Source organism: Lactuca serriola, chromosome 7, assembly GCF_051521515.1.
Source record: "Lactuca serriola cultivar US96UC23 chromosome 7, Lser_US96UC23_V15, whole genome shotgun sequence".
Classification (NCBI taxonomy): Eukaryota; Viridiplantae; Streptophyta; class Magnoliopsida; order Asterales; family Asteraceae; genus Lactuca; species Lactuca serriola.
Genome location: NC_136414.1, coordinates 193,641,569 through 193,713,657, shown reverse-complemented (window position 1 = coordinate 193,713,657; position 72,089 = coordinate 193,641,569). Strand labels below are relative to the sequence as shown.

Sequence of the window (72,089 nt, the reverse complement as noted above, 5' to 3'; positions counted from 1 at the left end):
GTTTAGATTAGATAGGTAGGAAACTTGTAATAGATGATGTCATATTCAACAAATGATGATTAAATAAAGGTGTGTTATTTATTAGAAAGTTTCTATCTTGTGTTGATTGTTTATCTATTGTGTCGATTTTGCATGTTTTGACTTCCTGAATAATAAGATTATTCGAACACTTCACAATCGCTCATATGTTGGAAGTAGATATGAAGGAAGATTGTCATAAATTTGTTTGTAGATTGTCTGAAAAAGTTTTAGACATAGCAAAGGTTTGCTGCAAAGTTTATGAGTGCTTATGAAATTTGTATTGAGCATTGAAATAGACCCACACTTGCTGGTATTACTTCATGAATGTTATCACAAGTGATCGCAAGATGATAATATCATATAATCTTTAAACCTAGAGATATGGTTATTGTTTGCTAGTTGATTATACATTGATAATGCGAAAACGCATCAGTAACTTGATGTTATAAAACGTATTATTGTGTGTGGTTTAACTAGTAAATGATAAAGGCATATTAGTCGATGTTTTCTGTTACTTTTATTCTATGAGGATAAAAGCGATATCTTGGCCACTTGATGATTTGGTTTGACTTATGTGCCGGGCCCGGTCAGGATAAAGTTGATGTGTTCAACTGAGTTCTATGTCGAACAAATCAGAGATCAAGAAATAAAGTGCTAAACAATAAGTATTGTTAGCATGATATCTAGAACAGAGGATTATGTGATCCCTTATCTAAAGGACAGATTATTGGTCAGGGTTGACAGCGGCTATTGAAAGCTACGATTGCTATCGGGTACGGAAGTCATACGTGAGATATAGTTACTAGACTTATCCAAGTGGGAGACTGTTGGATTAGTGTCTAAGTTAGTAACCATATTTGGTATATACTTGACCCGAGTGTGCATGGTCCTTTTGGGTTGCCTTCACCAAAGCAACTTGACAAGGTAATTTGATATGAGAGAGGAGATATTATGATTTATTTATATATTATAAGAATAATATATTAAAGGAGAAATCATATTTATTTAATTAGTATTAGTCATAAATTAATTAGGAATTAATTTGGTGACTAAAAGAGATTAACTAAATAAAGGGGTATAAACTGTCAAATGTGTGATAGTTGAGTTTTTGGGCTAGGAAACCTAATGGACTAAGGGGGAACGAAATTATGATGAAGGATCATCATATTTTCGTCCAAGGCCTTATTCCATAAGGTTCCTTGGGCTGCTTGGTGATTAAGCTGTCCATTAGGGTTTAAACTAAAACCCTAGCACCCTATAGTATAAATACATGCCCTATGCTTCAATTTAAGGCCACTTGATTCCAAGGGAACCCTAGGGACGAAATTAGCATCATTCCCTCTTCTCTCTTAGTTGCCTTCTTGCTTCAAGGTGTTTGTGAGCCATTAGAGGCACTACAATTGTGGTGCTTGCTTTCAAGAGTTCAAGAGAGTTCAAGAGATCAAGGAAACTAGTTGTTATTGCTATATAACAACAAAGGTATGTCTACTACACTTCTATGTAATTTTCGAAAATCATAGAAGCATGCTAGGGTTTATTTTGTGTTCATAAAGTTGTATGTCTTATAGTGAAAACATAGATCCAACTAGGGTTGCATGCACACATAGGATTGTTTGTATTAAACCTATCATATACAAGTATGGATGATTTACACAATCAACCCATATATTTAATTAGTCTTCTTTTGATCACTTAATTAATCCTAGATTAATTCTTGATCAATACTACTTAAATAATCTTATTATTCTTATTATTAATATACTAGAACTTATAATATATTAATAACCATAAGTGTCTTATTTCTCTCATTATAGTCTATCCAAATGCATGATGCCATGCAACCCAAATGGACCATGCCGGGTCGGGTCAAGTCTTACCAATTATAGTTATGGACTTAGACATTAATCCAACAGTCTCCCACTTGGATAAGTCTAAAACTATTATTGCGTATGACTTTAGGAACCAACTGACAATCGTAGCTCTCAAAAGCTTCTGTCGAACTCTGACCTTGTCGATGAACTCTGACCTTTGTCAATGACTTGTCTATTAGATAAGGGATCATATATTCCTCCATTCTAGATATCATATGGACTGAGACATGGATTATAATCATTCTCTCTGTCCATTTGTTGTTTCTCGATTTCCGATTTATGACGATTGGCTAATTGAACAAATCAAATCAGTCCTGGCCCGGCCGAGCACTTCCATTTGTCATCATCAAATCATCGAGGGGCCCACAGATATCGCTTTTATCCCAAAGGTAAAAGGAATGGATAAACTTCGACTCATACGGCTTGTTCTACTACTTGTTGAATCATACACAAAGGCACGTTTTATAGCACCGAGTTACCAAATGCGTTTTCGTGCAATCAATGTACAACCAACTCATAGTAACAACTCATATCTCTAGGTTTGAAGAATATAAGATATTATCATCTCATGATCACTAGTGATAAAATCCATGAAGTGATTCCAATGAGCGCGGGTTGAATCCAATACTCAGAACTTATGAGCACTCATGAGTGTTGTAGCCCTTTGTCCAACACCTTAGACCTCTACAAGCCAACCCATGACAGTCTTAATTCATATCTACTTCCAACATATGACCGACTGTGGATGGTTTGAATAACTTTGTCATTCCGGAAGAATAACCTAGTTTATTCTGGAAGTCAAAACATGCAAAATGAAACACAATAATAATTGAATCCAATATGGTATCAAAACCTATGAACATAAATAAAACACCTTTTATTTATCACCATATGATTACACATTATTCATTGTATACTGTTTCAGCTATCAACTTTATTCTTGAATTTAAAACAATAGTTGTCCCATGCTCCAAGCATGTACACTATGTTTTCTAAACACTAGTCATGCCATACACCAAGTATGCATACTATGTTTTTCTATGATCTTTACTTTGTGAACTAGATCCATTGAACATAACTTCAATGATTCTCTTTTCACACTCCCAAATCCTTACTACAAATACAAGAATTCCAAATTCATGTCATTTACTGAAATCTGTTAGATTCTAAACTTATATGCATTGATCCTCTTGTAATGATTATGCACAAAGTCAGAAAGACTTGACAACAATCATTACAGAGTATTCCAAAGGAGATCAGCTCCTTGGGAACATCCTTCTTGCATTAAGTTTCCTAATCTTAAACAGATTGAAAATTCTAACTTTGAAACATTTCCAGATTCCATTTTGACTTTCACCTCTGAACAGGAGTTGCCTCCTTACAGATCATGTCAATATGGTCCTTCCAGAATTATCACTATACTTCCAACTGTCCTTGAGCAACCAATCTTTGGTAAACCTTAGATTGTCCTCGACAATTGTTTAATCCTTTTAGTCATATCTAGTTCTAAACCTTTTCCCTTCTTAATGCCCTAGGCATTTGGAAAATTTTAGAAAGGATGAATATAGCACATGTAATCGATCCTATATCCGAAGCATATGGGACACGATTCATGATGTCTCACATAAAGACTAACCAGTCTTTTGCTATAATATGTCCATTTCAATTTGCCAAGTTCTCATAATTCAGATTATGAAAAGGGATACCGTAATCATAATTGAATTTTAGAACGCAAATAATTGACTCATATACAAAATTTCCTTATGTTGAGCCATTCCAACATGAAATTCATATATATCCTTGACCAAATGATTAAAACCTCACGATCTAAGCTTATAGATTTGAGATAAAGTATAATTTCCTCTCCCTTAATTATAGCAAAACAACTCTTTCCCAATTAAAACTTTTGTTTTCTATAATTAACATTTCTAACTTGCAATACTTATCATAATTATCATGCTGCCACTAACATGATGATTATTAGCATAACACTTATGCTCCCACTAGCTTTGACATGTACTCAGAAATCAGCTGGACTTCTAGAAATCAATACTTCATTGACTTTCTTACCAAAGTTCAGATTTCTGATACTAGATTGTTTTGATAAGACTTTATCAAAATCATACACCTTCCCTTAGATAGCACACTTGCGTGTCTAAAGAATTATGAAGAGGGATGCCGTAATCATAATGGTTAGACCTTTTTGCCACTTCTCACAAGTCCAGGTTAGTGTGTCGGTAAACCACACACGCTCCAGTAACGACTTTGAGAATGCAAATATCACAATTGCTATCTAGCTAAAATCTACTTAGTGAAAGTGTTTCCTCACCGTCATTTTCATGAATCGGAGAGAAACCTTATGACACTTAGATTTAATGGTGTATGTGTTCTTATCCATGTGAATTGTCAAAACCATAGTCACAAGACAAGGATAATGACAAATCCAAACTCATATGGATTGAACTCAATCTAATTTCTTGCCACCTGACAGCTCAAGGGCCTGCCATTGCTTCCAAATTGTTGTGCAACAAATTGAGAACTCTAAGAACTCATATGAAAAGCCAACTTTAACTGGAATGGGCACATAATATGTCAACACGATAGGTTATAAACCTCAAGTCGTGTGCTAGTGAAGAACTTCAGGTTCTCTTCTTGATTAGTTCTTGACACTTTCAAGACCTTTAAGACTCCCACTGTCCTCTTGACCTATAAGACTCCCTTGTCAAACATCCAAGAGATAGTGTGGATTCTAATCAAGACAAACACTTCACAAAATTGGCCTAAGTTGGTCTTTGTTTTATCCAAAACATCACAACTTACCAATTTCAAATGTACAAGAGTAGAAATCTTTTACTCTCACATTTGACAAGTGTTTTAAACCTTCTTTAAGACATGTCACTCAAGTTACAATCTTGGAGTATGACTCTAACACTTGTATTGGAACGAAGTATGACTCATCTTCTTGATTTAACCACTTCAACAATTCAAGTTCCTCTTCTTAGTCATAAGAATGCACTAAGATTTCCTTAGAGAACTAATTGTGCTATGGTTTCTTAATCATTAAGATGATCACAAAAACTGATACTAAAGTACTCTCCCATCTTTTCATATTTGAGAAACTTTTATCCTTCTGCCTAATTTTATTCTTCTTATTCGCTCTGCCTTACATTGGAACCTTTTCCAATGTCTCAGAATTACACTTAAGCTTGTAAGTATAACCATATTTACTGAGCTTTAGTAAACTATGATGAATAGTCTTATCAGTCTTTTGTGGTGGACTTAATCAATGCACAAGAATGTGTACTCGATCCCTTAGTCCTTTACTTGACTCACACATCCATGTGAACGAGTAATTAGTCTTAATTTTCCAATACTTGAAAGTTCTCATTCATCATGCTATACAACTTGCATGATTCCAAGTTCCGGTCCAATTGAAACTTGGGTGATGAGAATCTTTCCTTATTTGGTAAATTTAGACATTACCACAAATGAAAGAATCAATTTCATATTTCCACTCTTGTTATTAATGGAATCATATAAGCAACAATTTTTTTGTCAAATGCCATTGTAAGGATATTTTAAAATAAATAAAATCAAAAATTTTTCTTTTATTTTAAAACTATGCGGAAAAACTTATCCTTACAATCCATATGAAAACTTGTTGTTATCTATTCCTAAGCAATATCTCATAACTCCTAAGAAGTAGCTCAAGAATCCGATCTTCAAACTATGCGATAGAAATCCATCTACGCCATCAGATTCAACATATTCTTTCTTTAAGTTTCTTCACTTTTCTTTGATTCTTAAAACATCACCATGTGACCCAGTCACATCATGTATCAAGAATCTCAGAATAGAAACTTAGCAGAGTTAGATAGTGGACTTTACCTGAAGTAGAGTCAAACTTATTGACTTCAACATCCTTAGGTAAATTTGGCAGATTCGTAACCAATGTCCCTTCCTTTGGCAATTCAACATATGGACGCTTTGGTAATGGAACATGGGACTATCACAGACCTAGCTTTTCTCTTTACCATTTGGTCAACCCAGTTGACTATGGCCGATCCCTTTCCACTGGGAAGAGAGAGCTTTACTAGATATCCAATGTCATCATTGTCAATGTCTATAAAGTTTTAGGAAGTTGATCTTATCAAATAGATAAGATCATTAAGGGTCTTGTCATAGTCTGTTTCATAGGTGTTCCAAAAGAACTCACTATGTGACTTAGAAAGTAGTTGAACCACCAACTTTCTCAAGACTTTGACACCCAACTCTCCCGGCTTGTCAATATGTGACTACATCTCCAAGATGTGATCACACCTAGACCTTGCCTTGCCAATAGGGCTTGAGTGACCTTAAACTTTTCAAGAACTTGTGGGTTAGGGAGAATAATTAGAGGAGGTGAAAGAAGTATGATTTCCATGGGACATCATCTTTATTTAGGAAAGCTTGTTTCAAGAGATTTGGGAAGATCATAAATGTCTAAGCCAGACATCTTTTGGGAGATATTCAAGATAGTTGATCTTAAGTCCTTAATATAACACCCAATATGAAATATTAAGGCTAGGACCCAACAAACTATTTTATAACTTAGAAGAGGTATGCCGTAATCCAAGCTATAAAATATTTGAAGGTAGGTGAATGACGATTCACCAATTTCCACCAAGATAAACGAAATGTATTATTAGGTTTTAATTGGATTTGAAACTCCTAGATCTTTTGAGATTTTTCAATGGCATGTTTCAATCTCGAGTGTGCCCTTCAGGTTTTGTGACTGGGATGTCGAGGATCACAAAAAAAGGTGTGAAGTAACCATGCAAATTACTTGGTACCCTTAAGTGTTTACCCCTCAATCGATGTGCCGGTTAACCACACACGCTCCATCGATACTATGATAAACATTAAGTTACCCTTTACCTACCTTGTTAAATACGAGTTAGTGTGCCGGTTAACCACACACGCGCCACTAACCGACTTAAACAAAGTGCAAAGTGTAATTTCATGGATTAGCACCTTATTCACATTTTCCTAAGTAACTAAGATTGGGTATTTATAAGAGTTTAGTTACTTAGTATTTATCATTAATACTTTTAATGAAGGGAGAATTCTAGTCCTTGTCCTACCCGTTCGGCTAACGACCCTCCACCAGTCAAGCAAGCGGTGGGTGAGAGTGGACACCCATTAAGTTTCCATTTTATAGGCAACAACCTTATACCCACCTTATAGACCGACTTCGTGAATGAGGCGTACTAGCGGTAAGACTGACTTTACTCTTATACATATATATATTATTAAATTATAATATTATAAAGTATAAGGGTTAAATTTTAACTCTTTAAAATTCTAAGGGCTAACTTGGAATTAAAGTATTCATAAGAGAAAACTTTACAAATTCCAAAACTTGAGGGCAAGTTTTGAAACTATTCAAAACTAATTAATTCCATAACTTATGTGTTTAAAGTAGTTTTAATCCAAAAACTCTTCAAGTTCCATAACTTGAGGACAAGTTATGGAAGACTTTAAACTAATAAAAGAATTAACTTTTCTTTATTTTATAACTTATGGAATTAATTAAGGTTACACTTTTTTTTTATTTATTATTAATGAAGTGACTCTTGAACCTCCATAACTTAAGGACAAGACTCTTCATCTTTTGTAACCATTGCCAACTTTTATGAGTTTTATGAAACTTAAATGTGACTTTTCATATAACTTGAGGACAAGTTACAAAAACACATTTTAGAATCAACTCTTAGATTAATTTGGATTGAAAACAACTATTTCACTCAACTTTTCTATTAATCTAAGCAACTCATAAGAACAAGATAATTGAAATCAAACTTTTTCATGTAATTAGTCTAAACCTTAAACTAATACAAAACATGAATCTATTGACAATTATCTTTGAAACTGGATTAGCATGAACATTACCACATCAAAAACAAGTTTATAAGTTCAAAAACATCTTAGGGTAATGTTCCTAGTCCAATTCCAGCCAAAAAAGTCGAATTTATGCTGTCTGGGGGTCCAACTCGTCCAGTGCATGAATCAACTCGGCGAGTTGGATCGATTTGATCACTTTTTAGGCATGGACTCGCCGAGTCTCTTGATGGACTCCCCGAGTCTGATGATCAAACAGCAACAACTTCGATTTTTTTAAGCAATTTTGCAAGTATAACAAGAAAACAAGCCTAGGCTCTGATACCACTGTTGGGTTTTGAGCATTCTAACACTCCTAAGTGTACATGCAACCCTAAATACCTTGGATCTATGTTTTCTCTATTATACATACAAATATGAACATCCAAGGTATTATCCGAATCTAGCATATAAAATAATGAATATAACAAGATAGAATGCATACCTCTTTCATGTAGAAAGTCTTCATGAAGCTTGAGTGCCTAGTGCCCCAAGTGTGACACCTCAAATGGTTCACACAACACCAACTACACTTGGAATAACTTGAGAGAATTCTACACTTCATGAAATCAGCTAGCCCTTCTTTTACACACCCTAGTGGCCGATTTTGGTAAAGAATAAGATCTTTATATAGTGTTACAATTAGGGTAAACCCTAATTGTCATGACTTTCCATTTCCTTGGATCCATGGGTTCAAATACACCATGGAGCATCCATGGACCATCCTATGGGTTTTAGCCCAACTTGATTATCCATGGAGCATTAGCCCACTATACAAGTATGGATGATTTACACAATCAACCCATATATTTAATTAGTCTTCTTTTGATCACTTAATTAATCCTAGATTAATTCTTGATCAATACTAATTAAATAATCTTATTATTCTTATTATTAATATACTAGAACTTATAATATATTAATAACCATAAGTGTCTTATTTCTCTCATTATAGTCTATCCAAATGCCTGATGCCATGCAACCCAAATGGACCATGCCGGGTCGGGTCAAGTCTTACCAATTATAGTTATGGACTTAGACATTAATCCAACAGTAGGTTCTCACAAGTTTGCACTAACTTGGTAAGTTTTGTTAAACTCTATTGTTTCCTTCCAATATTACATTAAAAGTCCTCCTTCTCACACTCCATTTTTGTGTGTGGCATCCTAGAAACATCTAAGTTTCGAAACTCTTCCTAAGAAGCATTCAAGGCCGAAATCTCCTTCAATATTCTCTTTAAAACGCAACTAACATCAAGGTGAGCTTCATACCCCTTGTTTTCATTTTTTCCATCTTTAGGGGGGAATACAAGCTTGGTTTTGTGTTTAATCTTAGTATTTATGCATGCTTGTGTGTATTTTCATGATATGTTGTGTAAATATGTTATGAAATTATGTTAAACACTCATAAACTCGATATATCTTCCAAATTTTGAAAATGTAGTAAACAAGTTACTCAATGTGACTTTTTATGATGTTTGGAAAGATTAACATTTTAAAAGTTACTAGAAAACTAAATAAAGTATACAAAAGGGCCATACTTGACAAGAAAGATAAAGAAAATGGACCTTTAATGACATCCACGGTTTTATGGGTCAAAATGACATTTTTCATAAAAATGGGCTTTATGTGACAACTCACGGTTTTATTTGGCCAAAAGTGTCATCTTTCATAAAAATAGGCTTTATTTGGACATTCACGGTTTAATGGGCCTAAAATGTAATTTTCGGCCTTAATGGGCTTAAAATGTCATTTTTATAAAAAATGGGCCTTTGTTGTAACTTTAAGCCATAATGGGTCTAAAATGTCATTTTTAATGAAAATGGGCCATTGTCGTGAAATTTTGGTCTTTAATGGGCCAAAAATGTCACTTTGAAAAAAAGTGGGCCTTTATTGTCAATTTCAGTTTTATTAGGCCAAAATCACTATTTTTAATAAAAGTGGGCCTTTTATGTCATTTTGGTACTAATTGAGCTAAAAAGATCATTTTGATAATAAACGAACTATTTACGTCATTTTTACTCTAATTGGGTCTCATTTACTCATTTACATGTTTATTGGGCCTCACATGCTTATTGGGCCATGTTTAATAATTCATTCCTAATTGGGCCTTTATGACACATACTATGATAATCGGGTCAATGGAAAATAAATATTTGACATTTTGATAAAAACAAATGTATTTTTATCACCGAAGCTTTGTAGTGATAATACATACTCGAAACGTTATTTATAGCGTTAAATAATGTGATACACTATTCGTGTAGATTTAGTTAAGGCTGTTGTAAGACACTCTTTCATTCGTACCTACGTAGTGTACATCATAGGTCTTGTAGTTATAACCAGAGTCTCCTGGAGGGAGAGCGAGAATTTATGTATAGATCTATACGGGGTTGACACCCCCGCACCTGAGTTGTTCGCTATAACTAGACGGGCCAGTCTAGGGTGACAAATGTCTTACCTAACGCGACGCCTGAAGAACATCATGACAGACTATCAGTCATATCAAGCATGATTATAGCGACTCACATAGAGAATAACAAACAAATAAATTTAAGGAATACATGTACACCTTTTGTGATACAAATACAATGATGTAAACCTCGTATGTTGTATTATTGAATGTATGGTGATGATGTTGTCTATGAATCATTTATATACACTGTGATTATATTACAAGATGAAGTCACCCGCCCCTGGACGTTTCTGTCGTTTTGTTTGGGGGTGTGACAGATTGGTATCAGAGCCAGGTTTATAGTGAACTAACATATCTGATCATACAAGATACGCAACTATAAATACATTGGGACTAAAATACTCTGAAAAAAAAATACAAACCTATGTGTGCATATTTGAGTATGGTCACAATAAGAAAACAATAATAATCTTTAGAGGAGTTGAACAACGAGGTTAAACTCTGGCAGTTATGTAGTCGTATTGGGGATAAATATAGTCTGATCAACTATATTTATTCAAAATACGACCAACATATTCTTGGGAGTGATCATGGTGAGCAATGAATCTAGAAACCTACCAACCTTGTATCCAAAAAATTTTAAGGAACTCAAACCTAAAAAATTAAAATACTATAGGAGTATTCTTGCATGCTATCCATTTTCCTACATTCATATAGTTCTGTGCAGACTCTATGGCCATATTTCATCTTCCTGGAGATCCTTACTTCCCCAACCAGGGGAACGGAGGATTGCTGGAGCCAGAACCAGAAGAGGAACCCAAAGAGGGACCCGCATAACCAGTGGTGGACTCATAGGAGGAAGAGTCCGATGGGGATGATGCAGATGACTCGGACGTGGAGACCGAAGTCATCAATCTGCCATACATAGCTAGGGTGCCCCCGCATAAGATGGGTCCCAACGGCCCTATGCCCCCATGGGCACATGAGATCTGGAGATGGAGCAGACAGTAGGGGTGCGTCCCCTATTCAGCATGAACCAGGACTATGACGACCTTAGTCATGACGAACCTACGGATGAGCCCTACCAGTGATGGTCAGGAGGATGTGAGATATAGGTGAGCAGGCACAGGCGAGCACCGGTTACATGGTTGCGATGAGGGTTGCGGTGGAGCGTGCGGAGAGACTGACTCAGGAGGTGGTTAGGGACTACAAAGATAGATAGGCAGCGTTGGATGCCTGACTACGTGCCACCGAGCGTCGTTTGGCCAGACTTTAGGGCACATCTACCTCATCATCAGCATCACCAGATGTCGTACGCTGCGAGTAGGATTTGATCTCTTCGTAGTCACCATCGATAGGACTCTCTTTTCAGTTATTATTTTCTGTAGACTGACTGTATGATTAAGTGATTACACTACTTATAGAGTCGTTATGCTGACGAATTATATTTTCTCTATGTACTGTATGCCTGTCAAAGGCGAATTTTCATGTATTGTACTACGAAGTTTATCATTAATGAAATGGTTCTATGTTTTATTTGTGATGTTGTTATCTGCTATGTGTTCTATTTTCCTTATTTCATGATATTGTATGAATTCACTTATATGCACAACCGAACCACCGAAACCGCTATATGCCAAGGGAACTCGAAACCACAGACTGCTATTTACTCACTATCTTTATGTTCCATGGCAGAAGATGCCTCAAAGACCGGTGCGCAAAAATAACAACACGGTTGCACCACCGCTACCACTGCCGACCCAGCCGGAAATAAACTTCGCTGCCTTCCAGACAGCAGTTTCGGCAGCAGTCACAATAGCATTGGCTCATATTCATAATGGAAACAATGGTGGTGGAAATGGGCAAGGAACAGGAAGCTCCAATCAGGGAATAAATCAAGGGACTACGAAAGCCTGCACTTACAAAGAATTCTATAATGCAAACCCCGAACATGCAATGGAGCCGGTGGCGTGATATCCTTGAAGCGCTGGATTTAAAAGACTGAGTCTGTCGTTGAAATCTGCGAATTTCCAGAAGAAAGCAAGTTGATGTTCGTAGCCTGCACATTTGTTGACCAAGCCCTATCCTGGTGGAATGGTTATGTGAAGGCAATGACCTTGCCGGTTGCAAACACTATGCCTTGGGAAGAACTTAAGGAGATGTTGATGGCAGAGTATTGTCCCCGTGGGGAAATGCAGAAACTAGAATAAGAGTTATGGAACCTCACAGTGCAAAACTCATACATCGAGGCTTACATTTCCAGATTCAGTGAGTTAGCACTTCTGTGTCTGGGAATGATCACCTCAAAGGGAAATAAGATCGAATGGTTCATTTAGGGGTTAACTCCCCTAATTCAAGGGAACGTGATTCCAGCAAACCCTGAAACATTTGATATTGCAAAACGCCTAGCTCAGAAGCTCTATGACCATGGAAACAAGAAAGGTGCCAAAATTACTGAGACTGAAGCCAAGAAGGAAGAAGGTAACAAGAGAATTCGGTAAATAAAAGGAAAGGAGAACAACCTTCAGGATCTTCCAAGAAACTGCAAACAATGGCAGTTCACACTGCTACCGCTCAAACCACACCAGCCCCCGCCGCTCCAACCTCAACCACGCCAACTCCTACAAAACCTTACGATGTACTCTACCCAAGTGTGGAAAATGTAACTATCATCACAATGCCGAGTATCAAGAAATGCAATGTACCAACTGCAAGCGCAAGGGGCATACCGCCCGATACTGTAGATCTCAACCCCAACCAAACCAACAACCCAACAACAACAACGTTGGGGCCAGTCATACTTGTTATGGATGTGGAGGAACTGGTCATTTTAGGCGAAACTTTCCCAAAGCCAACATCCAAGGTGCAAGAGGATTACGCAGGGTCCTGAAATTGGGTCAAGGAGAGGTAGTTCAAGACCCGACGGTTGTTACTGGTACGTTTCCCCTCAAAAACACTTACGCATGCATTTTATTTGATAGTGGGGCTGAGCGGAGTTTCGTGAGTCATAAATTCAAACACCTACTAAATCAACAACCCCAAAAGCTAAGCGAAGCCTTCACGATGGAGATGGCTAATAGGAAAACTGAAACAACCAAAGACGTTTACGTAGGGTGCACGTTAACATTAAACAACCACTCATTTCAAATAGATTTGATGTTAGTTAATATTAGGAGTTTTGATGTGATATTCGGCATGGATTGCTTAAGCCCCCACCATGTCGATATTATATGCCATGAGAAGGTCGTTCGCCTTCACCTCCCCAACCATGAAACCCTAATAATCTACGGTGATAAACCTGGTGCCAATCTCCGTATTATCTTGTGCATCAAGGCACAAAAATGCCTGCTCACGAAAAACTATGCCTTCCTTGCTCATGTCGTGGATAAAACGAAAGAGGAGATAAACATCAAAGCTATCCCTGTGGCATGTGTCTTTTTGGAAGTATTTCCCGAAGATCTCCCGGGAATACCTCCAGAAAGACAGGTCGAATTTCGAATTGACCTAATACCTGGAGCTACATCAATTTCTAAATCACCCTACAAGTTAGCTCCCGCCAAAATGCAGGGGTTATCCAGTCAACTAAGCGAAATTATGGACAAAGGATTCATAAGGCCAAGCTTCTCACCCTGGGGAGCTCCAGTCTTGTTTGTCAAAAATAAGGACGGGACTTTCAGAATGTGTATCGATTATCGAGAAATAAACAAGCTCATTGTTAAGAATCGATACCCACTCCCTCATATTGATGATCTATTCGACCAACTTCAAGGAGCCAGTTACTTTTCAAAAATAGATCTAGGGTCCGGATATCATCAGCTGCGAGTTCGGGAAGAAGATATCCCCAAAATTGCCTTTTGAACTCGATATGGCCACTATGAACTCGTTGTTATGACCTTCGGTTTAACGAATGGTCGCGTAGCATTTATGGACCTCATGAACCGAGTTTTCCGCCCATTCCAAGATAGCTTTGTAATTTTTTTCATCGATGACATACTCAACTATTCTCGAAACAAGGAAGAACAAGGTCAACACTTACGACAGGTTCTGGAGACGTTGAGAGCAGAGAAGTTAGATGAAAAATTTTCCAAATGCAAGTTCTGGATTCGCAGTATGAATTTCTTAGGTCATGTAGTCAGTGAGGAAGGAATTCATGTAGATCCTTCCAAGATCAAAGCTATTGAAGGCTGGGCAATTCCGAAGACGCCGACGAAGATAAGACAATTCTTGGGCCTTGGTGGCTACTACAAAAGGTTTATTCAGAACTTATCCAAGATAGTCAAGCCCCTCACCACTCTAACCCAAAAGGCGTACCTTTCAACTGGATTGGCAAGCAAGAAGTTGCTTTTCATGCCCTGAAGCGAGCCCTCTATAGTGCTCCGGTACTATCCTCGCTAGAGGGAACAGAAGACTTCGTAGTATATTGCGACACTTTAAATAAAGGGTTAGGTTGTGTTCTTATGCAGCGTCGAAAAGTGATAGCTTACGCGTCCAGAAAATTAAAGATCCACGAAGTAAATTACGCCACACATGATCTCAAGCTGGGAGCTGTGGTCTTCGCCCTGAAGATTTGGAGGCACTACCTGTGACATCCCCAATTTCTCGGCCAGAAAAGACCGATTTGTTTATGCTTGTTTTTAAAATCAGAGTAATCTTTTAAAGGAAACAGTTGTGGAATTTGTTCCCAAAATATGATAAAGATTTATCAAAGCATTTCTTTAAAGAAATATATTTTCATTATATAACAAAATCTCGGGATGTCATGTTCTGATACAGACACATAAGCATAAACATAACTTACATTATTTACACTAAAGATTTTACATCTCCTTTAATCTCTTCGTGAAATATATCTTCGTATCGATACCTGTGATACAAAGGAAACTGAGTGGGTCAGACTTGGGAGCCTGGTGAGCATATAGGGTTTTCATCCCACAATGTTATATCATATATTTTTAAATATAGAACATTAAAACTTGTATAATTTCACCATATAAAGGCAACTCTTATCCCACCCCATCAATCCTCACAACGACACGATCTAAACTCTCGTATCTAAAATTTTCCTCTTTACCTGATCCCTACTCACCGATCTAAAACTATCCTCTTCACCCGATCCATACTCACGGATCTAAAACTAACCTTTTCACCTGATCCATACTCACGGATCTAAAACTAACATTTTCCCCTGATCCATACTCACGGATCTCAAACTACCTGATCCATACTCACGGATCTCTAACTAACCTCCTGATCTGATCCATACTCCCAGATCAATAATTGTACCCAATCCATACTCCCGAAATAGGGACAATTAACTATACCTTAATCCTAATCTAATCCATACTCCCGGATCAATAACTGTTCCCAATCCATACTCCCGGACTAAGGAAAATTAACTTAGTCTTAATCCATACTCCCAGACTAATAACAATTAACTTAGTCTTAATCCATACTCCCGGACTAATAACAAGTTTTATCTCTTTACCTGATCCATACTCCCGGACTAGGGACAATTAACTAAGTCTTAATCCATACTCCCGGACTAATAACAATTAACTTAGTCTTAATCCATACTCCCGAACTAATAACAAGTTTTATCTCTTTACCTGATCCATACTCCCGGATCTAAAACTAACCTCTTGGTCTAATCCATACTCACGGATCTAAAACTAGCCTCTTGATCTGATCCCTACTCATGGATCTAAACTAATCTCTTGATCTGATCCATACTCACGGATCTAAACCAATCTCTTGATCTGATCCATACTCACGGATCTCATCTACCCATGTCCTACCCAACATATTTGTAGTTACAAAATACATATACAGTTTAACTCATTAAAACCTATATAGTTCATCCATTCCACCACATCTCAAATAAACAACAATATATAAACACATAGCACGTATTTCATAGCAAATACTTAATATTTATGTGTTAGAAGAAAGTGACCACACACTCACACATATAACATCTTTATATTATACACATAACACATATTTCATAGCAAATACTTAATATTTATGTGTTAGAAGAAAGTGACCACACACTCACACATATAAACATCTTTATATTATACACATAGTACATATTTCATAGCAAATACTTAATATTTATGTGTTAGAAGAAAGTGACGACACACTCACACATATAAACATCTTTATATTATACACATAGCACGTATTTCATAGCAAATACTTAATATTTATGTGTTAGAAGAAAGTGACCACACACTCACACATATAAACATCTTTATATTATACACATAGCACGTATTTCATAGAAAATACTTAATATTTATGTGTTAGAATAAAGTGACCACACACTCACTTGATTAGAAGATGATCGGATAGCACTACAGCTTATAGAAGTAGTATTCTTCGGTAGATCCGGAAGATCTTCACAAAAATTGGCTTCTCGCGGGCAGAGCTTCGGCTCGGGAATCGCACTTCTCGGGATCTTCAGGGTTTCGGAACTCGCTTCGGGGCTCGGGAATGATACCAGGGCTTTGGGGGTACTTCTTTGCACGTGATCTAGGTAATATGGGTGAGAGATGAGAGAATGAGCAACCAAACTCGGCTGGCCCTTCAAATCTATTTATAGGGCAAAATCTGCCCTCGCCACGTCGTGACACCTTTTTCCACGTCGTGGGCTTGGTCGTCACTGCATGCGTCATCGCAAGTTGCATCTGGGGGATTCCCGGAGGTGTCAGAAGACTTGCCACGACGTGGCACTGCTTGCCACGTCGTGGTATCTGACAGTTTTTGGGTTTCGCGCCTAGAACTTCAGAAATTCATAACTTTCACATACGAACTCCGTTTTCGACGTTATTTATATCGACGCGTAGGTGAGATTATGCTATACAACTCTCGTTTAGACTCCATTGGCTAATTTTGACTTTATTTTTAATATATTATAAATATATTACTTATATATTATCTTTAGTAGGCCGGGACAGGAAAACTCCGTTCAAAATTCATAACTCCTTCATCTGAACTTCGTTTTCGTCTGTCTTTTTATCGTTGGACTATTATCGAAGACATATTCAACTCTCGTTTAGATCACTAAGGATAGATATCTATCTACCTTAAATTCACTATTTACGTCGCGCTGGGTCGTGCCAGTTCTGTCGTGAAACTTCGACAGGTCATAACTTCTTCGTTATAACTCGGATTTTGGCGTTCTTTATATGCACGGAAACCTTGTGACAAATACTACAACTTGGTTAAGATTAATCCTTCTAAATAATCTTCCATAAAAAAGTCATTTTTGATGTTTATTGTCTCTAAATTGACTAGCCCGGATCTACGGGCGTTACACTACCTTTATGGTACAAAGTGCACCATCTTCTCGGACCACAAAAGCCTCCAGAAAATCTTGAATCCAAAAGATCTAAACATGAGGTAGCGGCGATGGGTAGAGCTGCTAAACGAATACGAATACGAGATTAAGTATGATCCAGATAAGGCTAATGTGGTGGCTGATGCCCTAAGCAGGAAGGAATACACAAGTCGAAGAACGAAAACCCTAACATTGACCATCCAATCCCACTTGTCCACACAAATAAGGGATGCTCAATTGGAGGCCCTGAAGCCAGAAAACGTTGCGACCGTAGCGCTACATGGGATGGAAAAGAATCTTGAAATCAAAGAGGATGGAGCTTATTACCTCATGAACCAAATCTGGATCCCAAAGTTTGGAGGGTTCAAAGACGTGGTCATAAACGAAGTGCACAAAAAAAGATATTCAGTCCATCCTGGTGCTGATAAAATTTACTTGGATCTGAAGCAACAATATTGGTGGCAAAACATGAAAGCAGAAATTACCCCTTACGTGAGCAAGTGCCTCACTTACGCCAAGGTTAAAGTGGAATATCGGAAGCCCTCGGGATTGCTACAACAACCTATCATACCCAATTGGAAATGGGAAATGATAACCATGGACTTTATAACCAAATTACCTAAGATGACAGACGGTCTGGATGCCATCTGGGTAATTGTCGATCGGTTGACCAAGTCTGTCCATTTCCTACCAATTAGAGAAAACTATAAGATGGAGAGACTAACCCGAATCTACATTAGGGAGGTGGTGAGACTTCATGGAGTGTCGATATCTATCATCTCTGACCGAGATAGTAGATTCACATCGCGATCCTGGAAGTCACTCCAGAAAGCAATGGGGACCCAACTTGATATGAGTACTTCCTACCACCCCTAGACCGACGGTCAAAACGAGCGAACCATTCAAACACTGGAAGATATGCTCCGAGCTTGTGTGATAGATTTTGGCAAGACATGAGGTACTCAATTGCAGCTAATCAAATTCTCATACAACAACAACTATCACACAACCATTAAGGTTGCTCCCTTTGAAGCTTTGTATGGCCGAAAATGAAGATCACCTCTTTGCTAGGCTGAGGTAGGAGACACTCAGCTGGCAAGAGGGCAAACACCGAACAACACTCTTACAGGACATGAGATCAGTCGGAAAACAACAGAGAAAATAGTTCAAATCAGGGCATGACTCCAAGCATTGCGAGACCGAAAAAAGAGCTATATTGATAAAAGGCAAAAGCCTCTGGAGTTCAAAGTGGGTGATCGCATGCTACTGAAAGTATCTCCCTGGAAGGGGATGGTATGATTCGGAAAGCGGGGCAAGATAAACCCACGATACATCGGACCATTTGAGATCCTTGCCGGGATCGGTCCGGTAGCCTATATATTACAACTTCCTTCGGAGCTTAACAACGTACACCCGGTATTCCACGTGTCAAATCTGAAAAGTGTCTATCAAATGAAACCCTCGTTGTTCCCCTGGATGAGATTGAGGTGAACGAGAATCTCCTTTTCGTCGAAGAGCTGGTTGATATCATGGACAGGGAAGTGAAGCGTAAAAAATAAATTTGTATTCCAATTGTGAAGGTTCGATGTAATGCTAAGCGCGGACCGGAATTCACATGGGAACGCGAAGATCAAATGATGCAAAAGTACCCTCACATTTTCTCTAGCTCTTAAAATCAACTTTCAAAAGAATTTAGGGACAAAATTCCCTCTAACGGGGGGATGATGTCATAACTAGTGTTTTAAGGCTAGAAAATTATGTCCATGTGTAATTACTTTTGGTGAATCTTGTAACCCTAAGTATTATGTTATACATGTTAATCATTCAAAAACGACAATTCGAATCAAAACTCACTCGTGCAAGCTATAAACCTAATTCAACACACTACATTCACTCAACTTTGGGCTTGTAACTCTAACTTCCCGGTTCAAACCTATTATTGGACCAAGATTCACTTATTGGGCCTAATGGGCCAATAACCCCTCAACTTGGTTCTTTTGGGCCAAGAATCCTCATTTAGGCCCTAATTGGACCCACGTTCATTAAGCAATAGTATTTTGGTCCATAAGACTCTTCATGGGCCATATTGGGCCGAAAACCACTCTACTTGTCTCTATGGGCCGAAAACCCACTTATTTAATCACATTGGGCTGAAAACCCAATTCTTCTACCATTTTGGGCCGTAAACTCCTAATGGGCCGAAAATATTTTTATTGGGCTTTATACGTTCGATTGTTATTCATGTCCAAGCCCAATATCTAATTTCCTTCTCCTCTCTCCTAAATTCTCGGCCCATAATATAAAAAAAGAAACACAAAAGTGATGAGGGTTGACTTGGGTTGCCACCTCCTTATTGCATGGTGGATATCCATGCATTTATCCCCTCATACATCTAGAAATCTCATACTTCAAGGCAAGCTCTCTTCCCTCTTCCTTCTTCAAGATCGGCCGAAACCCCCACCATCACCCTCATTCTTCACTTCAAACTCAAATAAATTCTCTCACTTTCCCTTCAAATTTTTGAGGATTGTATGTGTTCATCAAGGAGGTTGTCACACGTTTTCACTAACTTGGTAAGTTTTATTAAACTCTATTGTTTCCTTCCAATACTACATAAAAATTCCACCTTCTCACACTCCATTTTCGTGTGTGGCATCCTAGAAACATCTAAGTTTCGAAACTCTTCCTAAGAAGCATTCAAGGCCGAAATCTCCTTCAATCTTCTCTTCAAAACTCAACTAACATCAAGGTGACCTTCATACCCCTTGTTTTCATGTTTTTCCATATTTAGGGGGGAATACAAGCTTGGTTTTGTCTTTAATCTTAGTATTTATGCATGCTTGTGTGTATTTTCATGATATGTTGTGTAAATATGCTATGAAATTATGTTAAACACTCATAAACTCGATATATCTTCCAAATTTTGAAAATGTAGTAAACAAGTTACTCAATGTGACTTTTTATGATGTTTGGAAAGATTAACATTTTAAAAGTTACTAGAAAACTAAATAAAGTATACAAAAGGGCCATACTTGACAAGAAAGATAAAGAAAATGGACCTTTAATGACATCCACGGTTTTATGGGTCAAAATGACATTTTTCATAAAAATGGGCTTTATGTGAAAACTCACGGTTTTATTTGGCCAAAAGTGTCATCTTTCATAAAAATAGGCTTTATTTGGACATTCACGGTTTCATGGGCCTAAAATGTAATTTTCGGCCTTAATGGGCTTAAAATGTCATTTTTATCAAAAATGGGCCTTCGTTGTAACTTTTGGCCATAATGGGTCTAAAATGTCATTTTTAAGGAAAATGGGCCATTGTCGTGAAATTTCGGTCTTTAATGGGCCAAAAATGTCATTTTGACAAAAAGTGGGCCTTTATTGTCAATTTCGGTTTTGTTGGGCCAAAATCGCTATTTTTAATAAAAGTGGGCCTTTTATGTCATTTTGGTACTAATTGAGCTAAAAAGATCATTTTGATAATAAACGAACTATTTACGACATTTTTACTGTAATTGGGTCTCATTTACTCATTTACATGTTTATTAGGCCTCACATGCTTATTGGACCATGTTTAGTAATTCATTCCTAATTGGGCCTTTATGACACATACTATGATAATCGGGTCAATGGAAAATAAATATTTGACATTTTGATAAAAACAAATGTATTTTTATCACCGAAGCTTTGTAGTGATAATACATACTCGAAACGTTATTTATAGCGTTAAATAATGTGATACACTATTCGTGTAGATTTAGTTAAGGCTGTTGTAAGACACTCTTTCATTCGTACCTACGTAGTGTACATCATAGGTCTTGTAGTTATAACCAGAGTCTCCTGGAGGGAGAGCGATAATTTATGTATAGATCTATACGGGGTTGACACCCCCGCACCTGAGTTGTTCGCTATAGCTAGACGGGCCAGTCTAGGGTGACAAATGTCTTACCTAACGCGACGCCTGAAGAACATCATGACAGACATATCAGTCATATCAAGCATGATTATAGCGACTCACATAGAGAATAATAAACAAATAAATTTAAGGAATACATGTACTCCTTTTGTGATACAAAGTATGTACTATACATTTTCATTACTCGGGTCTTGGGGTTAAGACCACATCTTTTTTTGTTCAAAAAATATAAGATTTTCTGGAAACCCTCTTTATACATTATCAAATAAGAACACGCATGCTCTAATACATGATTTGAAACAAAACTTACAAACCGTTTTTACAAAAAATATCGGATTTACTGGTATTTACAAAATGATACAAAGTTTTCATACAAACATGTTTATGAACTCACCAACATTATATATGTTGACGTTTTCAAAATCACTTGTATTCTCAGGGACTCGTTAAGCAGGTCGGTCATCAAGAACATGTGGACTTATGTCATATTTTTTCTTCCATCATACATTTAATATTTTGGCATGTAATATTTATGAAACAAATACAATGATGTAAAACCCTATGTTTTATTTTTGAATGTATGGTGATGATGTTGTCTATGAATCATTTATATACACTATGATGATATTATAAGATGAAGTAACCCGCCCCCGGACGTTCCCGCCGTCTGGTTCGGGGGTGTGACACAAATCATCAAGTCTTCCGTTGCTAAATACTATGTGTTTGAATAAAATCCCAACAATTGGTATCAAGAGCCACTTTGCAAGTTTGGTTAGATTTTTTGATTTTTGGAAATCTTAGTTTTTGGAGAATATGGATAACTTGGTTTTGTATAAAAACAAGTCCATACTTATTTTTTATGACAACTTTATAATTGTTATATTATGTGACAAAAGTTTCCATGCATCTTTTGTCATTTAAAGTTGTCTTAGAAAAACAAAGGTTGTTTAATATGTATGTTGATATGTATGATGTGCATAAACTAGCCAATGACCATTGTGTTTGTTGTGTTGTTGTGTTTGTTGTTTTTATTATAAAAATGGTTGTAATAATTTATTTATTCATATGGTATGTAATAAATTAAATAGGTTAATTTTCTTGGTTTATTTTGGTAAATAATAGATTAGTTGTTAGAAATAATTTATTTGTATCAAAATGTAACAAGAAACAAAGTTGGAGCCATTTTTTGAAGACAAGATGGCTATTTTTGAGGTTTTTAGATGTACAGGGACAAAGGCAACCTTTTCAGCAATCTTTTGCAAAAGGTGTTGCTGTTGACAACTTCCCTTGGAGTTGTTAGACCTAATGCAACCTTTTCTGCAGCCTTTTCTGAAACGTATTGCATATTGCTGAAGTATTGTTTTAATGAAGTCTTTCCAATCTTTTTCAAGCAAATGGTGTTTCTCAAGTGAGAGCTTGTACAACAAAATTACAAGAAGATTTGTGGTCCCTTAAGATGTCCCTTTAGGAATGGACTTGGTATTTTTTTGTGTTGACTTACAAAAAATGTCATTAGTTGGTTATGTTTATGCACATATAATTTTATGCATGTTTGTGTTGTTTATTTTATGCAATTATTTTGTGTGATTGATAAATTAGTTTTTTCACATGCTAAAACAATTTTCGACAACATAAACATTACATGGAGTTTGGTTTTCAAAATTTATAATGTGGACATAAGATGTAACAAGTTATTATTTTAATATAAAATCTAGTTTTATAAAACATTAATAACGTCAAATTTTGAAATACTCAAATAGAAGTTTAAAATGGTGATTTTTATAACTTATACAAACTCCAAATATATAAGTAATAAAAGGAAGCTTTATTAAAGATATAAAAAGGTTGAACCGCGTTAAATTATATAAAAACTATCTTTTTATATAGGACATTTAAAAGTGATTTTCTTTTGAAGATCGGTACCATGTTTATTATATGCATGTAATAACCATGATATTATATGTTTTTAAAACTAGAATTATAAAATATATATAAAGATCCTTTTTACAAACCTCAAATTTATGCAATCCTTTTTGAAGAGCACTCGCACATCTCTTGTATGCACTAGTGGGATAAATGATACCTAACGCTTAGTGTTATCTTTTGATGGACGGGGTGTCTTTGCGCTTTCTATAACCAAGTTATAGGCCTATTACACATGTTTTTCAAATTGGATGATTTGATCGGAAATATTTTGTGATAAAGGATACCTAAGCAAGAGAATCTTGAGGCATAGATGAGATCAAACATGTCTAATTAAATTTGTTATTAGCGATCCCATAAATTTATGAATTATGTAATAAGATATAATTGATAATCGATATCTACCGGATTAAATTCAAATGGATGGGAGAAATGATACTTAACCATTTATTTGTTTTGTAACTTGGATCCTAAACTTTGATACTTAATGTTTTTGGAAACTAAAAGGGTATTAATTATTAAAGAGTTAAATATTGAAAATACTAAATGAATTTTGTTAAAATTTTGTAGCTAAATGATCCATTCTCATTACCATGAAATTGTCATTTACTTTAATGACTTAATGAAACAATAACATTCAATAGATACAACTTCAATGAATAAGTAATCTCGTGAGAGATATGAAATTGTATACATTTAAAGGTCTAAGTCCTAAACTATTGGCTTTGAGCAATAAGCCTGAATATGATACTGATGGGTTTTGAGTGTAACAACAATCCTATGGTGCACATGAAAACCCTAAAGCTTTGGATCTAATTTTTCTAATTATACATGCAATAATCATCCAAAACTTATAAACCCTAATCTAGCATGCTTATTTCATAATTGACATAATAAACAAGTTAGAATGATACCTTTCTTTGTAGCTTGAATATCTTCAACCTTTGAGAGCTTTAGTATCACAAGTGTAATACCTCTAATCGATCACAAACACCAAGAGCAAGTTGGAAGAATATGAGAGAGAGGTTAGGGATACTAATTTTCGGCTGTAACTCTTCTTAGGGTTTCAAGTGGCCAAAAATATGATGCCCCAAGGGTTCCTTATATAGCTGAGGTATTAGGGTTTCAATCAAATATCTAATCTAGTTGCTTAGGCATTAAGCAGCCCATATGATCCTTCCAGAACACCATATGGACGCATTCTATGTGGGCTTCCACAAGAATCTCGTCCATCCCTTAATTAAGGGATCCACATCCCATTTTGCAATTATCTTATAATTATAGTATCAACCCCCTTTATTTAATTAATCTCTTTTTATCAAAAAATAATTCTTGACCAATATCAATTAAATAATATGATTTCTCTTTTAATATATTATTCACACAATATGTTAATAAATCATAATTAACCTCTTTCTCCATAATTTATCCAATCAAGTTGCTTTGGTGAACGCAACCCAAAAGGACCATGCTACTATCGGGTCAATTACATACCAATTATAGTTATGGGCTTAGACACCTAATTCAACTGATACCTAATAAAGACATCACTGTGATGCTAAAGATGTTTCTAATATCAAACTAGGAATCGTTCAAGGCCCAAAAGAGTCATCTTGTGTGATTTGAGAGACCCGTGTTTTTATGGACTGAACTCCTCAGAGCCCAAAACAATAAGGCCCACATAGATGGATCTTGTTTCTTTTATGGAGGCACTGGACAGTGGAAGAGCATCTGCTCCTCTTATCTGTAAAGAAAGTCTCAAAGAGACTAGTACTTCAGTTATCTACTAGATAGAACTCATACTTTTCATATAACACTTAGGTACTTGGTATGTAAATGTTAATTGGCTTGCATATATTTAATGAAGAGTAACCAGATGAGCACAATCAAGTTGGAACTACACTCTCATATTTTAGTTTATTAATTATGCTAGGAACCTAATTCACTTGTATTATGAAACAATGTTTGTTTTGGAACAATGTATGTTTTAATTTAGCTTGCCTAAATATATGTTTCAGTTTAATATATGAATGATTGACTATTTACTTAAATCGTTTTTCATAATGATCACCTTCATATTCGGAAATGATTAAAATTATTTTTATGATACAAGATCTCTTAATAAGAATTATAAATTAAATATCAATGTTTTATAAATAACAAGTTCTTTATGCAAAATACATTTGACTTAAACTTGTTTTAAATCAAACTCATCTTTGACATTGTTATCTTTATTATATAAAAAATATTCACATATTCCAACTTCAAGAAAGGGATATTTGAAGGCAACTAATGCAGTTTATTTGACATATGTAAATCTTATTTATATATAAAAGATTGCTAATGATATTTTCACTAAGTAGTAAAGAAAATAATTATTAATGAACTATACACTATGGTGTATGACTTCCTTTCTAATTAATGTCTAAGATTTAGCACGAGATAGAAAATCAACTTTATTAACAACTATAGTAGTTATAAATTATATTTTACATGTTAAAACATAATTTTGAAATCTTTTTTGAAGGTTTCAAATATAAAGTTGAAATACAAACCGGTAAGAACTATCTAAGGCCTTAATGATAATAAAGGATGAATTAAATCTTACTTGGTATGGCTTTCTTTCTAATCGGTAGAAATATCCTCATTCTATTTCATTAGGATAACACCTAGAGCACTATTAATTGTACCTTGAGTACAAACACCAACTAACTACCAGATATACCATTTTATTCATAAGATATTATATGGAAAGACTCCACCCATTTTTACTTCAATGTTTTATGGATTTATAGCCTATGTTGGACTAAATATTTTAAACCCAAAATCTACTAAATACATATTTGTATATAATACTTTAAATGTGGCTTAGATTATTATTAGAAAACCCACCAAGAATAAGTTTTTCTTATTCCTCTAATAGCTGAGTTAGCAGAAAACAAACTTTTAATGACAAAGCAAGTGGGAGGTACATGGAACTTGAAGCAGCTGAAGAACCATTACCTGATATAGTAATAGTTGGCACTAGGTTTTCTTATTCACAAACACACATTTTTCACTTTAGTGATAGAAATCATATATGACTTGAGAAATATGGAATCTCTCACTGATGAGCTTTTCTTGACGGTTTCTAGCAAATCCATCAAATACCAAGATGCTATGTCAAATCTCGAATCTAATTAATGACTTAGAGTCATGAACATGAGATTTTGTAACATCCCAAGTCCAGGTATATCCTATAAAACCCTGATCTTGAGCTTTTGTTCATTTTTGGTGTAACATCCGGATTCCCAGGTATAATAATTTATTCCTTTATTTTTGGAAGTTGTGAGAGGACTCGGCGAGTTGGTGTTTAAACTCGCCGAGTATGGTCGCGGATTCGTATACGGGTTCACAGCCGGACTCGGCGAGTCCACGCTGTTTAATGAAACCCTAATTTCCTAGGTTTAGGACCTATTTAAAGGCCCTTAGGGCCGTCATTTGCGGCTACCAAACCCCAGAGAGAAACCCTAAGAGATCTAGAGCGTTTGTGAGGAAGGAGAGGCTATTTGTGATCATTTTGTTGGTGAAATTGCAAGAAGGAGGAAACCAAGGCAATAGGAGGCTGAAGGAGGTGTGATTCTGGTGATTTCAGAGCTCATAGACTTCATCTTGAGGTATTTTTCGAACCTTCTTCAGTTGTGGTGTTGATTTCCTAGAGTTAGGGTTTTCTAACCCCCTTTAGAGGATGGATTGTGGAGCAATTGGTCCCTTCTTGAGTTCATGCTTTGGATCTGGACTCAAAGGAGTCCAGAGACCTTAACCCTTGGGGCTTTTTGGAGTTATTTTGGGAGTCATGAACTTAGGATGTTATTTTGGGACTAAATCACCAAGTAAGACCATCTAGATGCTATTTGAGTGTCAAGGTCTGAACTTTACGTGATTATCATGCTTAGGAAGGCCAGATCTATGGATTAAAGGAACAGATCTGACCTCAGGAGGTCTATGGAGTTTGTGCATGGCATGAACTCGCCGAGTCCAAAGATCAGACTCGGCGAGTAGGGTGAGGGTTTCCCGTAAATCACTTAGTGTGTAGACTTGCCGAGCTGGGGATAACTCAGTGAGTTAGGGGGGATTAGAGGACTGGAGTTCAAGGTGGAACTCGCCGAGTTGTTCTTGAGACTCGGCGAGTTGAGTCGGGGTGGCCCCGCGATTCATGCCAGGTGTGACTCGTCGAGCAAGGGTAGGAACTCGACGTGCCAAGCGGGACTAAAGAGTTAGTGGACACGTGTAGACTCGCCAAGTCGCCCAAGTGCACTCGACGAGTCAGGTCAAAGTTTGACCGTTGACTTTTGTTGACTTTTAGGGTTTGGTCAACAGTGAGGCCTTTAAGCCAAGAGAGGGGTAAAATGGCCTTTTACCCTTCTAAGGGTGTTAAGAAAGGTTTGAGTATAGTTATATTTATGAGAGTATTTACTTTATGTGATTAGGCGGAGGCTAGATCATATTTCTACCGAGTCAGAGACTTACCGAGATACCTAAGGTGAGTCTTCTCACTATACGTACCTAGAGTGGTATTATATGTTGACCAGAGGGTCCTACGTGTTATATATGAGATTATGTGCTATATGTTATATGTATGTTGTATGATGTTATAAACCGGACCGGAGGGTCCAACGATACAGATCGGGCCGGAGGGTCCAACGAGCTATGACTGGACCAAAGGGTCCAAAGAGCTACGAGACTGGAGGGTCCCGCTAAGACACATCGACTGGAGGGTCTTATTATAGCCTCGAGTGGCGTATGTGTTGTATGCGGTATTTTGGGGAACTCGCTAAGCATTTATGCTTACAGTTGTTGTGTTGTGTGTTTCAGGTACTAGCGAGGACCGTGGAAAGGCGCCGGCGTGATTCGTACACATTAGAGAGAGAGTTTGATTTTTATGATCTAGGGATATGTTATGTTTCAAAAACTACCGTTGGAAATATTTGAGAATATTTTTATTTGAACTTGGTTGATGAAAAATGATAAATTTGTTTTGAAATTTACGTTGTTACATTTGGCCCTTAATTGAGAAAAGGGTGGTGAACTAGTACGCGGGGCGTACTTGGGTGTACGCTTAGCATACTCGAATGCGTGTTTGTAACGCGGAGGCCACCTAGTACGCTTGGCGTACTAGGCACATAATGAAACCCTAATTGTGGGTAAGCTCCCTATTTAAAGGACATGATGGCCTCATTTTTGGCCACCATTCCTAGACACCAAATCCTCCATTCCCAGAAGTGGAGACTTTATGAGTAAATTAGCTCCAAAGACCTTGATCTATCCCTTTTCAATGTATATTGTGACATAGAGTCATAAAAATCCAATCTTGGACGTTAGGAGTGAGCCATGCATGAGTTGTGAGCTTCTTAAGGAAAGGGGTTGTGTGTTTTGAGTATTGGTGACCTTTTCATCCTTGCAAAGGCTTAAAGTTACTGACTTTATGGATTAAGAGACATTAGAGTGACCAGATCTGAAATATGAGCCCATGTCTTAACTGATTAAGACCAAAATCGTGAAGAGTGTGAAACTGGGGCGTACGTTGGGCGTAACCCCAATACGCGCAGCGTAGGGGTCGAGCATCCCCGATTTCTGTATAGCAGCCGAGTACGCCCATCGTAGGGAGGTGGAACGCAGCGTACTCCCTGCCTTTGACTTTTGTTGACTTTTAGGGTTTGGTCAATTTGTGATCTATTGAGCCTTTGGAGGGGTAAAATGGTCTTTTACCCTTTTGTGAGTGTAGAAGGATGAGTCTAGATTCTTGAGGACCCATATTAATTAGGGATAATTATTATGTGATAGGCGGAGGCTAGACCGGTGGGTAGAGTTCGGGATTTCCGAGTACGAGGTTTTCACTTGTTACCTTATGAGGTGAGTCTTTTCACTATACATACATTGAGTGGAAATTTATCTGTGACCATAGGGTCTTATGTGTATGTGTTATCATGTTATTTATTCTATGATATGCTTACTGTGTACTGTATTAAGTTACTGAGTTGTGGGGTCGGACAATCCCACCGAGACACATCGACCGGAGGGTCCTACAGAGTTATAGCGTCGAGTGACAATTGTGTTGTATGTGGTATTTTGGGGAACTCACAAAGCTTTATGCTTACGGTGTTATGTGTTATGTGTTTCAGGTAGTTCCGAGGATCGCGACAAGGCACCGACATGATTGTACACATTGGTGAGCGATTCTTTTTAAGATTCTGGGATTTATGTTTTATTTGTTGACATTTGAGACATTTGTGATTTTGAGAATTATGAGATGAGTTATATTATGTTTTTAAAATGAGAAAAATTGTTTGAAATTTTACGTCATTACAGATGTAATTCATGTATAATAATCAAGTATGGTGTTGATTGAGCTCTCTATCTATAGCAAGGCTAGAAGGAGAAAATGATTCTTCTAGAAAGAATACATTACATGGATAATGATACACATTGAAATCAAGACTTTTTATAAAGGATTTTCTCATACTCAGTTCATTGACTATGGTCTTTATTATACTCATGACATTGACTATGATCAAACCTTTTTTCACAAGTAGCTATGATCAGATCAACAAGGATATTTTTTACTATAAATTCATATTCTCAATATGAAATATAGCAAATAGATTTCAAGAAAGACCTCTCTTCTTAAAATACATCTACTAGATGATATCTATGTAGATTAGCCTGGAGGTTTTCTTAATCCATGTTATCCTAACAAAATGTGTAGAGCTTGAGATCCATTTGTGTATATAAAGAAAACATCTCAACGTTGCAATTATCATTTTAATGTAAAACCATAATGTATGTTTTTATATCAAAATGAATAGAACATGTGTGTCTACTAAGAACTAGTGGGAGCATAGCGACATTCCTAATCTTGTATGAACGAGACATACTTAATCATGAGAAACTACATTCTGACCATGTGATATCTCCAGAAAAGTCCCGATATTTTGGACAAATTTTTAATAAATTCCTAAAGTTTATTTTTTGAATAAAAAAATCCTGACTTTTTCACCATTTGAATAGAAAAGCCCAAGAAACCGGCTAATTTATTCACTTTAGCCCCTTTTAACCTGTTCAGCAGCTCATGGGACTAAATTTTTAATTTTTCGAAAATAACGGCACTTTTTTGCAGATTTCATCAAAAATTTTATATAATGTATAAACATATTTTTTTACATATCTAGATCAAATTTTACGTATTTGTGTATTTATTATGTTTGTATATGTATATATTTACATATTTTTATGTATTTTAAATGTATAAACATATTTTTTTTACTTATTTATATGTATTTTAAACAATTTTACATATTTTTTTATGTATTTTTATGTGTAATTTTTTATGTATTATGTATTTATATGTATTATGTATTTTTACGTATTTATGTATTTTTTAAACTTTTTATATAGATGTTTATGTATTTTAAATGTATAAACGTATTTTTTACATATTTACATCTATTTTTTTTAGTATTTTACATATTTTTTTATGTATTACGTATTTATGTATTCTTTTAAGTGTTTTATATAGATGTTTTTGTATATTTATGTATTTTAAATGTATAGACGTATTGTTTTACGTATTTATATGTATTTTTTTTAACTATTTTACATATTTTTGAGTTTTGTAAGTATTATGTATTTATATGTATTTTTGCGTCTTTATGTATTCTTTTAGTTTTCTGATATAGATTTTTATGTATATTAAATGTTTAATTGTATTATTTTTACGTGTTTATATATTTTTTACGTAAAAATAATACACTTTAACATTTAATGTACATAAAAATACATAAACATCTATATAAGAAAACTAAAAAATACATAAATACGCAAAAATATATATATATATATATATATATATATATATATATATATATAAATACATAATACATAAAAAACACATAAAAACACACAAAAATATGTAAAGTACTTAAAAAAATACATATAAATATGTAAAACAATACGTTTTTACATTTAAAATACATAAATATACAAAAACATCTATATAAAAAACTTTAAAAATATATATAAATACATAATACATAAAAGATATGTAAAATACTTAAAAATATATATAAATACGTAAAAAATACGTTTATACACTTAAAATACATAAACATCTATATAAAAAGCTTTAAAAAAAATACATAAATACGTAAAAATATATAAAAATACATAATATATAAAAATTAACACATAAAAATACATAAAATATATAAAATGGTTAAAAATACATATAAATAAGTAAAAAAAAATACGTTTATACATTTAAAATACATAAAACTATGTAAATATATACTTATAAAAATATAAAAAATACAAAAATACGTAAAAATAGATATAGATGTGTAAAAAATATGTTTATACATTATATAAAATTTTTGACGAAATCTGTAAAAAAGTCCCTTTATTTTCGAAAATATAAAAATTTGGTCTCATGACCTGGTGAACAGGTTAAAAATGACTAAAGTGAATAAATTAGCCGGTTTCTGAGGCTTTTCTATTCAAAAGGTGAAAAAGTCAGGACTTTTTTATTCAAAAAATAAAATTTAGGACTTTATTAAAAATTTGCCCAAAATATCGGGACTTTTCTGGAGATATCCCTTCTGACCATGCCAGACCATTTGACCTTTATTCGGAATATATTTCTAAAATGAAAGACTTAGGAAGAACAAGATAAATTCTTGGAATGTAAAATCTATAGAGATAGATAAAATGAATGTTAAAATTTTTATATCCTTTTGTATATATTGCAGTGTTACAAAAATCCCGACTAGGTCCCGATTAATCTGCGATTAATCCATAGGCACTACTCGACCGATTAGAAGGCGCCTAACGATTAATCTCTGCATACACAATAAGTGTAGCAGTAGAACCCGATAAAATTTTAATATTTTGAAGAATTTATATCTCAATAGAAACTATTTGAGATATGATAAATGTTGTATTAATCATATTAACCTATTTTGTTATCATATTAGTGGTATTTATGAATTTTTATAAGATATTAGTCATATTTAGTTTTTTAAAAATCAACAAATTAACAATTAATGGTCACCGATTAATCCCCCGATTAATCTCCACCTAGTCGATTAATCCATTAACTCTAGTCCACCGACTAGCTAACGTCGAGAGATTTTTACAACCTTGATATATTAACAATATCTTCAAAGGGATCAAGATACATAATTACTTTGGAGGAATCTTGGTATGGTCACATGGCACTGTTTTTGAGCCAGCCTCAAGAGGACCTAACTCATAGGTTTAAACTAGCTAAAATGATTTATATTGGATTTTCTTGGCAAATAAATCTATAATTTATGTCATATTATGCATTAGACTTGGTATATGATCATGCTATGAGTGTATCATAATATACAAATTATATACATGGTTAAGTCACCAGTTGACTATAGAAACATTCTAGGTGTACTTTGGAAGAAGTAAGAGAATGTATATGAGACATATAGTTTAGAATAAAATCTTCATATAAAGAGCTACATAAGATTCTATTTCTAAATAAATGTATATAATTATGAATTATAATTGGATTATGAATTCATTGAGGGATGAAGAGTAAGTTTAGTTGGAATGAGGTCCAACCAAAACAAAATGACACGATATACTACAAAATAAGAATACACTACTTTAGAAGTTGAAATCTAATAGGATTGGATGAATTAGTTCATTGAAATGCTATGTTGATCTCTGCCATTCAAGAATCACATAGAAATCTTTGTAACTTCAAGAAGATACTTAATCGAGCTAAGAGACTCTATATCACAAAAGAATACCAATCATATACTCCAAGATATTTAACTATACCTAGAGTAAAGTCAAATATAGAGATGATAGTATTCGCATAAATCACACAAATTAAGTTTAGTCGAACCCATTAATGAAGTTCTTCTTTTGAGCTACGTATGAATGGTCACACTTCAGCTGTGAGACGTATTGTGCTAGAAATGAGATTTTGATTTGGATTTCGTATTTGGATATTGGAACATTGTGACAACAACTATTATATAATGTTTTGATATATTGGGATGTGATCATAACATCAATACTTGTTGTGTTCTATATTAACATGTTTAATCCATGAATAATCTTATTATTCTAAAAGTTCATAGCCGGTTATAATTGTGGGAGCAATTATAAAGTAAGACTAATATGAATTGGATTGGTTAACTTTCACTAGATGAAGGTAGGCAATGGGTTGTAACCAAGTTTCATAGGCAGTTGTCAAAGAACTAGTATTGAATTGACCCGCATCAAGATCATCTCATGGATTACTATCATGAATGATACTTGATTAAAAGGTACTATCTTTGTATCCTTAACACCTGAGATACATAGTGGGACTTAAGTGTAGGGAATACTGTGTTTAGATATGGTTAAACGATGGTCCTTAACTGGGCGGTTATAAAATCCATTTCCAAGTATAGTATGAACTATGCAAGAGGTTTATGTAGTCAATATGGGGTTTGTTCCTCTTATATGTTGAGAGTTACACATCTAAGGCGCCTTACCAAAAGTTGAGCACCAAATGAGATTGATTGCGATCTGTATCTCATGTTCAAGATGATGTATATGACAAAGGGATAACTGATAAATTTACCTTATGCACCAATTGTAGCTTGGAGATTTGTGGGAATTGGGAGTTGATAGAATGACACCAAGTCGCATGTTGATGGGGACGGTGAAATGTTGCTAGACGTCACCACTGTCTATATCAGTCTAATATGAATCTTGCGCAAGTGGAGATTGAAAGATCTTGTATGCTCAAGAATCATATTAAACTGATATTGCTAATTAACATATGATACTAATGGTTCACACTAATAACAATTTGATATAATTGATTATTTATTAGAAATTGATTTTAATAAATATTCAATAAACTCTTATAATTAAATTGGAAAATATTTATTTCATGGAAATACTAATTTTCATTAACAAGTAACATTACATAATTCATATGGTATGAATTATTAAGTCATGTACAACATTTTGGACTAGATAAATTCTTTTGTCTTTACCAAAAAGTTAAAGTTTATATTTTATAAACTTGGTTTATAAAATATAAGACCTAAGTCTTCTTTTTTTAAGGTGTGGCTGAAAATACCATAAGAGATCAGAGGTATGGACTTTTGACTTATTTAGTGTAAAGTAATAAGAAGCATGCAGAACCATCTAGCTAGTAGGTGCATGGGTGCTTAATGGTTAACGATCCATGAGTATTGTGTATGTTATATATGCATGAGAAAAGGCTTTCATTCTTTACAATTTAGCATTTAAAATCCAAAACCTATCTCCGTCTCTTACTTCTCTCTAGTTTTTTTAAGAACACTTGAAGATTACTTGCTTTTATACTCTCTTGAAGTTCATACTTTGGTTATGAACTTCAAGCTTAAGAGTTAAGAGTTTTAGACTAGCATCTACATCAAGTTGGCTTATTGTTAGTGTCTCTAAAGTTCATCATTCCTCATCAACTTCCAAGCCTCCCAAGAGTATCCAAATAACTAATGTCACACCCCGAAATCGACGGCGGAAACGTTCCGGGGCGGAGGACGTAATGCGTAGTATCACAACCATTGTACATAGTAAGCATAGTAAAACAACCATTACATTACAATAAGATTATTTACATTTGTTTAAAAGCATTGAAAACATAGATATATACATCAGTATAATCAAAACTAAAGACGAGACTTCTATGCTCCGTCTTCTCCAAAAGTAAGCGATATACCTGTCTAACGTGATCCTAAGAATACAAGCAGTTTTAGAAATATTAGCATAAAGCTGGTGAGTTCATAAGCATGTTTTGTAAGGAAAAAATGGTTACTAAATCTTGTGAAAATACTTTCAGTTCCATTGATAAAGAATGCAGTAAATATCGAAAACCATTGATACTGAATTATGAAATACATATGCATGTTTTCCAAGAAAATCCCATATTTTCTAACATGTTTATCGATTTCCATATGATAAGAAAACCATGGTTACCACCAGTAAGTATAGTAGTTTTACTACTTAAGATAAAACCATAAATCGTGTCCCTGGAATACCATCCAGTAAGTAAGTAGGTAGTTTTATTACATAAATAAAACTATAGAAGAAAGAAAGTAATCCATGAACAAAGTTAGTTTATACGTATTGTGAGTCGTATAACCATACTAATTTGACCCGCGACCTCCTTGACGTTCTTCAGGCGTCGTTCGATTTACAAAATTTGTCACCCCAAGCGTGCCCGCCTAACTGTAGCTAGCAGTTTAGGTGTGGGATTGTCAGTCCCGAATAGATCTATCCACAAATTTCATGCTCTCCCTCCAGGAGAATCTGGTTATACTACCGGAGAGGATTTACTGGTACCCCTAAGGGTATAACGAAGATAAGTCTCACAAGCTAGTATTAACTAATTCACGGGATAATTGGTCGTTATCGAGTTTCGAAATTTTTTGGAACAAAGTAGAGTATAAATAATTAAACACAAGGTAATTATTTAGTATGATACTCTAGATTAATAATGGATAAACTAAATTAGACATAGTTTATATATTGACTTTGCATGAAATTCGAATCCGTAAAACAAGTAATGAAAATCCCAAATTATTTCCATAATAATTTGAATGGTTTGATAAGTTCCCACGCTGTTTTGAAAACTATGTAATTATATTTAGAAAGTGTCCCTTATGCTCCGCATATTACAAAAGGGATAAAGGTATCTAAAAGTTTGATAGGAAATCGTTATAATTACATTAGTTTTTAAAATTACGAAATCCTTTATGATTTGCTTGTATTCCCCCCTGAAAACATGAAAAATTCGGAAAAGTGTAGGGGTATGAACTCACCTGATGTGGGTTGAATGGATGGACGTGCCGGGTAGGATGCTAGGTGTCAATTGAGGACTTGAACACACATAAGGATCCTATGTAACATGAAGTGATACATAATTTGAATCTAATTAGTTATTTAATCACTAATTAAGAAAGTAAATACACTCTAATGCGTGAAAACACTTTATTTCAGGTGTTAGGGGTGATACAAGTTGCATCTAAGGAGTGATGGCCTCATTATGGAGTTTACTCTTCAAGTGGTGGCCTTAGGGGGTGTTTACAGTTTCAAGACCATATCCCCCATGATTTTACGGCCGTAAACTCATGGGAATGATGGGTTTAGGTGCTCAAAGGTCTTAAACTACTCAATGACTTATGCTAGACTCGAATCAAGGGCTATGGAAGTGATTGGAGCTTGAAATGGCCCTTATTTGGAGTTTACGGTTTTTGAATCCCTCCTTGGGGAGTTTACGGTCGTAAACACATGTGTTTACAGTCGTAAAATCATGTTTTTCACTTTCTTTCATGGTTTGGTGCTTCTAGGATAAGCCTACAAGGTTCCAACCACTCATTCAAGTCATAGAAGGTGTTTAAGGGCACTTTAACACCCTAAAAAGGTGTTTACGGTTTTGGGATATTCCCTAACCGTAAAATCATGTTTACTCCTCTCATTCCATGTTTTGGGGTTCTAAGATCATTCATGCAAGTTTCTAGGTCATTAGCCAAGCATTGGAAGGGTTTTGGGGCATCAAAACCCCCTTTTAGGGTGTTTACGGTTTTGGGATGCTCCCAAACCGTAAACCCATGTTCTTGGGGTTTTTGGGTGGTTAAACCACGAATTTGCAAGTATACTAAGCAAAACAATAAGCTAGGAGGGTTTACTTACTGTTGTGAAGCTTGAAAGGGGTGATTCTTGATCAAATTCCAACTTTTTTAGAGAGAGAGTAGAGAGAGAAAGTTCTAGGGTGTGAAAAAATGTTGAAATGAAGACCACTCAACCCTTATATAGGGTTGATTTTATGGTGGGGGGTCCACCCAACACCAACCGCAAACGGGGTTTTTCGCGTGATTTATCGTTTTCCGACACGTATGAAATTACGACAATAACCCTAATTGATTTATTTAACTTAAAAGTCAACGAAAAACTTTAATAATAAAAATAAATTTTATTAACGGAAGTGGGTTACAGTGAAGAAATAAATTTCGGGTTGTCACATCATCCCCCCGTTAGAGGAAATTTCGTCCTGAAATTTAGAATTAAGATACAAATCATGGATTTGGAAAGAGATGCAGATATTTCTGTTTCATTGAATCTTCGTGCTCCCAAGTGAATTTGGGTCCTCGTTTGGCATTCCAACGAACCATCACTATCGGGATGCGGCTTTGCTTTGTTCATTTGAGCTCTCGATCCATGATTTCGATTGCTTCCTCCACGAAGTTTAGGTTTTTGTTTATTTCGATCTCATCAAGAGGGATCACAAGGGTTTCATTGGATAGGCACTTCTTACGATTAGAGACGTGGAATACAGGATGGATGTTGCTAAGTTCTTGGGGTAATCGGAGTTTATAGGCTACGGGACCGATCCTAGCAATGATCTCTAAAGGTCCTATGTACCTTGAGTTTAATTTCCCACGCTTCCCAAAGCATATCATGCCTTTCCAGGGCGAGACCTTCAACATGACACGATCTCCAACCTGGAATTCCAAAGGTTTCCGTCGTTTATCGGCGTAGCTCTTTTGTCTGTCCCTAGAGGCTTTCAATCGATCTCGGATTTGGATGATCCTTTCGGTGGTTTCACGGATTATTTCAGGACCAGTGAGAGAACTGTCGGGGACTCGACCCTTGGCTAGCTGCGTGTCCCCTACCTCGGCCCAGCACAGAGGGGATCTGCACTTTCGACTGTAGAGGGCTTCGAACGGGGCAGCGTTGATACTGGTGTGGTAACTGTTATTATATGAGAACTCAACCAAGGGTAAATGAGTGTCCCACGACTTTTTGAAATCAATGGCACATGCTCTCAACATGTCTTCCAAGGTCTGGATAGTTCTCTCACTCTGCCCATCTGTCTGAGGATGATAAGCTGTGCTCATGTCTAACTTAGTTCCAAGAGCCTTTTGTAGGGACTGCCAAAATCTTGAGGTAAACCTGCTATCTCGATCAGAGATAATGGACACATGCACAACGTGCAGTCGGACTATCTCCTGAATGTAGATTCGCGTGAGTCTTTCCATTTTAAACGTTTCTTTGATCGGTAGGAAGTGAGTGGATTTTGTCAATCGATCGACAATTACCCAAATGGTATCGTACCCACTCGGAGATTTGGGTAATTTGGTAATGAAATCCATAGTAATCATCTCCCATTTCCACTCAGGTATTTCGGGCTGCTGGAGAAGACCTGAGGGCTTCTGATATTCGACCTTCACCTTGGCACAAGTCAGACACTTGCCCACGAAGGTAGCGATTTCGGATTTCATATTTGGCCACCAGTATAGTTTCTTGAGATCCAAGTACATCTGATCCGAACCTGGGTGCACGGAGTATCTAGTCTTGTGAGCTTCGTTCATGTCAACCTCCCTGAAACCTCCGAACTTTGGGGTCTAAATTCGATCCATGAAATAATAGACTCCGTCTCCTCTGATCTCAAGATTCTTATCCATTCCCCTCAAGGCTTCATTCAACACGTTCTCTGGTTTTAGGGCTTCCAACTGAGACTCTCGGATTTGTGCGGATAAGTGGGAATGGATGGTCATTGTCAGTGTCTTCGCCTTGTTGCCTGAGCTTTCCTTTCGGTTAAGGGCATCTGCCACCACATTGGCCTTGCCGGGATGGTAGCGGATTTCGCACTCATAGTCACTGAGCAGCTCTACCCATCTTCGTTGTCTCATGTTTAAGTCCTTCTGATCGAAGATGTGTTGTAGGCTTTTATGGTCCGTGAAGATCGTGCACTTGGTCCCGTAGAGATAATGTCTTCAAATCTTCAGTGCAAAGACCACTGCTCCTAACTCCAGGTCATGAGTTGTATAGTTGACTTTGTGTGCCTTCAGCTGTCTTGAGGCATAAACAATAACTTTTCCTCGCTGCATAAGCACACAACCTAAACCCTGATTGGACGCATCGCAGTAGACAACGAAGTCCTCCGTCCCTTCGGGCAGGGACAGGATAGGTGCGCTACACAAGGCTTGCTTCAACGTTTGGAATGCAGCATCTTGCTTTTCATTCCAACAAAAGGGTACACCTTTCTGTGTCAGAGTAGTTAGGGTTTGGCAATTCTAGAAAAATTCTGGATGAATCTACGATAATAGTTGGCAAGACCCAAGAATTGACGGATTTTTATGGGTGTCTTTGGTGCCGACCAATTCTCTATCGCCTTGATTTTGGAAGGGTCCACGTGTATGCCTTCCTCGCTTACCACGTGACCTAGAAAAGTTACCTTCCGAATCCAGAATTCACACTTGGAGAATTTTGCGTACAGCTTTTCCGATCTAAGTGTTTCCAGCACTAATCTCAAGTGTTGTTTGTGATCTTCCTCGCTTCTTGAATAGAGAAGTATATCGTCTATGAACACAATCACGAACTTGTCCAGAAAAGGACGACACACCCGGTTCATCAGGTCCATGAACACTGTCGGTGCGTTGGTTAGACCAAAGGGCATCACTACAAACTCGTAATGACCATATCGAGTCCTGAATGTTGTCTTGGAAACATCACTCTCGTGAACTCGCAGCTGATGGTATCCTGATCTAAGGTCTATTTTCGAGAAGTAACTGGCTCCCTGAAGTTAATCGAAAAGGTCATCCATTTGAGGAAGAGGATAACGGTTTTTGACAATCAGCTTGTTTAATTCGCGGTAATCTATACACATCCAAAAAGATCCATCTTTCTTCTTTACGAATAACATCGGGGCTCCCCAGGGTGAAGAGCTCGGTCTGATAAATCCTTTCCTAAGTAGCTCATTTAGCTGACTGGATAACTCCTGCATTTCTGCTGGCGCTAAGCGATATGGGGACTTAGCTATAGGATTAGCTCTGGGGATTAAATCGATACGAAACTGGACTTGGCGCTCGGGAGGAATTCCCGGGAGCTCTTCAGGAAAGACATCAAGAAAGTTGCAGACTTCAGGGATGCTCTCGAGGTCTTTAACTTCCTGTTTCTCATTTATCACATGGGCTAGGAATGCATGGCACTCCTTTCGCAGAAGCTTTTGGGCTTTGATGCATGAAATGATGCAAAGATTGGAACTAAGTTTATCGCCGTAGATCAAGAGGGTTTGGCTAGAGGGAAGATTGAGACGGATAGCTTTTTCATAACAAAGAGTATCAGCATGATTGGAGCTCAACAAATCCATGCCAATGATAACATCGAAGATTTTTATAGAGACTGGCATGAGGTCGATGGGGGAAGAATGATCGTTGAGGGTAAGGGTGTAGCCTACGTATATATCATCAACGTTCTCTTTCTCACCGTTAGCCATTTCGACGGTAAATGTTTCGGTTAGCGGTTGAGGATTATGTTTAAGAAGATGCTTGAATGCATGACTAACAAAACTTCTTTCAACACCAGAATCGAAAAGTATGCATGTATAAGAGTTGTCAAGAAGGAATGTACCCATGACAACGGTGGGATCGGCGACTGCCTCCTCTTGCCCCATCGTTAGAACTCTCCCAGTGTTGATAGTCATTGTTTCTTTGGGGCAGTTTCTCTTGTAATGCCCGACCTCACCACAACCATAGCAGGCTTGACTGACACCTGCTCCGGGTGCTTGATTGGTTGGTTGGGCTGGTGTTCTGTAGTTTCGCGTAAGATGGCCCTTCTTGCCACAGTTGTTGCAAAGCATTTCACGACATGGGTCGGGGATGCGATGGTGGTAACTGCACTTGTTGCACCACGGGAGGGTACCAGTATATCCACTGGTAGGTGCTTGAGCTGTATGGGCAGCGACAGGAGTAGTAGCAGCGTGGACTGCCACATTTTTATGCTTCTTGGAGGATCCTTGCGAACTCTGACCCTTCCCCTTGTTCCAGAATTTCTTTTTATTCGCCCCACTCTCCTTTGCTGGTTCCGAAGTGGTTGTTACTTTATCCAGATCAACCCCGTGATCTATAAGGGTTTGTGCCAGGCACTTGGCGCTATCAAAAGTGTTTGGCCTAGCAGCCAAGACATTTCCTTGAGTTGGGGGCGTCAATCCCCAAATGTACCTTTCTATCTTCTTGCTTTCCGGGGTGACTATCCCTGGGAAAAGGAGTGCTATGTCTTCAAACCTAGAAGTGTAGGCAACAACATCGGAACCCTTCATCTTTAGGTTCCAGAGTTCGTGCTCCACTTTTTGTATTTCGCCCCGTGGGCAGTACTCAACAAGCATGAGCTCTTTCAAGCTCTCCCAACCCATAGCATTTTCTACTGGCAGGGTTAAGGATTTGACTTGGCCATTCCACCAAGTCAATGCTTTATCAATGAAAGTGCAGGTGGCGAATTTCACTTTATTAGCTTCCGAACATAAACATATTTCGAAGATAGACTCGATTTTCTCAAACCATCGAGTTAGGGCAATAACACCTCCAGTGCCATTGAAAGACGTGGGTTTCGCATTCATGAAGTCTTTATAGGAACACTCCTTCTGGTGTCCCTGACCACCTTCCAGATTCTGGGGATGCATACCACCTCCCTGTCCACCAGCTCCGCCAGGATTCATCTATGACATCGCGGCAGCCACAGCAGCAGTAACAACTGCTTGGAACATAGCAGGATCAAACTGAGGGGGTGGTGGAGGAGGATTGTTGTTCTTTGAGTTGGGTCTTTTCTTTGGAGGCATCTTGATCTAAATTGATCAGGAAAGAGAGGATGGTAACTCCTCTGGATTGAATCAAGAGATATGAAACAAGAGATACCTCTTTATGAAAGATAGGGCGTTCTACTATGCGATACTAGATAGGAAAACTAATAATGCAAGAGAATTATCGCTAAAGGGAATGAGTAGCAACACTTGGATGATAATCTTTCTAATGAATTTTGATTCTAGAAAATACTCCTATAGCATTTTACGTTTGGTTGTGACGATGACTTGTTCTTTGGATATTTGGTAAGTTTTAGGCCTGCTGTACACCACAGTCACTCCCAAACACATGTTGGTCGTGTCTCGAATGAATATAGTTGATCAGGCTATATTGACCCTAGACACGACTACATAACTTCCCAGGTTTAACCGCAGTGCCTAACACCCAATTACTTTTGTTTTGTTCTACTCGTGGTTATGTTTCTGATATTTAAGTATTCTTGTATACTTTTTGTAAAATACTTGTATTTTAAAGTATACTTTTAGTTCAGAGCGCTTCGGCCCCTTATTGTTTATAGTTATATACCATGTAAGGTTTGGTATACTTAGTTCATATAAACAAAAGCTCTGATACCAATCTGTCACACCCCGAAACCGACGGCAGAAACGTTCTGGTGCGGAGGAGGTCATACGTAGTATCACAACCATTGTACATAGTAAGCATAGTAAACACAACCATTACATTACAATAAGATTATTTACATTTGTTTAAAATCATTGAAAACATAGATATATACATCAGTATAATCAAAAGTAAAGACGAGACTTCTATGCTCCGTCTTCTCCAAAAGTAAGCGATATACCTGTCTAACGTGATCCTGAGAATACAAGCAGTTTTAGAAATATCAACATAAAGCTGGTGAGTTCATAAGCATGTTTTGTCAGGAAAAACTGGCTACTAAATCTTGTGAAAATACTTTCAGTTCCATTGATAAAGAATGCAGTAAATATCAAAAACCATTGATACTGAATTATGAAATACATATGCATGTTTTCCAAGAAAATTCCATATTTTCTAACATGTTTGTCGATTTCCATATGATAAGAAAACCCTGGTTACCACCAGTAAGTATAGTAGTTTTACTACTTAAGATAAAACCATAAATCGTGTCCCTGGAATACCATCAAGTAAGTAAGTAGGTAGTTTTATTACATAAATAAAACTATAGAAGAAAGAAAGTAATCCGTGAACAAAGTTAGTTTATACGTATTGTGAGTCGTATAACCATACTAATTTGACCCGCGACCTCCTTGACGTTCTTCAGGCGTCGTTCGATTTACAAAAATTTTCATCCCAGGCGTGCCCGCCTAACTGTAGCTAGCAGTTTAGGTGTGGGATTGTCAGTCTCGAATAGATCTATCCACAAATTTCACGTTCTCCCTCCAAGAGACTCTGGTTATACTACCGAACGAAGATAAGTCTCACAAGCTAGTATTAACTAATTAATGGGATAAATGGTCGTTATCGAGTTTCAAAATCGTTTGGAACAAAGTAAAGTATAAATAATTAAACACAAGGTAATTATTTAGTATGATACTCTAGATTAATAATGGATAAACTAAATCAGACATAGTTTATATATTGACTTTGCATGAAATTCGAATCCGTAAAACAAGTAATGAAAATCCCAAATTATTCCCATAATAATTTGAATGGTTTGATAAGTTCCCACGCTGTTTTGAAAACTATGTAATTATATTTAGAAAGCGTCCCTTATGCTCCACATATTACAAAAGGGATAAAGGTATCTAAAAGTTTGATAGGAAATCGTTATAATTACATTAGTTTTTAAAATTACGAAATCCTTTATGATTTGCTTGTATTCCCCCCCCCCCCTGAAAACATGAAAAACTCAGAAAAGTGTAGGGGTATGAACTCACCTGCTGTGAGTGGAATGGATGGACGTGTCGGGTAGGATTCTAGGTGTCAATTGAGGACTTGAACACACGTAAGGATCCTATGTAACATGAAGTGATACATAATTTGTATCTAATTAGTTATTTAATCACTAATTAAGAAAGTAAATACACTCTAATGCGTGAAAACACTTTATTTCAAGTTTTAGGGGTGATACGGGTTGCATCTAAGAAGTGTATGGCCTCATTATGGAGTTTACTCTTCAAGTGGTGGCCTTAGGGGGTGTTTACAGTTTCAAGACCATATCCCCCATGAGTTTACGGCCGTAAACTCATGGGAATGATGGGTTTAGGTTCTCAAAGGTCTTAAAGTACTCAAGGACTTATGCTAGACTCGAATCAAGGGCTATAGAAGTGATTGGAGTTTGAAATGGCCCTTATTTGGAGTTTACGGTTTTTGAATCCCTCCTTGGGGAGTTTACGGTCGTAAACACATGATTTTACGGCCGTAAACTCATGTTTGTCACTTTCTTTCATGGTTTGGTGCTTCTAGGGTAAGCCTACAAGGTTCCAACCACTCATTCAAGTCATAGAAGGTGTTTAAGGGCACTTTAACACCCTAAAAAGGTGTTTACGGTTTTGGGATATTCCCCAACCGTAAACTCATGTTTAATCCTCTCATTCCATGTTTTGGTGTTCTAAGATCGTTCATGCAAGTTTCTAGGTCATTAGCCAAGCATTGGAAGGGTTTTGGGGCATCAAAACCCCCTTTTAGGGTGTTTACGGTTTTGGGATGCTCCCATACCGTAAACCCATGTTCTTGGGGTTTTTGGGTGGTTAAACAACGAATTTGCAAGTATACTAAGCAAAACAATAATCTAGGAGGGTTTACTTACTGTTGTGAAGCTTGAAAGGGGTGATTCTTGATCAAATTCCAACTTTTGTAGAGAGAGAGTAAAGAGAGAAAGTTCTAGGGTGTGAAAAAAGGTTGAAATGAAGGCCACTCAACCCTTATATAGGGTTGAGTTTACGGTGGGGGGTCCACCCAACACCAACCGCAAACAGGGTTTTTCGCGTGATTTATCGTTTTCCAACACGTATGAAATTACGAAAATAACCCTAATTGATTTATTTAACTTAAAAGTTAACGGAAAACTTTAATAATAAAAATAAATTTTATTAACGGAAGTGGGTTACAGTGACGAAATAAATTTCGGGTTGTCACAACTAAAAAGGTTGTTATTTGTTGTTCTACTTCTTTGGTTGTGTTTGTTTTCTTTCCAAACTTTGCAAGATGATCGTTGTTGGGTTATAAACTTGTTTTATGTTATTCAAATCATCAAGTCCTCCATTGTTAAATATTATGTTTTTGAATAAAAACCCAACATAAATATGGAACAATCTTGCTCAATGATATGAACAACCCAGTGGAGATTCGCTATATCAAGTTCAATAACAACTTTATTGTCTCTCTCTCTCTCTACTTTCGGATGGATTTTCTGTTTACTTTACCAAGATCACTAAAATATGGAATGAATTGTGCATTCCTCAAGACTGTCATCATGTACATGTGGCACTACTTCGAAGATCTAGAAATTTCTTGAATATCAACATCCCATACAACTACTTATGGAATTAAATGATTTATTCAAGGTCATTCAAGTTCAATTGTTAATGATGAAACCATTGCCATCTATTCCCTCTGCTTATTCTCTTCTTCTTCAAGAATAAAAACAAAGAGGAATTAACATTCCAACCTCTGCCAATTATGATGCAATTGCAATGCAAGCCTCTTATGATGTTAATTCAAAACAAGAAGACTCTCACCTGTAATCATTGCAAGAAACTGGGACACACTAAAGCCCAATGTTACCGAATGAATGGTTTCCCCTCGACCTTCAAATTCACTAAAGGAAAAAGAGATGAACCTCGATCTACTGCTCAAAATGTTATTATGAATTTGATGTCTTCAATAGCCGCAAGTTCTTCTTTTCCCATCATTGTTGAGCAATACAATCAGTTGATGCAAATGTTCAACAATCACAATCTTCACTCTCCAACTACATCACCTTCTTCTATAACTAATTGTGAAATGAATTCTAAAGGTAAATTCAACTTCAAACATTTTACTTCAAATGTTTATAGATCATCACAACATTTACATGAATATTTTTGATGGATTGTTGATTATGGATCTTCGGATCACATGCGCTCTAATTGATCTTTATTTGTCACTTTTCACAAACTTACTCAGCCTCATCTCATCGGGCTTCCTAATGGTCATGAAACATCTATTGATTCTTATGGTGATGTTTAATTGCATGATTCTATCACTCTTTATAATGTTTTGTATATCCCTGCTTTTAAGTATAATCTCGTTTTTGTCACTAATGACATCCTAACTTCAGACATTTATCATTTTCACTGATAAATACTACATGTTTCAGGACCCTTTGTTGAAGAGTAAGCTTTCTTTGGCAATTTTGGGACAAAAGATCAATGACCTTTATGTTTTTTATCACAAAATTATAAGAACTAGTCTTTCTTTTAATTATTCTGTACTCAAATGTTTCAATTCTACATTTTTTAACAAAGATTCTATTGTATTTGTTTAGCATAATAGAATGGGTCATGCTTCATTTAAACTCTTCAACATCTTATTGTCATTCCTTATGGAAAGGGCATTTCTGGTATTTCACCATGTACCATTTGTTTTAAATGAAAACAACATCGTCTTCCTTTTCCCATCAGTCAAATTATTTCTAGTGAACCTTTTGATTTTATAGACATACATGTATGGGTTACATACAAACATAGTTCTCATGATGGTCATAAATTCTTTCTTACTATGGTTGATGATTGTACTAGATATACATTGGCTCATTTGATGCCAAACAAAGGAGTTGTTATGTCTTTCATCATGGCATTTGTTACACACCACATTCGAATATTCAAACATCTTCCAGTTCCACTTCTTCACATACCAATAATACCATTCACGATGAAGCTTCTTCAAATAAAATTTCTCATGATTTGCCTACAGAATTTCACAATGTCGAACCAGAAGTTCCACATCCTCTAAGAAGATATTCACGAAATATCAAACAACCTGCGCATCTCCAAAATTACATATGTAATCATACTCATACTTCAGAATGTAATCATTCACTTACTAATTTGTGTATTCTCACATCATCTACTCCTAATTCTTATTCTTTACAATCTTCTTCCCAAATTTCCCTTCATACTACAAATGATCATTTTGAGCCTGCTTTCTACAATCAATCCAGGAGTAATCCTCATTGGGAAGATGTTATGAATATAGAATTACAAGCTTTTCAACTTAAAAATACTTAGACTCTCATGAAGCTTCCAAAGGGTAAAAACTAAAAAGGCCATTTCTTGTAGATGGGTTTACAAGGTCAAACTAAAAGTTGATGGATCTATAGAGTGATACTAGGCGCGGCTTGTTGCTAAGGGGTTCATATAAAAGGCAGGAGTGGATTATCATGAAACTTAGTCTCCAATTGTCAAGTTCAACACTGTGAGACGTCTTGTTTCAGTTGCAGTCTAGAATGGTTGGCTAATTCAGCAATTCGATGTTAACAACACCTTTCTTCATGGTGATTTATATGAAGATGTATACATCAATCTTCATCAAGGATTAAAAGTTGATTCACCATCTTTGGTATGTAAACTCAACAAGTCATTATACGATTTGAAGCAACCGTCTAGACAATAGTATGCCAAACTTGCTAATGCTTTACATACCAGAGGTGATCATCATTCCTCCAATGATTACTCATTGTTTTTAAAGAATAAAGGTTCATCCATTGTAGTCATAGCATGTGTATGTCGATGACATACTTATTACAGGAGATTATTTGATTGAAATTGCTTCACTTAAGAATTTCCTCAATGATACTTTTCAAATCAAAGACTTGGGAAATATTGGATATTTCTTAGGATTGGAATTCAGTTTTGTTAAAAATGGTCTTGTGGTTCATCAACAAAAGTATATTTGAGAATTGATCAAGTTCTATTACATGGAAGATTCTCCTGTTATTTCCACACCTTTAACAAATAATCTTTAGTTGTTACCAAATATGTCCAATCCTCTTGAAGATCCAACATCATACAAGAAACTGATTGAAAAATTAATTTTTTTGGTTCACAAAAGACCGGATTTATCTTTTGTTGTTCAGCATCTTAGTCAATTCAGCCAAAATCCTTGTCAAAATCATTATAAAGCTGCATTGCATGTTATTCAATATCTCAAATGAACTTATTCTCAAGGATTATTGTTTAATAATGCAAAAATTATTGATTGGAAGCTTATTGTGATTTTGATCATGCCTCGTGTTCCATTACCAGAAAGCCAGTCAGTGGATACTTTATTCTTTTTGGAGGAACACCTCTTTCATGGAAATCCAAAAATCAGATCATCGCTTCTTTTTCATATGATGAAGCAGAATACAGATCAATGAGACGTGTATGCTCCAAATTGGCTTGGTTAAGTCGAGTTCTTGAAGATTTACAAGTCAAGAATCTTACACCCATCCCACTGAAGTCCGACAACCTTGCAACTGTGTATATTGCTAAATTGTCACTATGTTCGACAAAAGCGACAAGATGGTCTTATTGTGTTGTCTCATGTTACTACTTCAAATCAGTTGGCTGATGTGTTTACCAAATCCTTAAATGGTCCCAAACATAAAATGATGTATCCAATCTGGTATTCACTTCATATCCCCCGTATTGAAGCGGGGGTGGGGGGGTGTTAGCCTAAGGATATTTTAGTCATTTCTTATAAAGTTACGTGGGTAATATAGTAAACTGGTTATAATAGATAACATATTTTTTTTGAACGCAATAAAGTAATTTAAATTGTTTAAAACAAAAACTTTAAGACCGTACGTATTCTGAATATAATGTTTTTTAATTTAAGTTTTGCTTTTTTAGTAAAATAAACTAAAAACTCTAAAAAAAACTCAATCAAACGTGTCCTTAACATTTTTTTGCCCTCGATATATCATCTGGCTTAATCAAAATAACCTTTCGGTCTATTTCTTATTCTGATAATTAGTTTCTTTTTCTTTGCCGACAAAACAAAGTGAATAGTTGTTTAGCTGTTCGTGTTCACATTTGGGTTTTTAATTTAATCGGAACTGTTTGTAACCAAACAAATATATATTATTATATTTTCCAATTTGTAAGTTACATAATTAATGTTTTGAATAAAACGGTACCTCCAATGCGACATCATTTTTAAGTAAATGTTAAACCATGCGAAACTATGTATATTCTTAATAAAATGAGGAACTTAATTTTTATAAGTAGAAACATATCAAAAAAAAAAATTGAATAGGTCTGCAAGCTGCAAAATAAATAACGTGCTATCCACTTTTTTATGGTTTGATTTAGTTTTCAACCATGAAATCGTCATTAATTTAATTAATTTTCCACTTTACTTATCCAAATCTATTTATTATATAAATGACTAGCTATTCATAATATTAAAAATTAAAAAGTTCCATATATAAAATGACAGGTCTATAATATTTCTGGTTTATAAATAAAATTGCGAATAATAATTTGACATTTGTCTTCTGTTTTCACATCCATTGAATTTGAAAAATTATTTATAGTTTTTTAGTTTTAAATTCTCATACGACCTTTACAAAAAAAAGGTCCACCCAAACACATTTTTTATTATTTTTTCAAACGAAAATAACAAATAAATATACATTTTAGAAAAAGAAATACAGACGTTGATTTATATCTTCCCTATCTCATTTTAATGGAATTCCCAGAATACGTTTGTTGTGCTGTTGTCCTGTTGCTCTTAGGAAAAGACCATACAATCATAAAATGTAAACGAACGTATCATATACGAAATATAAATATGTTTATAGTTCATTTTTCAAGATAGAAAGAGAACTTATATAGCCTATTATTTTACCATACAAGAAACGTTTTTTACTTCATATTTTCCGTTTAAAATCACCATGTTGCATCACTTTCAATAAAAATGTGAAGTTACATCAATTTAATGTTATGTCCTTTATTTAAATATTTAATGTGTAAGGAAATTAGAAGGAAACTATGGCACTAGTTTAATCTTTACTGTTTAGACCGAAATCATGCAAAAGGTTGGGGACATCAAATTTAATTTAAATTGACCTTTCTCTTAATTAAACAATATTTTTAATCCTTAAGTTTCTAATTATTACCATCATCATCTCTGCTCTCGTCTAGTATAAATGGGGGTAATGAGAAAATATGACGGTCGAAAGTTCTTACCATAAAATAAATAAACTGTTTTTATAGAAGACTTCCGACAAAAACAATAAAAAAAATAGATATACATAAAAGTATATAAATTGTCACTCCATGATGAAAAATACAAGGTTGTGTGTTGAAGGAAGAAATAATAAATGGAATAAATCCACACATAACAACAAGCAACATATGAATGGATACATAAGTAGTGATAGTATATATAAAAAAATAAGCCAGTTGCAGATACTAAAATATGAGAAAGTATGTGTTTGTATATATTTGTGAAACATGTATTAAAACACTAAAATTCTAGTTATTATGTATATAAAAAATAAGTCGGTTGCAGATACTAAAATATGAGTAAATATGTGGTTGTATACATTTGTGAAACATGCATAAAAACACTAAATTTCTAGTTATTATGTATCTAAAATCTTATTAATGGTAAGTATGTGTATGTATATATTTGTGAAACATATATAAAAACATTAAATTTCTAGTTAGCATGTATCTAAAATCTTATAAATGGTAAGCATGATAAAATGGACAAAAGTTAAGAACCATACAAAATTTTCCTGTAGATTTATCATGGTTATTTTATATTATCTTTGATGTTTTTATATATTTGTAAAACATAATAAATTAATAGAATATCCAATCTAACTAAAAATATGGGAAATAATATTAGTTGAAAAGAACTAAAAACCCAAAGGTCCAAGACTATTAGATTTGGAAGATTATGTGTAACTTAAAGAAAACTGATTAACGTGGAAGATTATGTGTTAACTAAAAGAAAAGTATTAGCTTTGGAAGATTATTAGTTTTTTTTTCTTTTTAACTAATTATTTGGCTTCTTTATAAAAACTGCGCCCCCTTGAAATTGAGAAAGACTTTTTTTGAAGAGTGTGATATAACACTTATGCTTATACTGATTAATAAGGTCTAATCTTTCACACGAACCATACATGTTTTCTCAGTGTGTCAGGTAAACATAGTCAACTTGAGAAACAATTTATGAGAAAATTAAGACTATAAAAAATAAATATTGTACAATTCTTTATCTCATATATTTGTCAATGTCATTTTCAAAAAAAACATTTTTTTTTGTGCAAAAAATCAATATATAACTTAATGTAGTGTATAAATAAGTTGGTGAACTGTTTAACTACCAATGTAACAACCAACTATCTCATTTTTGTGAGTTTAGATGACGACACTATTTATTGGTTAATTACGTCTTCAAATTAACATTTTATGTCATCTCTCTCATTATAACTCCAAGTTTTATGTTAATAAACACTTACACTAGCATTTGGTGACCGGTAAATTAAAATACTGATCACCAAATTACCGTTATAACCGGATTTTTCGAAATTCAATAACTAAATTGACAAGAAAATTTGTTATCAAATCAAGAAAAATGAAATAAGGTTTGTGAGTAAGTAACTAACTACTAGAAAACTGAAAACCATATAAAAATGAGGTTATCAAAAAGTAGGCTATAAAGCCCAAAACTTGATGGCAAAAATAAGTGGGTCTATAAAGCCCAAAACATACGGCAATTAAAAATATGGAGATGCGGGGTATCGATCCCCGTACCTCTCGCATGCTAAGCGAGCGCTCTACCATCTGAGCTACATCCCCAATATGATGTTTTTTAATATAGTATTTTAATTATTTAAATATATCTTTATTTTCCAATAGTTTCCCACTGAAGTGAGAATAATAGGGACGTAAGATGTTCGATGAAATGCCAGCCGAAAAGTCTTCAACTTGCACGCTGGGAATTGATGCGATGAGGAATAATGAAAGTGCATCTATTCTTCAAGAATCTATTTCTTCTTTGATTTCCATGAACATCCACTTGGTTTTACTTCTTGCTAATTTCATCCATCAAATATTTACCTTAAAATATGTGAATAAGCTTCATCGTGCATGACTTCAAAGCTACACCTCAAATTAATCTTTGATTTGCAACGAGTTAATTAATTACGAGAAATAACACATATATCATTTTGTTTTAGTTTTTTGTGAGCATTATATCACAGTAACAAGACATGATCAAGATTCAATAATTCAAGTGGTTTTATTGTTCTTTTCATGGCAAAATGTGCAGTGATTTGTGTATATATAATCAGTGTGTTTAATTACGAAATCAAAACCAAGGACTACCCAGATGAAGATTCTTTGATCACACCCTCAGTACAGTACTCCATTGATGGCGTCTTCGGAAGTCTAATGTCCAAAACTGTATCATTATACACATACGCCTCCGTCTTCTTCCAGTCTGTATTTTCCGGCAACTCCAACCGCCGCACAAAGCCATGCTCCCACCATTCGCCACTCCTCCAGTCTGTTCTTGATGATTCTCCTTTGTTCTTCCACACCCCACTAATCTCCATCACCTTTCCATTCTCAACACAAATTCGAACACTGCTTTTTTCTATTTCTGTTGCAATCAAAACAACCAACCATTCATAATGTCTGTAAATTCATAAGTACTATATATATAGAAATGAAGAAGAAAGACTTACTGGGTAGTTCGGATTTAAGAACATAACATGAGTCTGTTTGAAGCCAATCCACACATGGGTTCTGAAGATTAGACAACAACACACCTGGTTCAAATTCCCATAGTGGAAACGCATCCGATGGATCAAAGAATTTTGTAAACAATAATGGTCCAAACAATGATTTATCACCAAAAACCTTATGCATGATTGGACTTCCTTTTGCCATAAATGTAGCAAATATGTCTTCTCTCAAAGGAACACACCATTTACGTAGAGATTGGTCTTCTGATACAACCTCAAGCTTCATGCTAGCCATCGAATTAAGGTGGTGAAAAATGGATGCAAAGTTGATGTTTAGACAGATGTATAAGAGTGATCTTATAGTTTAAAAGTTACATATATAAAAAAAGTAGAAAGAACATATCGTATTGGAATATATGGAAGACTGTAAAGTTGTAGGAATATTGCGTTTTTCCAGATATTTCATGGAAATGTCTTGACTTAGAAGTTATATCCGTTGGATCACACAAGTCACTTCACTTTTGGTAATTATTATTCGGTGATCCTCTTTATAGTCAAGAATTCAAAAGAACCACTTTATGATAAAAGAAATTTATATGATGTAAAAGAATATTAATTGGATGTTGTCATGGTGCATTACATTAATTAGTGGCCTTATCTTTAGGTGTACAAATAAAAAGAGTTGAATTTTTAGGAAAATTGGCATGAAGTTTCTTGTGTAGTCACGGCATCCTTTTTTTTTGTGGGTTCTTTAATTAAAAGACGTGGTTTTGGTGTCGTTTTTTGTGTTGAGTTTTATACTTTTATAGCTACCTTTTTGCAAGTGGAGTTCTGTATATTGCTCATGGTATATTCTTAGTTTTTAGTAATGTATTTTATAATTCTAATTTCTATTGAATTTTATCGGTTATAGAAAATGCACAACTGTCGGGCCCAGCAAACGTGGGGTGTGCGATCACATAATGCCGGTGTTGCCAGGAAGCCCAAAATTTTAATCCGTCGCTAATCTGTCACTAGTCCGTCGTTACTCCGTCACAAACTCATTGGTATCTATCACTATTTGGCGCTAATCTGCCCCTACTCGTAGCTAATCCGAAAATTTTTAGACACATTTTTAGTTTTCGCACAAGGCCTTCAAATCAACAGACCATCCCTAACAACTACATATAATTGGTATGATAGACAAGATGCATGTAGCCAAGCACCACAATGATGCTATACAATGTGTTAAAACTCTACAAATTTTGATGTAATATATAACAACTTGAACACAAATCATTAAGATACTTAAGAAAACTGAACTTTTACATTTACAAGAGAACAATGACTTTTCAAGTCACAAGAACAAATGAATAAGAGGATGAGAGTTACTTAGAAGAACATGAAGAACCTAAAAGATGTGTCGATAACACTAGGGTATTTCAAACTAAAACATACTTGTATTTGAACACAAAAAGTTTCATCATAATCATGTAATAGTAATATTATTATAATATAATTGTATTTATCTTGTATTTTAGGAAATTATATACTCATCTTAGATAAGGATATATTCAAGTTTCAATAAAGACAAGGCGTATAAATTTATGCGCATAGTGGAAGTGTAAGTTAACTGTTCAAGAAAAACCGAAGGGCTTCAAACCCAGCGGTATCCAGTGTTGTCCTCCTTCCTTGAGTTCGAAGGTTCAAGTATTAGTTTATAATATATTTATATTTGCCGTTCAAAAAAAAATTATGCTAATATATAACTTTGACTTTAAAATGCAACAAAAATGTCCGTGCTAAAATAAAAAAGTAACTTTAGAAAATATTTTTAGGCTACATTAATAGAATAACAATATAATTCATTTTTATTTATATTTAAATAATATCGTTTTGACACATATTTAGATCTTTTTTATTTTGGATATCTATTTCCCTTATTTTATATAAAATCATCAGAATGTATTTTAGATTTTAGATGTCATTATTTTAAAAAAAAATCAAAATATTAAAAGTAAGTTTTTATCTTTACTTGAAATAATTAAATTACCTGAAATGATAATTATTATTATTACTTACACCAAAATGAATTGTTATTTCATTAACGCAGGTGATTACGAAATGCCGGCAACTGAATGAAAACCTTCCATAACGGTCAACTATCTTCATGATCGACTCCCAAATCGTTAGGTTTCTTTCTGCATTCCTTAACCAGACTATCATTTTATCCCTGAAATAGTACTTCAAACACCTGCTCCACGGCTTCTTTCTGCGTCATTGTTGCGTTTATGGGATTTTTCTTTTCTACAATCGACGCGTGAGAAGAAATATATATGCATGAGAACGCCGATGAAATTCAAAACTTTTCTATAAAAATCAAACCTTGTGCTTTTGTATCTCTGGCAGCATTCTTCCAACATATTAATCGATTATTATTTTTTTCAAACTGCTCCTGTTTCCGTTTGATTTTGAAGAATTGTTGGCTTTTTCTGGGGTTTCTTTCATTCGGAACCCAGAATTCGACATTTCTTCGAATTTATTGATTCTTGACCAACGAATATACGTGACATGCTAAACGTAACTTTGAGCGTTCGTCGACGATGATAACTGCTGCTTTCTTGTCAAATTGGGATATATGGTTTCATTATATTTATACTTGTACGAACCCACATTGTTGATATAAGAAAAAATGGGCGCCAAAGGGATGGTTTCATTCATAGCAATTGTTGCTCTACTTTTCCCTTTGGCAGCAACAATAGTTTCAAAATGCTACAGAAATACCCAGCAGCAACTGCCACTTGGTAATCTAAGGAATTTGGAGGAGACGATGGATGAGGAAACGGTACCACTCTGCTCTTGCTCATATTAGTTCCACTTTTTGTTTCTTTTCGAGAATTTTAGATGTAAATGTATATGGTTATAGATGGTAATTACCATCATGAATTACTGCTAAAGTTAATTAAAGACAGCTTTGTTGTAGTTGATTTCCACGCCCAACAAGTGTTTGTTGTTTTGCTTAAGCCACAATCTATTATATATGCGATTTGTTATCCTTCAACTGCCATCAGAACGCTAAGATTATTCTTAAGGAGCTACTATCAGATGCTAGTTTGATGTTTTTTTGTTTTTCAAGAACTTTACATGTAAATATATGGTTTACTGTCATGCTCACAAAGTGTTTGTTGTTTTGCTTGACCCACAATCTTTATATGATTTTGATATCACATGTTATTAGTAACCAAGATTGATTGCTCTAATATGATTATAATTGACAGTTTGAACTATTAAGGACCAATTGTGGAGCAGAGTTTACTCATTTAGTTGAAGCTCTTCAAGATCTTGAATCCAATGGCATTGATAAATTACCTTTGGAAAAAGAAAATTTTATGCTAGATTGCTTGAGGGTGGAATCACCAATTCCAGTTCCTATTCGACGCAAGTTGGCTGAATCAAATTGTGAGCCTCACTGTACAGAAGAAACCCCTAAACAAAATGGTCAAAGTCAAACTTTGGATATAGAACCAATTCCATTTGCTGTTATTAAAGCAGACGGGGATGAGAGTGGAATCACCAATACCACAATCATTATTGCTGTCGTTTCCACTTCAGTTGTCACATTTCTTCTTGCTACCCTTTTGTTTTGTTGGTATACCAAGTCTTATAGTGGGGTGCAAAATGACGAAAAGCCCCTTCTCAGCTTAAGCACGAGTGAGTACTCCAATGGGTATTTCTTTTATGGCAAATTTCTGATAATAGCAACACACTTTATCCTCCTTACCAATATAGGCAATGTACACTATTTTTTACTCATAATTACACTTTTTACCCATAATAACGACATGTTTACAATTTTTACCAATATTTGCAATTTTTTTCCCATAATAGCAACATACCTTCATATTCTTTATATAAAATAGCAACATGCTTACAAGTTTTACCCATAATAGCAACGTGCCTTCATTTTCTTGTACTATATAACAAATAAAGTACATTGACTATATTGGTAAAAAAGGTAAACTACTTTGATATTATCAGAAATTTGCCTTTCTATGATCATTCAAGTTGGCTTGTATGTTGGTTGTTTTGATGTGGATATGATATTAAACTTTCAGGTTCTTCTCAAAAACCTTCATACACTGGGCAAAAGTCTAACAAAGGCTTTGGAAATGGTGGAGATAATTTGTTGTCTACAAAATCAGACATAAAGAAAACAATTTCATCAGTGAATTCAAGTGTTTCATTAGGTATTCCATTAGATCCACCTCCTGGAAATTTGATTGCTTCTGGAATTGCTCCCCTGAAACCACCACCTGGCAGGCCTGATTTGGCTTTAAAAGCTCCACCGGGAATGAACGATCTACACACTCCCCCTCTCAACACCAGTTCTCCTCCTTCTCGATCGCCAGCTGGCGGCGGTGGTGCCGCCACCGCAGCTCCGGTGTTATCACCATCTGCGGCTCCTTTGAGTCTTCATGGTCCTTCACGAGCCGCTTCAGCTAGACGGCCTCCGTTAGCTGCACCACCGCCTCCACCGCCATCTGGAAAAGCACCGCCACCGCCTCCGCCATTAAAGCAAGGTCCACGACCGCCGCCGCCTCCAGGTGGTGGTATGAAAGGTCCGCCTCGACCACCTGGTGTAGGGTTGAAAACTACACGTCCTTCACCAGGTGATGCTGATGGTGATGACTCTAATAAAGCTAAGTTAAAGCCCTTCTTTTGGGATAAGGTTATGGCAAGCCCTGATCAAGCTATGGTTTGGCATCAAATTAGAGCAGGGTCATTTCAGTAAGTTGGATTTTTTTGGGAAAATGACTCTCGAAGGTAATTAACTTTTGTGTTTGTACTCATTTGGTCCCTTTTCTTTTTTTTGTATTCAATATACCATCGAACTTGTTATTTGTGTTCGCCATAACCCTTTTGACCTGTGATAGCCGGTCAAAGGGTTATGATGAACACAAACAACAAGTTCAATGGTATATTGAGTACAAAAAAAAAAAAATGACCAAATGAGAACAAATGCAACAGTTGGTTACCCTCCTGATTCATTTTCTCTTTACTCATTTACAGCAAATCCCACGTCATCTCCTACTAATAGTAATGATTTTATGAGATTCATTCTTGTTTCTCTTCAAAACATAACCCACGAAAGAACATTATTCATACATGTACAATTTTGTAATGCACTTGAATATTTATTAGGGGAATCTTGACTAAGCAGACGCATTTCATGACTACATTTACATTTTCAATCAAATGATTTATCGTATCATGGATTCTAGACAAGTCTACAAACGAGTGGAATCACAAGTGTTGTGATGTTTGAGTTTACTTAACTTTAAGATCGAACTCATAGGATAAGATACAACATCAATATGTACAATATTATGGTGATGTGTCTACAATATCATGCTGCTTTTGTAGACACATCACCATAATATTGTACATATTGATGTTGTATCTTATCCTATGAGTTCGATCTTAAAGTTAAGTAAACTCAAACATCATAACACTTGTGATTCCACTCGTTTGTAGACTTGTCTAGAATCCATGATACGATAAATCATTTGATTGGAAATGTAAATGTAGTCATTAAATGTGCCTGCTTAGTCAAGATTCCCCTAATAAATATTCAAGTGCATTACAAAGTTGTACATGTATGAATAATATCCTTTCGTAGGTTATGTTTTGAAGAGAAGCAAAAATGAATCTCATAAAGTCATTAATATTAGTAGGAGATGACGTGAGATTTGTTGTAAATGAGTAAAGGGAAAATGAATCAGGAGGGTAACCAACTGTTGCAATTGTTTTTGGTCCCTTTCTTTTTTTTGTACTCAATATACCATCGAACTTATTGTTTGTGTTCACCATAACCCTTTGACCGGCTATCACATGTCAAAAGCCGATCAAAAGGGTTATGGTGAACACAAACAACAAGTTCGATGGTATATTGAATACAAAAAAAAAAAAAAAAAAGGACCAAATGAGTACAAACGCAAAAGTTAATTACCCTCAAGAGTCATTTTCCCGATTTTTTTTAACAAGGTTTAATTAGAGAAAATGACGAAAATGCCCATATTGGGGAGGACTTTAAACAACATAGCCATTTTTTAAAACTTTTTTCATAAAAAACCACCAATTTCGCAATTCACTGTGAAATTTGCTTTTTGATAGCCCACACCAAAAAAAAACAATATAAAAGAAAATTTTATATATACTGCCAAATGTGGAAGAACAATTTTGCATAAAGTTTTAGTTTTGTAATACTTTTTTGGGTGGGGACCACAAAAGGAAAGGTAGAAAAAATATGTCTGTTTTGTTTAAATAAACTGCACAAACGGTCCTTGTGGTTTGCTCAAAATTGTCATTTTATTTCAAAAAGGTTTTGACTAGCACCAATGGTCCAAAACTTTCATTTTGTTGCGTTTTTGTCCAATCTGTTTTGATTTTTTTTCAAAATAATGGATTTGCCCCTATTAATATGATTTTCTCTTTTTTATTATTTTTTTATGATTTTCAAATTAAAAAAAAAACAAGAAAATAAAAATAAAAATAAATCTCTCTCTCTCTCTCTCTCTCTCTCTCTCTCTCTCTCTCTCTCTCTCTCTCTCTCTCGTTTTCTTCTTCCCCACTATTACTACATCGCCGCCCACTTGCCATTCTTGCCGGATAACACCGCCGGCCACCATATCATTTTCACCGGAAACACCATCGGCCATCTCTCCGGCCATCAAACAGATCAGAAGACAAAGAAACAAACAGAGATGTCTTCATTTAGGGTTTCTAAATCAGATGAGCTACTATCGAGGTTACAACACTACCGCCGTCTCTCCTTCTGTTCGTTGAGTGTTTACCAAGAGAAGAGAGAAAAAGCCGGCAGTGGAGGGAGGTCCGACGCCAATGTCAAAACTACCCTCCATGACTGTTTCTATAAAAATCAAAAGAAGAAAACATCACAAAACTCAAATTGGTGTATTCGAAGAACCCTAAATCAACAAATTGTAGCATATAAACATACTGATCTTACCCTTGATGATTTTGACGAGACCCAATTTCCAGATCCATGATAAGTAGTTTCAAATAGCCAACGATCCCGGTTTTAATTTGATAAGACGAAGACCCAATCGAAGAAAAGCAGCAGCAGCAGTCATCGATCTCAACTGTCTTTCTTCTGTCCAATAGAAAACGCAAAGAACTGGAGAGGGTGAAGCAGATCGAAAGCAGCAGCGGGAGGCGGCGATAGCCGCTTTGCCTCTTCTTTCCTCTTCTTCGGTTGTAAACAACTAGTGGAGAGAGCGAGAGGTGACACCGGTGATAGATGGGTTATGGTATTCGAAGGAGGAGGTGGGTTAAGATGGTGGTGGCAGGCAGCGTTCCCAATTGCCTGCCGTGTGTCATTTTGATGCTCGTCGACGAGAAAGGAGGTGAACGGAGATGGGGACGGCGGAGGGAGGAAGCAGCAGCTTTGATCGATGGTGGGGTGTTTGGATTGTTGAGTATTAAGTGTGTGTGTGTGTGTGAGAGAGAGAGAGAGAGAGAGAGAGAGAGAGAGAAAATCTTTTTTATTTTTCTTTTAATCAGAAAAAGCATTTAAATAAAAAAAATAGGAAAAGAAATTACCAAGGGTAAAATAGTCATTATGAAAAAGTTTATAGAAAACTGGACCAAACTCGCAACAAAATGAAAAATTTGGACCTCTGGTGCTAGTCCAAACCTTTTTGGACCGAAGTGACAATTTTCAGCTAACCATAGGGACCATTTGTGCAGTTTTTTCGTTTTGTTTAAAGCATTCCCATGGGTATTTTTGTCATTTTCTCTTTTTATTTAGTCGAAGTTTGTGAATCATAATCATAATGTGTTTTTAATAAACAGGTTTAATGAAGAAATGATAGAAAATTTATTTGGATATAATGAGAAAAACAAAGGGAGCAACAGGAAGAGTTCATCACAAGATCCCTCTTCGAATATTATTCAAATTATTGATGGAAAGAAGGCCCAAAATTTGTCCATTCATCTAAAAGCAATTAATATTACAACAAATGAAGTTTGTGATGCACTTAAAGAAGGTAACCCTTTCCTTACTTCACTTAAATATGATAAGTTTTGTGTCCTTTTAATTGTGCTTTTAGTTATTTTCGTAAATAAATATAATAGCAAGGTAAATTTTTTACATGGAACATGTAGCCTTAACTTTTTGCTTATGTGGCATTCAATCAATGATGATTTGGCAATATAAATTTCAAATCATCATTCAAAGCATTACTAAGTAATTTATATCAATCCCCATATCTCCATTATAACAAAGCAGAGTTACATTATTTGAGCTATACTGCATTTTTTGTAATTTTCAACCAAATTTTTATTGATTTGTTAGTTTTAAATGTTCGTTGGCATTATTTTAATCTACTCTATATTTAATTCGGTTTTACATATTACTTTTATTAAACATCATGAAAATGGTTGTAATCAGTATAAAATAATTAGTACGTTGTTATTAAAAGTAAAAACTAGAATATATCGCCCAATTCAATAAAAAAAAGTACATTGCTATTTCATAATGATGCTTCTTTCTTTGGTTAAATACTTTCATAATGATGCTTTTTTGTTAGGAAATGAGCTCCCAGTAGAGCTTATTCAAACATTGCTGAAAATGGCACCAAGTGTAGAAGAAGAAATGAAGTTAAGATTATATGATGGGGATTTATCTCGCCTTGGACCTGCAGAGAAGTTTCTAAAAAGATTAGTTGAAATTCCATTCGCTTTCAAAAGACTCGAAACTTTACTTTTTATGTGCACACTTCAAGAGGAACAAGATATCATCAAAGAATACTTCCAAACATTAGAGGTAAAACTCTACCTTATGTCCATTAAGTCATATATGGATAAAGTGGCTTAATGAGTAACGATGTCTATCTGTATAAAATGTTGTACACATAAGGTCTTGTTTCTTTTCTATCTGAGTAAATCGTCAAGACTAAAATATCATTTTACCCTTACATTATTTCCAACGAAACAATTTTCACAATATTCATCATTTTAAAGTGAGAGGTGTTGGGTGTACTAGTTCATGAAGCCAGGTTTTTTGGCTTAACCAATTAATTCATTCTATCCGGATTAAGCCAAAAGAAACAACCCAATAAAAAAGTAAAAACTCATCTTTGTGTTATCTAACTTTAAGGTATTTTTCAACTTTTTTTACAGTCTGCTTGCAAAGAACTTAAAAAAAGCCGGTTGTTTTTAAAGCTTCTAGAAGCCGTTTTAAAAACCGGGAACCGTATGAATGATGGAACATTCCGTGGAAGCGCACAAGCATTCAAACTTGACACTTTGTTAAAACTTTCTGATGTTAAAGGAGTCGATGGAAAAACAACTCTTTTACATTTTGTAGTAGTTGAAATCATTAGGGCGGAAGGTATACGAGTAGCCAAAAGCGATGACCTTCTAGAAGAAGCCGCTAATTCTTCAAAAGACACGGACGAATACTATCGCAATCTTGGTCTCCAAGAGGTGTCAAGATTGTGTGGTGAACTTGAAGATGTTAAGAAAGCCGCCACTATTGATTCAGATGGGTTGACTGGAACGGTTTCTAAATTTGGAAACGCGCTTGTAAAAGCACGTGATTTTTTAGATACGGATTTGAAGAATTTACAAGAAAATAATAGTTATGATGATGATGAGGATGAGGATGAGGATGAGTTTCCCGGGATTTTGTCTGGATTTGTGCAAAGTGCAGAGAAGGATATTATGTGGATGCTTGAGGAAGAAAAGAGAATAATGGCACTTGTGAAAAAAACAGCCGATTATTTTCATGGACAAGCCGGGAAAGATGAAGGGTTGAGATTGTTTGTTATTGTTCGTGATTTTTTGATTATTTTGGATAAAGTTTGTAAAGAGATTAAAGAAACTCCTTTAAAGCTGCCACCTAAGCCCATACAGACAAAATTAGACGAGAAGAAAGATGGCTCGCCATGTAGGATGACAGAAGAGAAGAAAGATGGCTCGTCATGTAGGACGACAAAAGAGAAAAAAGATGGCTCGCCATGTATGACAACAGAAGAGAAAAAAGATGGTTCGCCAGGTAGGACGACAGAAGAAAAGAAAGATGGTTTACCACATAGGACGACAGAAGAGAAGAAAGATGGTTCGCCACGTAGGACGACAGAAGAGAAGAAGGATGGTTCGCCACGTAGGACGACAGAAGAAAATAAAGATGGTTCGCCACGTAGGACGACAGAAGAGAAGAAAGATGGTTCGCCATGTAGAACTACAGAAGAGAAAAAAGATGGCTCGCCATGTAGGACGACAAAAGAGAAGAAAGATGGTTCGCCAGGTAGGACGACAGAAGAGAAGAAAGATGGTTCGCCACGTAGGACGACAGAAGAGAAGAAAGGTGGTTCGCCACGTAGGATGCCAGAAGAGACGAAAGATGTTTCGTCTCTAAGGACATGGGAAAATGATGATTTGCCGAGTCAGACTGGGGAAAGTGATGATTTGAAACGTGAGACACGAGAAGGTGAGGGTTTCCAAGATTCCTGGAAGAATTATGATTTGGGGCATGAGAAGCTGGAAAATGAGGATCCACAAGAAGTTGATGATCTCCAAGATTCTTGGAGTGATGATAGTGTTGAACATGAGAAACATGAAAGTAGGGGTCCACTAGAAGTTGATGATCTCCAAGATTCTTGGAGAAATGAGGATCTAGGACATGAGAAACAGGAAAATAAGGATCCACAAGAAGTTGATGATCTCAAAGATTCTTGGAGAAATGAGGATCTAGGACATGAGAAACACGAAAATGAGGATCCACAAGAAGTTGATGATCTCCAAGATTCTTGGAGAAATGAGGATCTAGGACATGAGAAACAGGAAAATGTGGATCAACAAGAAGTTGATGATCTCCAAGATTCTTCGAGAAATGAGAATCGAGGACATGAGAAACAGGAAAATGAGGAGTCACGACAAGTTGATGATCTCCAAAATTCTTGGAGAAATGAGGATCTGGGACATGAGAAACAAGAAAATGAGGATCCGCGAGAAGTTGATGATCTCCAAGATACTTGGAGAGATGAGGATCTAGGACATGAGAAACAGGAAAATGAGGATCCGCAAGAAGTTGATGATCTCCAAGATTCTTGGAGAAATAAGGATATGGGTGATGAGAAACAAGAAAATGCGGGACCACGAGAAGTTGGTGCTCTCCAAGATTCTTGGAAAAATGAGGATCCAAGACATGGGACACGAGAAAGTGAGGGTCCACAACAAGTTGATGGTCTCCAAGATTCTTGGAGAAATGGGGATCTTGGACATGTGCCACAAGAAGGTGAGAGTCCACAAGAAGTTGATGATCTCCAAGATTCTTGGAAAAATGAAGATCAAGAACATGAGACACGGGAAAGTGAGGATCCACCACGCAAAATAGAGGAAAATTATGATTTACTTCATGAGACACAGGAAATAAAATCACCATACAAGATCGAGGAAAGTGATGATTTAGGACATGAAGCATTGGAACATGATGATTCACAACATAAAACACATGATAATGATTCTGGTGATGATGATGATGCTTTACAAGCTACGGCACGGGAAGATGAAGATTTGGAGGTTAAGAGACAGGAAGTTGATGATTCACAACATAAGACACATGATGATGGTGATGATGATGATGATTTACAATCTAATACCACATGGGAAGATGAAGATTTTGAGATTAAGATACAGGAACTTGATAATCCACAACTTATGACACTCGAAGATGATGAGATGGAACCTAAGCCACAGGAGAATGAGCACATGCAGCCTAAGACACTGGAAGATGAAGATTTGCAAAATGAGACACGGGAAACTGATGATTTGCAAAATGAGACACAAGAAACAAATGATTTGCAACCTGAGACTGAAAAGAAAGATGATTTTCCACCTTCAGAACTCCTCCAATCCGGTTTTCATGTTCCAAAAGAACGACTTATTCCTGCCATTGCATTGAGAAGGGTGGATACTTTTGATTCAGACGAGAACTCAAGTTCAGATGACGACTAATTCATACATATTCTTTGTCTACATACCAGGTATATTCTTTTTTCCAAAATACACAATAATCATAAGAATCCCATCTTTTTCAAGAACACAAAATCCTCATGTATAAGCATTAAGAAAGACTATATTAAAGTTGCCATGTTTCTAATATGGCTTTATCATGTGGCTGTAGTTGGAACACAAAAACAAGCTGATATTGATACAAAAGATACATGGCAAGAGACTTCAAACTTCAAACACCTGACTGAAGCTAGCTAACCATGCCATTTTGCATAGAAAAGGAACTTGATCATTGGCAAATGTTTAATTTTTTCTTCTCCATGATGGATCTTCATTGGGTGTAGCACAGAAAACGAAACAGGTACATAATGTTTCTATTTTTCAGTATTAATATGAGAAATGAGAAATGCAAGTACATTAAAAAAATAAGTTTCTTGTATCAATAAAAACATAAAGTATGTTGCTATTTCCTACAATTTGCCCTTATTATTATTATGTTTCTTTGTTTCAGGTTAGGAAATGGAGAGGCTAGTGACTTACTTGTCATTGTACAAATTGTTAGGGTAAAGAACAACATAAGCTTATTGCAGTAAATATGAATGTAAATTGTTGTAAATCTCAATACACAGCCTTTTTTGGGTCTTTATGTATTGCACAGGCTTTATGTATTGTTCAGTGGAGGCCGAAAGCTTAAAATGATTGTACGTTATGCTCAAAGAAGTTATACAAGGTTATTTTTGACCTTTACTCCTTGAATGGTATGTAATGTACCCATTGGGTCTTTTTAAGTACAGGATAAAATTCGTCGGAAGGTGTTGGGTCAACTTTGTGTCTTTTTTATAGTTTTATAATGATAAACGTATTAAATACATTTAAAATATTGTATCACTAAAATTATAGATATATAAAAAGGTTCCATAGTTATATAAAGATTTGTATACATCACATTCAACTGATTTGACCTATTATCAATAAATTACAACTTGATAATTAATTTATTTTCATATGAATAAGTTTAAATGGCACCTCTAAAAAGGACTTTAACTTTACTTTTAAAGGAAATTAACTAGGTGGAAGCATTTGGCAAACTATGTGGAAGCTTTTTATAAGTGCAAAATTGTATAAAAATTAAAAATTAAAAGGTCTCTGATTAAAACTATTTGAAATATCTCTTGAATTATGAGTTTTTTGTTTAAAATAAAAGTTTTTAAGATACTCCAAATAAAGTTTTTCTTTAATTCGAGTTTTTCTTAAAAGATCGTTGTCTAACACACCCTAAATTTCATTTTATTGTGTTCTAAATCAGTAAATAAACCTTAGTTAAATTATGTTTTCTCACACGAGGATCTATTTTAATTTATTTTTGAAACGGCAAAATTTAATATATATACTCCTGAATCTACTTATATCCAAGAAGTGACTTAAACCCAAGGTCGTCCGTTGATTTTGAGGGCCCTTGATTTTGAGGGCCCTGTACGAAATACAAAAAATGGGCCCCTAAATATAAATTTTTAATATATATGAAAATTTTGTTAATACTTTAATAGTCGATAAATAAGAATTGAATTAGAGAAAAAAGACGTAAATGTATTTATGACTTGCTGACCAAAAGAAATAGAAATTAAATTTATTTTTATGAGACTTGGATTTTAAAAAAAAAAAAAAACAAAGAAAAAAAAACTTAATGGACTCATAATTGAGTTTAATGGGAATTATGTTACAGCGAAAAAAAAACATCGTGGTTAATGGGATTAACAAAGTGGTAGAAATGAAACTTATTAGCAAAAAAAAGAAAGCATATGGTGGACGCAGATACATTCGATCCTTGGTCTACTAGGTATCAAAAATAGCCAATTGATGTAGCATAGACTACTAAAATTAGTTGCGTAAATTGATATATATTAATATATAAACTACATAATTTCACTAAAACTATGGACCTATTTTTTTCGGGGCCCGGTGCGGTTGCACACTTTGCACCTCCTCAGGGCCGGCCCTGCTTAAACCATTGACTTTGAAGAATGAGACAAGACTTGACACGTGGCACATTTAATGACACATTTAATGAAATTGATTTAAATTTTGTCCACTTGTCATCATTTAATGTAGGTAGGAGGATAGTAGGAATAAAATGTAGGAGGATTTTTAATTTCTCTAATAAAAATCAACCAATTTGATAGGCGACTTGATATTCTTGTGTCCGTTAAAAACATGCAAATATTTATATAATGGTTATTCATCTGATTTAAAATATAATTAAAATCAAACCAATTTAAATAATTGAATTGAAGAAATTAGTGTGCCCATTCAAAACATGCAAATATTTATATGAATGGTTATTCATTTGAAATGAAGAAATTATTTGTAAATTTTAGCGATATGGAGCTACTATTGTTCATTAGAACATAAACATGTCGTTTTTTGTAACACCCAGAAAGACCAAGAAAAGAAAGGAAATGCTCTAAGTCAATAGTCAACTCGTCGAGTCCAAGGAGGAACTCGACGAGTCGGAGCGGGATCCGGGGCATAAAGTAAGTGTCCGACTCGGCGAGTCGGCTAGTAGACTCGGCGAGTCTGGTCTGGATGAGGAAAACCCTAATCCTGGGGGTTGTGCCCTATTTAAAGAACATCACATCCCTTCCCTAGCCTCTCTACTTTCCTTTTGAGATCCAGAAACCCTAAATCGTGAGTGAGAGTCCTTGGGAGCAATTTGGAGCTTAGATAAGGGAGTTTTGTGAAGAGTTATTGAAGATCAAGAAGCTTGGAGCAAGGGGCTTTGTAGAGAGTGGGATTATTCTTCAGTGGGAGGTCATCCTTGAGGTAATAAGTTGTTGCTTTGGCTTTATTGCAATTAGATCTATTCTTGAATGAGATTTTGGGGCTATTTTGGTGAGATTGAGATCTATTTCGAGTTTGGGACTTAGATCTGAGGTTGCTACTTCAGATCTAGGGTTGTGATGGTCCAGAATGTCTTAAAGCTGAAGTCAATAAGTTATTGGTGAAGCCCCTTTGTCTTAAACCCTAGCCCTAGAGTGTTTTGGGCCTTTAGCTCCTTGGTTTCACGTAAAACTTGCAACTTTATGTGGGGGATAGACTGTAGAAGAGTGGATTTATGGATTGGAGCCCCTGCATGGCTCGAAAAGCCACTGTATGGATTGAGAACTGGAGAGACTCGGCGAGTCACATTGGTGTACTCGACGAGTTGTATGAACTTGTGCATGGACTCGGCGAGTTGGAAGAACAACTCGGCGAGTCTGTTGAAGATTGCCTAGGACTCCGCGAGTCTGTTCTTGGACTCAACGAGTCAGATCGCAGAACCCCCAACCTCTTCTTGTTAAGACGCAGATCAGTGAGTTGAGTGGTGACTCAGTGAGTTGGACATGATGGGACTCAGAGATCGTGGAACTCGACGAGTCTTGGGGTGACTCGGTGAGTTGGGTCGTATTTTGAGAGCTTCTGAGTTTAAGGACTCGGAGAGTCTATGGGTTGACTCGGCGAGTCGAGTCAACTGGAAGGTTGACTTTGACCAGGACTTTGACTTTAACCATAGTTGACTTAGTTTGACTTCTAAAGTTCAGTTTGGAACTAAGTGTTATGTTGATACTAGTAGCTAGTGGAGCTAGTGGAGCAGCGGTTCAGAGAGTTGTCGGTCAGCAGCCACAGGATTATCAGCAAAGTTCAGCAGTGCGAGGTAAGTCTCCTCACTGGTTGTATGAGTCTACGGTCACAATTTCGGCCCATGTACTTATGTATGATAGGATGACCCGGGGGTTAGCCCTAGGCATTATGCATGAAACACCAGGAGGCGGCTCCAGGCACACAATATGTTATGTATGATAGGAAGACCCGAGGGTTAACCCTAGGCATTTTGCATGAAAGACCAGGAGGCGGCTCCTAGCACACAGTATGTTATAATGTATAATAGGAAGACCTGGGGGTTAGCCCTAGGCAATATGTAAGAAAGACCAGGAGGTGGCTCCTGGTGTACTGTATGTTATTATGTATGAAAGACCAGGAGGTGGCTCCTGGCACACTATATGCGGAGTAGCCTAGTAGAGTAGTATGTATAGTTTTCTTTGTGATACTTGCATGAAAGACCAGGGGGTGGCCCTTGGCACTTGTCTGTAAGACCCAGGGAGTGGCCCCAGGCTTGACCAGGAAGACCACGTGCGGCCCGTGGCATAACCGCAAGACTATGTTTGGCACATAGCACCTCACTTGATTATGGATATGTTGGCTATGTATGGCATGTATGGATCAGTTGGTTTGTATGGTATGTGGTATCTGGGGAACTCACTAAGCTTCGTGCTTACGGTTTTCAGTTTTGGTTTCAGGTACCTTGTTTTCAAGGAAAGGAGTCGGCTCGATCGCAGCGCATCACACTATGTTTTTCGCACATGAGATCCTTGGGATTACACTTTGATATGGTTTTATGATAATATGTTTTGATTACTGATACTTTGGTTTGACACGAGATATTATTATGAATGTTTTTATACTGATGGTTTATGTAATAACTTATTTAAAAATGAAATTTTTGGCCTTGGATTTTGGGATGTTACATTTTTGTTGTACATTATATGTAAAAACAAATCATTTAACTATACTATTAATTATATATTACGAAGTAGAATCAGGGTCGGCTCAACCAGTTTGGGGGCTCTAAGCGGCCAAAAATTTGGGGCCCATGACATTACTATAGTTAATGTTATAAACCCTCCTCCTTTATCCGGGCTTGGGACCGGCACTAATAAACTAAAAAGTTTACAAATGGCAGAGTTAAATTTTTTTTATGTATATGTTTTTTGTGAATATATTTTATGACATAAAGTTAATTTTTCTAGCCTTTTTAGGTGCAAATTCTTTAATAAAATTTTCATAATCAATTTCTTTTACTAAATATTTTTCAATTGACAAAATAGCTAATCCATTTAATCTTTCTTGTGACATTGTAGATCTTAAATAATTTTTCAACAGTTTTAATTTAGAAAAACTTCTTTCTTGTGACATTGTGGTATTTTGTGATGCGTCCATCACAGGGTTGGGGGCAGTCCTCATGCAGAGGGGGCGAGTGATAGCTTATGCATCGAGGCAGTTGAAGCCGCATGAGACGAGATACCCCACACACGACCTTGAGTTGGGAGCGGTGGTCTTCGCTCTCAATATTTGGAGGCACTATCTGTACAGGGTCTGTTGTACTATATACACGGATCACAAGAGATTGAGACACATCATGCATCAGCCGAACCTGAACATGAGGCAGTACAGGTGGCTGGATGTGATCAAGGACTATGATTGTGAGATCCATTACCATCCGGGTAAAGCGAACGTGGTTGCGGATGCTCTGAGCCGCAAGTCAGCTGGGTCCTCTACCCCAGCCAGGTGCATGAGGATAGCGGTGGATTCCCCGCTGGTGGGTTTAGTTAGGGATGCTCAGATCAAGGGTATGAGATCGAAGAACTGGAAGATGGATAGGATTAAGGGCGAGAGCGCCCGGTTTGTTCAGGATAGTCGCGGGTTGCTGACCCGTTACGGTCGGGTTTGGGTTCCGATGACCAGAGGGGTCTGGCAGACAGTGAATGAAGAGGCTCATAAGTCTCGTTTTTCTATTCACCCAGGAGCCACCAAGATGTACCGTGATTTAAGTTCGAGTTATTGGTGGCCTGGTATGAAGTGAGATATCGCTTGGTTTGTTGAGAGGTGCTTGACCTGTAGGATGGTCAAGGCCGAGCACCAGAGGCCACATGGTAATTTGCAGCCTCTGGAGATTCCCATGTGGAAATAGGAACAGATCGCGATGGATTTCATCACGAAGTTGCCAAAGACAGCAAAGGGGTTCGATGCTATATGGGTTATCGTGGATCGATTGACCAAGAGTGCCCATTTCCTAGCCATACGGGAGAGTTCGTCGGCAGAGAAGTTGGCAGACCTGTACGTCCGCGAGATTGTCTCTCGCCACTGGCTCCCGGTTTCCATTGTTTCTGATCGGGATGTCAGATTTACTTCACGATTTTGGCAGAAGTTCCACAACGAACTGGGTATGATGTTGCATTTCAGTATGGCGTTTCATCCGCAGACTGATGGGAAGAGTGAGCGGACCATCCAGACCCTCGAGGATATGTTGAGCGCATACATCATGGATTTCGGTGGGAGTTGGGATTCCCACCTACCGCTTGTAGAGTTCGCCTACAACAACAGCTATCATTCCAGTATTAGCGCCCCACCTTTTGAGCTGTTGTATGGGCGGAAGTGTAGGACCCCAGTCTGTTGGGGCGAGGTTGGGCACAGGGTGATGGGTCAGACAGAGGTAGTTCTGCAAACTACCGAGATGATACAGCAGATTAAACAGCGACTGCGGACCGCTCAGAGTCGGCAGAAAAGTTATGTGGACCGACGTCGATCTGAGCTGGAATTTCAGGTGGGTGACATGCTTCTCCTGAAGGTCTCACCCTGGAAGGGTGTGATCCTCTTCAGGAAGAGGGGAAAATCGGGTCCCCGTTACATTGGACCATTCCGGATTGTTGCCAGGTTTGGCAGGGTGGCTTATAGGCTAGAGCTTCCGGAGGAGCTCAGCCGAATCCACAACACGTTTCATGTTTCACAATTGCGAAAATATGTTATGGACCAGGAGGCAGTGGTATCGTTGGAAGACATTCAGTTCAATGAGCGCTTGATCTATGTGGAGAGGCCTATGGCTATTTTGGAAAGAAAGAAGAAGATTTTGCGGAACAAGGAAATACCTTTGGTAAAGGTACAGTGGGAACATCGGAAGGGATCCGAGTGGACATGGGAGTCGGAGGTGGAGATGCGCGAGCATTACCCGGCATTGTTTATTCCAGCGGACTTCGACGGCGAAGTCTAGTTTAAGTGGGTGAGAGTTGTAACGCCCCGGTTCTCATGTATTGTTAAATATGAGTTATTGGGTTAAGCCCTACTCGACGAGTTGGCTGACCTACTCGTCGAGTAGCAGCGGGAAGGATCGTGGGTTAAGTGACCTACTCGACGAGTCCATATTAGGACTCGGCGAGTAAGAGCTGGCAGCTGAAACCCTAAATCCTGGGGTTGTGCACCCTATTTAAGGGAACACAAACCTCTTTCATCCTCTTTGCAGTCTCTTAACAAACCCTAATACGTGTGTATGTGCCCATTGTGTGTTTGAAGCCTTAGAAGAGGATTTTGGTGAAAAGAGCTTGGGAAGCAAGTGGTTTGAAGCAAGGAGCTTGAGGGAAATCCGGATCTACTCCAGTTGTCATCTCTTGGGAAGGTATCAAGTTGTTATCCTCCTTTCTATTTCATT

General features: G+C 36.2%; 2 protein-coding genes and 1 non-coding gene across 4 annotated transcripts; 1 reads left to right on the top strand and 2 right to left on the bottom strand.

Annotated features, from left to right (window-relative positions):
* Positions 1 to 51,814: 51,814 nt before the first annotated feature.
* Positions 51,815 to 51,887, bottom strand: TRNAA-AGC (transfer RNA alanine (anticodon AGC)). Its single transcript has one exon. It is a non-coding gene; the product is annotated as a tRNA-Ala (tRNA).
* Positions 51,888 to 52,310: 423 nt separating this feature from the next.
* Positions 52,311 to 53,295, bottom strand: LOC145064755 (HSP20-like chaperones superfamily protein). 2 transcript variants are annotated; one of them, XM_079012131.1, is made up of 3 exons: positions 52,953 to 53,295; positions 52,778 to 52,838; positions 52,311 to 52,692 (listed from the first exon to the last, which is right to left on the bottom strand). In XM_079012131.1, exons 1-3 carry the CDS (start codon positions 53,070 to 53,072, stop codon positions 52,412 to 52,414), a joined length of 462 nt encoding a protein of 153 aa, XP_078868257.1. In that variant the 5' UTR covers positions 53,073 to 53,295; the 3' UTR covers positions 52,311 to 52,411. The 2 variants fall into 2 exon arrangements, with proteins under 2 accessions (XP_078868257.1, XP_078868256.1); XM_079012130.1 differs by having other exon boundaries at positions 52,778 to 53,291.
* A 1,594-nt stretch (positions 53,296 to 54,889) lies between these two features.
* On the top strand, positions 54,890 to 65,604 carry LOC145062506 (uncharacterized). Its single transcript, XM_079010103.1, has 8 exons — positions 54,890 to 55,601; positions 56,035 to 56,467; positions 56,872 to 57,544; positions 60,629 to 60,822; positions 61,366 to 61,601; positions 61,958 to 64,824; positions 64,965 to 65,153; positions 65,304 to 65,604. Exons 1-6 carry the CDS (start codon positions 55,449 to 55,451, stop codon positions 64,793 to 64,795), a joined length of 4,527 nt encoding a protein of 1,508 aa, XP_078866229.1. The 5' UTR covers positions 54,890 to 55,448; the 3' UTR covers positions 64,796 to 64,824; positions 64,965 to 65,153; positions 65,304 to 65,604.
* The last annotated feature ends 6,485 nt before the right edge of the window (positions 65,605 to 72,089 follow it).

Excerpts from the sequence above, each read along its gene's own strand:
- LOC145064755 (XM_079012130.1), bottom strand. The coding sequence starts at position 53,072 with ATGGCTAGCATGAAGCTTGAGGTTGTATCAGAAGACCAATCTCTACGT. Across the intron at positions 52,693-52,777 it reads TCTTAAATCCGAACTACCCA|AAATAGAAAAAAGCAGTGTT; the intron begins GTAAGTCTTTCT and ends TGATTGCAACAG.
- LOC145062506 (XM_079010103.1), top strand. The coding sequence starts at position 55,449 with ATGGGCGCCAAAGGGATGGTTTCATTCATAGCAATTGTTGCTCTACTT. Across the intron at positions 55,602-56,034 it reads AGACGATGGATGAGGAAACG|TTTGAACTATTAAGGACCAA; the intron begins GTACCACTCTGC and ends TATAATTGACAG. Across the intron at positions 56,468-56,871 it reads CCTTCTCAGCTTAAGCACGA|GTTCTTCTCAAAAACCTTCA; the intron begins GTGAGTACTCCA and ends TTAAACTTTCAG.